The sequence below is a fragment of the Pongo pygmaeus genome, chromosome 3 (genome assembly GCF_028885625.2).
Source record: "Pongo pygmaeus isolate AG05252 chromosome 3, NHGRI_mPonPyg2-v2.0_pri, whole genome shotgun sequence".
Classification (NCBI taxonomy): domain Eukaryota; kingdom Metazoa; phylum Chordata; class Mammalia; order Primates; family Hominidae; genus Pongo; species Pongo pygmaeus.
This window is the reverse complement of record NC_072376.2, coordinates 60,032,307-60,093,735: the sequence shown is the minus strand read 5'-3', so window position 1 is coordinate 60,093,735 and position 61,429 is coordinate 60,032,307. Positions and strand designations below refer to the sequence as shown.

General features: G+C 41.7%; 2 long non-coding RNA genes across 2 annotated transcripts; one reads left to right on the top strand and one right to left on the bottom strand.

Annotated features, from left to right (window-relative positions):
- Positions 1-7,210: 7,210 nt before the first annotated feature.
- On the bottom strand, positions 7,211-26,904 carry LOC129034881 (uncharacterized). The gene is made up of 4 exons (XR_008502044.1): positions 26,334-26,904; positions 15,888-16,050; positions 11,111-11,248; positions 7,211-8,134 (listed from the first exon to the last, which is right to left on the bottom strand). It is a non-coding gene; the product is annotated as an uncharacterized LOC129034881 (long non-coding RNA).
- Positions 26,513-36,404, top strand: LOC129034880 (uncharacterized). The gene is made up of 4 exons (XR_008502043.1): positions 26,513-26,678; positions 32,222-32,304; positions 35,585-35,700; positions 36,181-36,404. It is a non-coding gene; the product is annotated as an uncharacterized LOC129034880 (long non-coding RNA).
- The last annotated feature ends 25,025 nt before the right edge of the window (positions 36,405-61,429 follow it).

The following is a 61,429-nucleotide window of genomic DNA, read 5'->3' as shown; positions in this document are numbered from 1 at the left end:
GGTCACGGTTCTACTGCTGAGCCACAGGGTGCTGCATTCATTCATTCATTCATTCAGCAAACATTCATTAAATGTCTCTAAGGGCCCAGTACAGTCCGTCCTTTTCAGCCTCAGGGATTGTTCCACCATACCGAGGGTACCAAATCCACAAATGCTCAAGTCCCTTACATAAAATGGCATAGAACAGTTGGCCATTTGGTAGATTCACCAACCAAGAATGGAAAATATGTACGTACAGCTGGCCCTCGGTGTCACTGGGTCTTTATCAGCAGCTGGTTGAATCCATGCATGCAAAACTGGTAGATACAGAGGGCCAACTGTACAGCTTTGGTGCTAAGGATAACATGGACAAGAAGTAGGCATGGCCCCTGCTGTCATAGAGTCTGTTGTTGAGGGAGAGAGACAGCTATTAATCAGATGATTTCATGACCTAGTGCATAAATTTCCCATTTGGAAGGAAAAGAATATAGTTCTGTGAAAGTATATAACAAAGAACTCCCCCCAGCCTCAGCTTTAGCTAAGATACAGAGGACTACTGGGAATTTACCAGGTGAGAGGAGGGGGTCGCAGGAGAAGAAGCAGAATGTGCAAAGGCCCTGTGGCCTGAAAGAGCATGGTATTGTTGAGGAACTGGAAGACTGTGTGACGGGGCATCAAAAGAAGACTGAGATGAGCTAGTGAGCGAGACAGGAGCCAAGCCATTGGATCTTTTCCTGTCCAGGTCAAGCTTTAGATAAACTATTTGTTTAGCAGAGTAGGTCAGTTAAATCTGAATGATGCAAAGCTGAGAGGAAAAGTGGAAAATTTGAATTGCAGAATCAAGATTTAAGACAATCTTGCAGGTCTAAATTAAAAGTGATGGAATTAAACAAATGTAAAATTCTACATTTATGTTAAAAGTTTTAATTGACTTGCAAAGCTTTGTGTATAAGGATGCTTATCACTGCATATTTATAGCAGTGAAAACATGGGAAAGAAGAAATATGCAACTGTACGAAAATGATTAAATATGCGATGTGTTAAAATGAGAGTGTTAGCACTGAAGGTTACTTGGGTTCAAATGCTAGCTTCTTTTACTAGCCATAGGTCATTGGACAAGTTACATAACCTTTTTGTGCCTCAGTTTTCTTGTCTAGCATATAGGGTTAATAATACTGCCTCACATAGTAGATACTAAATAACCACTACATCAGTTTTAGCTATTGTCATTACCTAATAGTATTATGTTTACAAATATGTTTAATGTCATTAGAAAATGCTTGATAGATAATTTTAAGTGGGGAAAAACATATAGCATTATGCAGTTTAATCCCATTTTGTTGCAAATTGTGTGTATTTGTATTTTTGTGTTGCTTATGTCTTCTGCTTCAACTTGGGGTGTAAGAAATGGTCACATGTGGCCAGGCGCGGCGGCTCACGCCTGTAACCCCAGCACTTTGGGAGGCCGAGGCAGGCGGATCATGAGGTCAAGAGATGGAGGCCATTCTGGCCAACATGGTGAAATGCTGTCTCTACTAAAAATACAAAAAATTAGCTGGGCATGGTGGCATGCACCTGTAGTCCCAGCTACTCGGGAGGCTGAGGCAGAAAAATCACTTGAACCTCGGAGGCGGAGCTTGCAGTGAGCCGAGATTGCGCCACTGCACTCCGGCCTGGTGACAGAGTGAGACGCTGTCTCAAAAAGAAAAAGAAATGGTCACATGTCTCCATTGAACTGAGTCATTGATCTCCTCTTCCCAGCACCATGAGAACCATCCCCTGACCAGCTGTGACAGCGCAGACAGGAATGGCCCAAGGCTGGGTAGCCAACAGCTTTCACCAGTTTGCAGGATGGTAGCATGCATAGATTTATCAGCATTAACATGCTCGTCTCTCCTTCCCAGTGTTTTCCTTTCTGTCATACATTTAAGGTTCCACAGTCCCAGTTTATTCAGGCTAAAGGATCAGTGATACTCCCAAATCCCTTGTAGAGACAGCACTGGAAAATATGATGGGTCCACCGTGGGCTGTATTTGCTGTTCCCTAACACCACTGCCTGGTAAAAGCAGCTGTCCACACAGCCTTGAGCTATCACTGTCTGTGCTGTCACAGCTGGTCAGGGGATAGTTCCTGTGGTGCTGGGAAGAGACCTCTTCTCACTCTCTTATGCCAGCAATGCTCTGGGTTCTCAATGTTTCAGCTTCTTAGTTTGTCCTCATATACACAATTCTCAAACCATGCCCATGGGGCTGCAGTGGCTGCTGCGGTAGAAGGTTCCAGCCTTGGCAATGTGCTATACCTAAAACACCTCCCCGCTAACACCAACAATTTAGTAATCCAGGCTCCTGCAGAAGACCCACTGAGCTTATCAGAGATGTTTGAAAACAAGTGAACCTAAGGAGAAGTAGTTGGGAGTCTTGATTTGTTTTCTCCTATGAGGCTTCTAGGCCCCCTCTCAAATGGGCTCAACTATTTAGTACTTCCCAGTGACATTTGGCCTTGGTATCCTGGGGAACAAATGGGGAGCTGAGAAAAAACATTGCCTGTGACTAACATTCCTGCCTTTGGTCGATGAGCGCCTCTGCCTTATATTTGCAAAGCTAAAAGAAACTGCCTGGGTGATTGTTTCCAGGACAAAAAAATGTGTCCCAGGATGACTTGTTAGACATGGAAGTGGCTGGCAACTTTTAACTTGCAGATTTTCTTGCTAAAAGTTTAAAATTCTGTCTCATTGGGGATATTGCTACATATTCATGAAAAAGAAATTGACAGGTAAGAACTACACCACAATATTAGCCATGCCTACCTTTGAGTGGTGGGGTCCCAATGGACTGTTTTCTTTTTTATTTTGTTTTGTTGTTCAGATTTCTGACAACAAATATGTATTACTTTCACAATTAGAACTATAGATCCTGCCAGTAAGTTTACTTAGATCCATCCTATTTGTTTCAAATGACAACCCCATCCCTGGCAGGCAGATTTGGCTCTCCCTTGGTACCAGTGAGGGGCCAGTGGGTCTGTAATACACCAGTTCTGTATAGCCACAGAGAAGGAGGTTTGGAGTTAACCTCCATTCTGGGCTCTAACTCTCTCTGAGTTCTAAGTCCTCCAACAAGGCTGCCATTCACAGCCACCCCTTCCCAAAGGCTGCCATTGGGAAGTGTGTGTAGGGTCCCCAAGTCCACCCTTAGGTTTGATGATTCACTAGAAGGATTCAGAGAACTCAGAAAAGCTGTTATACTAACAGTTATGGTTTATAGAGCAAAAGATACAGATTAAAATCAACAAAGAAAAAAGGTATACAGAGTAGAGTCAAGGAGAAATTAGACAGAAGCTTCCAGATGTTGTCATCCAGTGGGGTCACATGGATACCACTTAATCCCCCCAGCACTGATGTGTGGCAACATGCATAAAGTATTGCCAATTTGAGTCTTGGTGTTCAGGGTTTCTATGAGGGGTAAGTCACATAGGCAAAGAACACTCATGTGGCTGACCTTAGCTGCTAAGGCTGCAACTTCCCCAGAGGTCAAACTGATTGAGCATGGTCGGGTGAATCAAACCACGGATTTGCCACACATCACCTTGTTAGCATAAACTATCTGTTGTGGCTTAGGGATCCAGGTATACAAAGACACACTTTTTTTCAGGCAGGATATTCCAACGTCTGACAGGTTATCCCCCAGGAGCTGGCCAAGGGCCAGTTCCTTTTTTTGGAATGTGCAGGGTTTGGGCACTCCAAGCCTCCCGAGTTAATCCTTTTCTGCACCAGAGGTCAGGCCTTACAAGCATAGGCCTTGCTCCCTTCTGTCTGTATCTTTTTTTTTTTTTTTTTTTTGAGATGAGTCTTGCTGTGTCGCTCAGGCTGGAGTGCAGTGGTGTGAACTCAGCTCACTGCAACCTCCGCCTCCCGGGTTCAAGTGATTCTCATGCCTCCCAAGTAGCTGGGATGACAGGCTCACACCACCACACCCAGTTAATTTTTGTATTTTTAGTAGAGACGGGGTTTCATCATGTTGGCCAGGCTGGTCTTGAACTTCTGATCTCAGTGATCTGCCCGCTTCTGCCTCCCAAAGTGCTGGGATTACAGGTGTGAGCTACCATGCCCAGCCTGTCTATATCTTTTGCATACTTACAGTTTTCCTGTTTTTCATCCTTTTCTACATCATGGAGTCTGAGCCAGGTAAGCAAAGACTAGCTTTATTCTCCTTGTGGTTTTATACACTTGAGGAGCCGGGGGGCCGGAACTCCATTAATATTGTTAGGCTGTTTGTCCTCATCCAAATCTCATCTCCAGTTGTAATCCCCATAATCCCCATGTGTCAAGGATGGGACCTGGTGGGAGGTGATTGGATCATGGGGGTGGTTTTCCCTATGCTGTTCTCGTGATAGTGAGTGAGTTCTCCCGAGATCTGATGGTTTCATAAGTGTTTGACAGTTCCTCCTACGCACACTGCTCTTTCGCCCGCTCCCGGGGAAGATGTGCCTGCTTCCCCTTCCAGCATGATTGTAAGTTTTCCAAGGCCTCCCCAGCCATGCAGAACTGTGAGTTAATTAAACCTGTTTTCTGGATAAATTACCCATGAGAATGGACTAATACATCTATGTAGAAACTTGGATGAGCTTGACATTCTCATAGTCAATATTTTGTACTTCTGAGGCTGTGTTCCTGCTCTACTCTCCCTATGAGGTCTTCCTGAGACCCCTTGATGGTAGGCTGCATTGGCTGTATGGCTGCTCAGATTAGGGTTTGGAGCATGGATGGCCTATCCTGAGGTCACAGACCTGTACCTCACCTGGCCTGGGTCCAGCCTCTCTCTCCTGCCATACTTTGGGATGAATGCCACTACCTTGCAAAGTACTTTACTCCCCTGCTGGGTACAAAGCCTTAACACCTGTGAAGGTGAAAGAAGTCTGGGGATTTTGGTTGACCATGAGTACAAATGAAAAAAACAGGGAGGTAGTCATTAAGAAACTATCAGATGGCATGATCTACTGGAAGAGTGACAGCTTTAGTGTCAAGACAGCTGAATTTGAATCCCTGCTTAGCTATTTTCCAGCTCTGTGACCTTGAGCAAGTTATTTTCTCTGTAAGTTTCAATATTTTCATCTGTATCATGGGAATATTAAAATGGGCCATGGTTAGGATTAGAAATAATGTATACAAAGTGGCTAGTCCAGTGTCTGGCATGTAGTCGGTTGTAATAAATAATGGTTATTGCTAATATTATTTGGCTGTATCAACAGAGTAGCTGTTTCCAGATCAAATAAGGTAGTTGACACACTTCTTAGCTTCATCTGGGGAAACATATTCAATTTGAGACCCTCCACTCTGTGTGTGTGTTTGTGTGTGTGTGTGCGCGCGCGCGTGCGCATGCATAATTAAACATTTAGATCTTTCCAAGGATGGTGGTCAGAAAAGCAGAGAATCTGAAAAACACGTAGTATGAGGGAAATGGGAATGTTTATCTTGGCAAAGAGAAAGCTGAGATTGAACTGCCTTTAAGTATTTGTTGGGTCACCCTGTAGAAGTGGAAATAGACACATGGGTTATAGCTCTGAAGGACATAATTAGACTCAGTGGGGAAACTGGGAGGCCAGATCCTGCCAGAAACAATTCTAGCCATCTAACAATTAGAGCTGTCCGGTAGTAGATTAGGCTGCCTCTGAATTGTCTTGTTCCTGGAATTGTGCATCAGAAGATGTGAGACTAGTGGGAGCACTGGGAAGATTTTGGCTTTGGATGGGAGCCTAGATGAGAATGAACTCCAAGGCTCCTTTGTCTGTAGTGGCCGTCTTGCTCGTTTTTCTTGTTTAGTTCCTGTAGGAGGCACCAGTCATAAAAACCCCTTGATATTAAACACCATTATAACTTCCAAGGAGCTGCAAACACCCATGGAACGTAAAACATGAAGGTCTCTTATCCTATACCTAGCTTTCTCCCTAGAATTAAATTTTAACTTGGTTTGGGAGAGAGAGAGTCCCAGCCAGCATTTCTCTTTAGAATGATTAAAGTCTTCGGATCCATCTGGACTCATTCATTTTAACTATTCCATTTCCCAAGAATATCATCTCATTACTTTTTCAATGACCCAATATTTTCAGCACAAGTGAATGAGTCCAGAAAGTCATTTCAGCCATTGATTATTTTTGGTAACCTTCTGATCTGTTCTGAATCCCTTTTCTTTTAATTTCCATTTATGTCCTCCTGTCTCATCATCTGTTCCAAGCTGAAAATAGTAACTTGGCTTGACCTTATTATCTACCATTTAAGATTTTATAGTCTTTGGTTAAATCTCATCTTAATAAGTGTTCCTAGGCTATAGATTGTAGTTTTTCCTTTACTTTTTTTTTTTTTAAAAGGCTGTTCTTTGTCACTCCTATCTATGATCACAGGACCAACATTATGGCCCCTTTCTGAGTACACCAGAATCTCACTTCATCTTTTTGATAAGAACCATCCTCAACATCAGCTTAGTAAGTTATACCTATTTGCTTAGAAACAAAGAACACCTCCTGTTTAGCGTTGACCTATGTCCCAATTCTGTTTCTGAATATACCTAAAATCCTACTACATGGGATTTAAAATGCCACTGGGTAGGGCAATGTACTAAGTGGTATTAGTTAAATCTTAATGTGGCTGAGTTTGTCAGCTTCTTAGAAGTAAATTTTGACAACTGAGAAGAGATTGGGCAACAGAACTCTGGATTTTTTTTTTTTTGCTAGACTATAACTGTAACTATAACTATAAAACTATATATATATAACTATATATAAATATATATAATATATTTATATATCTATAACTATAAATATATAATATATATTTATATATCTATAACTATAAATATATATAATATATATTTATATATCTATAACTATAAATATATATAATATATATTTATATATCTATAACTATAAATATATATATATATTTGAGACAGGGTCTTGCTCTGTCACCCAAGCTGGAGTGCAGTGGTGCGATCATGGTTCATTGCAGCCTTGACCTCCCGGGCTCAAGTGATCCTTTCTGATTCAGCCTCCTGAGTGGCTGGGACTATAGGTACATGTCACTATGCTAGGCTAATTTTAAAATTTTTTGTAGAGACTGAGTCACATTAAGTTGCCGAGGCTGACCTTGAACTCCTGGGCTCAAGTGTTCTGCCCACCTTGGCCTCCCACAGTGCTGGGATTACAGGCATGAGCCACTGCGCCTGACCAAACAATATCTTTTAAAGCAAATATTTATTGAATGCATAGATGTGATTGGCAGTATAATATTGAAAAAAACATGAAGAAGACACAGTAGTGGACCTCAAGGACCTGCTATTCAGGAGTGTGGGGGCTTGGGTTAAGACCTGAGAAAACATAGAAAGGGGAGTTTCAGATCATTAGTGACAAACTTCAGATTTTGAGAGCAGGATCTGGGTGGCCTAAAGTAGTTTTCATACTCAGAAGTGGAGAGAAAGGAGACAGAAGGTGGTAGAAAAGAGTAATTTTCTTTCGGCTCCCTGGGATGCTTTTTTTTCATGGATGAATCAGAGTTTCCTTAGATTTTCAATTATCTTTCTAGTGTGTCCTGCCTGGTTGGGCATTACTCAAAACCCATCCAGTCCTCTGAGGCTTGAACGGACTTGTGATGCATGTCCTTAGGGCCTGTCTTTGTTGGTAAATCCAATTTGAGAGGAGGCAGCAAATCAACAGGAAAGGAAAATACTTCCCTTTCTTAATGGTAAAGCCCTCCTCTTTGTTCTTTGTGCCACAAAGTCGTTTTTATGTTCCTGGACTCAGCTCACCTTCCACGTCCACTATGGAAGCTTTTCTGATCACCCAGCTGGACTCGAGCTTTGGGTGGCTGCAGTGCTGTCTGCTGTCACCCTGAGCGCCTGAGCACTCCTATGGTGCTTACCAGTCCCCGGCTGGCATTGCAGGTTGTCCTTTCCTGTGTAGGACAGGAGGCTGGCCATGGTCATATCACCATCATCAACCTCAAATTGTCGGAGAAGGGCGACCAGGTCAAGGTGCTGAGGATGAAGTCCAGTACTATGCCCTGCCTTTAGTCGAGGGCTTACAATCTGGGCTGGTCTTTCTCAAACGGGTTTGCTGGTGTTACTTGAGGTCTATGAATTCTGTGAGAACTTTAAAAAATTGTGTTTATCTGTCAATAATAATAAAACATTTTATCAGTTATAAATACAGAAATTATTTTTTTAAATGATAATTTGCTATGGAGAGGCATTTTCTTATGTATTTATTTATTTATGTAACTTTAATTTTAATTTTTTTGAGACAGGGTTTTGCTCTGTCACCCAGACTGGAGTGCAGTGGTGTGATCTCTGCTCACAGCAGCCTCAATCTCCCAGGCTCAAGAGATCCTCCCACCTCAGCCTTCCCAGTAGCTGGGAATACAGGCACACACCACCATGCCCAGCTAGTTTTTGTAATTTTTGTAGAGACGGGGTTCTTCCATGTTGCCTAGGGTGGTGAATTTACTTTTTTTTATGACCATATTATTCAGGGGTTTTACAGACGATTTCTGATACCAAAAGACTATTATTTCTCCAAAAGAGGTTCTTATATTACTCAAATATGAGAGACATTGGTTTAGTCAATTTCATTCTGTCATTAACAAATTCATTCATTCATCAATAAACATTTATGGTAAGCCTATTTATTAGGTGCCAGGCACTTTGTCAGGCACATGAGCAAGTGGTCAGGACCTGTTCTGGGCTCCAGAATCCTCACTGCTGTTCTTGACTTACCAGGTAGCCCCTACCGCAGAGTTCAGGCTATCGACTTCTCTATGCCTCACTTTCTCCACCACTAATAAAAGGGTAAGAGTATATCTATTTTTGTCTTTTGGAGGGGTAGAAAAACATACCCTAGGATTTATTTAGTTATTTATTTTAATTAATTTTTTTAATGCTGCCATGAGAAAGCAGATACCTTAGGATTTAAAAACCAAACAAAACCAAATGGAAGAATTACTTGTTTCCAAATTTGGTGTTTTTGAGTCAGAGGCAAGTGCTAAATTCACATTTCTTTCTACCTCCCACTAACCTCAGTGGGAGGGATCCAGGACCCATGGAAGGTCTCAATCAGCTCTAGCAGAAATGGGTCCTACACCGTAGAGCAGATTTTTCACAAGAGCTGCTTTTAGATTTGTTTATGCCGCCACCGACCTCCAATTTCACATTTCAGAAACTCCCATGGGGCTGAGGAGTTACTCCCTGGGAATCTTCTCTGCTTAGCAGGAGCTCAAGAGCAGAGTGCTGATGGGTCTCATCTTTAAAGAACAATCTGTCACAAAGCTAAGGGGCTTATTACTCATCCTAACACTGAGCACTAAATAAACACTGGAGTAGATAGAGACATAACCTGGGACCTTTGAGCATAGAGCTGATATGAATAGTCATTAAAGTAGCACATTGGCAAACCCACTACCCACTGGGACCATTCTTGTTGGAAAAGTCTGATCATCTGGCATCCAATTGCAATGCAATCAGTAAGAACTATTCCATGGTGCTTAAACATGTCAGAGCAAATCTCTAACAGGGCCACTACCACCCCGGAAGAGTAGGTGAGATGCACTTTGCTTTAAAGGGACACCTTCCTTTCTCAATATGCTCACAGACAGACGGGGAGCCAGGATCATGCAATACAGTTGGGCAGATTTTTTTCTGATTCTGAGCATCACATTTAGCGGGGCAAGTTTTTGTTCCCACAGCTTCAAGGTCTGGAGCCAGACCTCCACTGGTACATGAATCGCACTGTGTTTGGGCATCCTAGAAGATATAAGGTGGGCCTATCAGTGGGTCAGCTTATTTACCAGGGCCTGCTTGCTCTCTGTGGAGCAAGAACTACTAGGGCTTTTATGGGGACATGCTGCCTTCATTCATCCAGCAAAAATTATTGAGTGTCTACTTTGTGCCAGACACCACACTAGATATCAGAGACACAGAGAGAGATAAGGCCCAGTCCCTACTTTTTAGGTGCTTATAATCCAGGTGGAGACACAGACAAATCACGACACAGAGCAGTAAGAGTGATGACAAGGGAAATGCAGTCCTTTTTTTCTTGCCAGTCTTGGAGGGTTAGAAAAGCCTTGTTGGAAGGCGGATGTTCAAACTGAGACCCAGAGAATGTGTGAGTTAACAGGTAAAGGCAAGAGGATGGCAAACTGTACAAGTCCCAAGGCATGGGACAGCATGTAGATCTGAAACTACACATATTTCCAGATTGGCTGCTCAGAGAGTGCAAGATGATATGTTGAGAAATGAGATAGAAGAGGTAAACTTCCTTGATTACATTGCCCCTTACTTATTTTTCTCTGCACTCCTTCCCCAAAGCAGGTATGGCAGGTACATCAGTGTGTGCATATGTGTGTGTGTGTTTGCATTAAAAAACAACTCCAGCAAACGTTTCAATTCAAATATTTAGTTTGCTTGGTTGAAAACTATTTAGAAGGTAAAGTGTTTGCTCCAGGTCGGGTTGGGGAAAACATCACATGTGAGGCTAGTTATCACAGGGGCTGTGACCTGGTCCTTGCCAAGCTTCCAAATGTTCAGAAGAAGTTTTAGTCTTTAAGAAAGCAAGCTACCAGGGACTCTCAGTAAAGAAACAGAAGGGACTGTGCCAGAGGGATGCTAGGAGAAACCCTCACAGTTTGCTTTATAAGAATGTAAGATCTCTGAATGAATAATTGTGTATCCTATGGGACCTACAGAAGCAGAAATTGTGGTCCTGTGAATAAGATGGTGACGGCTATGTGACAACACGGCTTGTTAAATCAAGCTAGCAGACATAATTAACAATAAGCACAGTATAAAGTCTTGGCATGGCAGTTTACATAGTCATAGAATGTTGGAATAGTTAAGATATTGGTTAGATATTACAATAAAGTAACAGTGGATTTAATAAAATAAGAGGATTATTTCTTCTCTCATAGAAGTCTGAGCTGGTAGGTGGTCCAAAGGTGGTAGGTGGTAGGCAGCTCTGCTTTATGAGTTTGTACAGGACCCAGATACCTTCTATCTTGTTCAACTACCATCTAGGGTCGAAGATGACTCACTACCACCACGTCCAAACTCCAATTTGAAGGAAAATGGAAAGGGGAAAGTTGAACCAACAGTACCTTTATGAAGGCATGGCCTGAAAACGGAAGATTATCACTTCTCTTTGCATCACACTGGCAGGTAATTGGTTGCTTGGCCACATGTAGCTGCAATAAAGACTGGGAACTGCAGTCTCTAGTTGAGCAGGATGTGTTTAGCTAGAGTTTGGGATGTTATTGCCAAGGGAAAGAAGAGAAGAATGGATAGTGGTGAACAATTAGTCAACTGTCATAGATGTTTATCTCTATCATTTGATCCTCTCAACAACCTTGTTAGAAAGCAGGCACAGATTGTTTACCATCCTCATTTTTGCAGATGAGAAAATTGAGGTGGAAGATTGAGGGACTCCATCAATATCACACAATGAAGCCACATGGCATAGTGGGACAACTGCAAAAAGCTTGGTTAGGAGGTGCCCTGGTTGGGCACAGTATTAACCACTGAGTTTTCTAAAATGTATTCCTCAGCCTAGGAACAGAAGTTCCCAGTGCTTGCAGCTTCTTTCAAGAAAAAGCTTCCCGGTAATCATGGGTTAGAGGTCTGAGGAGCACAAATTCAAGGGCATTTTGAACATGGCCCCACATGGATGTGATGTGGCTAACCCATCTTTTTTTTCTCTTTTTTAAATTATTTATTATTATTATTATACTTTAAGTTCTAGGGTACATGTGCACAATGTGCAGGTTTGTTACATATGTATACATGTGCCATGTTGGTGTGCTGCACCCATTAACTCGTCATTTACATTAGGTATATCTCCTAATGCTATCCCTCCCCCCTCCCCCAACCCCACAACAGGCCCCGGTGTGTGATGTTCCCCACCCTGTGTCCAAGTGTTCTCCTTGTTCAATTCCCACCTAAGAGTGAGAACATGTGGTGTTTGGTTTTCTGTCCTTGCGATAGTTTACCCAGAATGATGGTTTCCAGCTTCATCCGTGTCCCTACAAAGGACATGAACTCATCCCTTTTTATGGCTGCATAGTATTCCATGGTGTATATGTGCCACATTTTCTTAATTCAGTCTATCATTGTTGGACATTTGGGTTGGTTCCAAGTCTTTGCTATTGTGAATACTGCCACAATAAACATACACGTGCATGTGTCTTTATAGCAGCATGATTTATAATCCTTTGGGTATATACCTAGTAATGGGACGGCTGGGTCAAATGGTATTTCTAGTTCTAGATCCCTGAGGAATCGCTACACTGTCTTCCACAATGGTTGAACTAGTTTATAGTCCCACCAATAGTGTAAAAGTGTTCCTATTTCTCCACATCCTCTCCAGCACCTGTTGTTTCCTGACTTTTTAATGATCACCATTCTAACTGGTGTGAGATGGTATCTCATTGTGGTTTTGTTTTGCATTTCTCTGATGGCCAGTGATGATGAGCATTTTTTCATTTGTCTGTTGGCTGCATAAATGTCTTCTTTTGAGAAGTGTCTGTTCATATCCTTTGCCCACTTTTTGATGGGGTTGTTTGATTTTTTCTTGTAAATTTGTTTAAGTTCTTTGTAGATTCTGGGTATTAGCCTTTTGTCAGATGGGTAGATTGTAAAAATTTTCTCCCATTCTGTAGTGGCTAACCCATCTTTGCCTCTTCCAGTCCAAGCACAGACAATGAGCAGAGAGGAGGACAATGTGGATTAATGGAAAGAACACTGGATTGGGGTCAGGAGACCCCAAGAACATTGAATTGGAGTCATTTTTAGCTCACATCAGTTGCATGCCTGTGAAGTGACAGCTACTGAGCTTGACACTGGCATGTCTTCTCATTTAATCTCAGAATAACACTGTGAGGTAGATGTTACTATGTATATTTTACAGAAGACAAAACTGAGGCCCAAAGAACTGAGTGGCCCAAAGTTATATAGCTTGTGAGAGGTAGGGCTAGAATTCTAACCTAGACCTTCTGACTGCTAACCCCAAGCCCTTCTACAAAATCATACTGTTCTATATACCAAGTAACTGCTGGGCAAGCCGGAACTGAAATGGGATATGCCACCAGTCACACGGATGAGCCGTAACACGTCTACCTGGGGCCCAGGTACTTAGGTTGTGTACTTTGTGACTCTGCTTTTTTTGTGTGAGGGAAACCCCTATATCAGAGGTTAGATCCCCTAAATTGGCCTTACACACATATTCTGCTTGATCTGTCTTCTCTGGGCTATGCTTTTTTCTTTGTTAATTTTCTTCTCTTTTCAAAATTCCTGAAGGAATGTATGCTCATAAAATTCAAATAACATAGAAGAGTCAGAGGTCAATTAGGATGCTTCCCTAACCTCTCTAACTCCTTTTCCAGTCCCTTTCCAGAGGAGACCATTTTCAGCAGTCTGGGGAGCACCTTCAGATGTTTCTTGTCTAAACATTTATTTCTGTCAAGATTTTTAAAAAGTAAAAATGGGAATGTGTGTGCTGTTTTGCAGTTAGCTTTTTTTCCACTTCACAATACCTTTTGTTTATCTTTCTATACCAGTATATTAAAACTGATCTCATTATTGCTGGTGGACATGTGTCGCACTAGACACACATCTGACTTCAGGTCTTGCTCCGTTTGGTATTGTATGATGTGTGGTTAATGGTGTGGACTTTAGACCCATTCAACCTCTGTCCTGAATCCTGGATCCATCACTTATTAGCTGTGTGATCCCGGGAAACTGACTTAATGGCTCCATGCCTCAGTTTCTTCACCTGTAAAGTGGGGTTAATATCGGTAACCTACCTCATAGGATGCTAGGAGGACTAAATGAGTTAACACATGTAATACATTTACAACAGAGCCTGCAACATATGGTATATGAGTGCTAGATGAGGTTTAGCTATTCTTTTCACACCTGGATACTATTTCATAATATATCTAGTCTATTACTTGACATATAAGTTGTTTGTGTTTTTTTTTTTTTTGCTAAAACAAACACTGTTGTGATCAGCATATGCTTACATATCCCTTTGTGCACATGTGGAAGTGTTTCTGTAGAATAAATTTCTTGGAATAGCATTAGTGGGCCTGAAGGTGGGGGATTTTCAGTGGTAACATCAGTTGGTGGGCTCTGCTTGACCATGCTTTTCTTGGTTCACTCATATCAGCTCACCCAGTAGCAGCTGTTGGGCATCCTGCCAGTGTCCTATCCATCACATGGCCAGTGGTTGGCAGAGCTATGTGGCAGTAAGCATTCCTCTTTGTCTTCCCAGGGCCTGGCCCTTCGTCAGTGTTCATTAGACTGGATGGCTTGGCTTCCTGGTGATCTCGATTGAGATTCTGAATTGCTACTTTATGTAAAGCATGGTGCCCAGAGGAGACATGCCCGGGGCCAAGAACCTTGATCAGACCCACATGCCCAGCATAAGGCTGAGGATGAGATTGTACAAGTGGTCAAGAGAATCAACATGGTTTCACCCTTGAATCAGTCCAGGTTCACTAGGGGCTCCATGACATGGCACTTTTTAACTTGGCGATCATGTCTTTGCTGAGTGACATGGGGTAGGTGTGGATTTGATGATTCACATGACGCAGGGATTGAGTGCACCTCCCAAAAAACAGGAAGTGAAATAAAGCAGCACTGTGTATTGCTGCTGTGACATTTCTCTTGATCTTATTAACACAGGAGGGGTTAAGCAATAAATGTGATAATCTCACTTGGGGAATTTGGGGTTGGTTGTTTATCCGATCCTTGAACATTTATTGAACAGTTATTTTGTGTCAGACACGGTTATTGATGTTGGGGGTATGGAACTATGGACTAAGGCATAATTTCAACCTTTGAAAACTCCACAGAAGCTTTAAGAACCTTGAGGAAACTTAAGTTTTCAAGAACAATGGGAGTGAAGATATAATACTGCAGGTGAGGCCTGAGCTCCACCCTGGATGAGGCTGGGAGATGGGTATGCACGGGATTATTGGGGTCCCTTCACACAGAAATGCTCACTGGAGAGGCTTTCCTGTACAAATATTAGAAATGTAAAATTACATGTTAATTTCTTTTTCTGTGCTTAGGAAAGGTGCAGGATATATAATTTAGAAAAATGTAAAGGAAAATTAAAGATCACCTATAACTCTCTCATCCCGATGCAACCATTGTGGAATGTACGTGTATTTATTTCTTTACCATGTTTGTATGTAGGTGCATTTTAAAAGCAAAATTAGGAATCATACTTCATATTCTGCTTTGTGACTTGCTTTGTCACTCAAACTGCATTAGGAGCATTTCACAAATCTTTGAATATTCCTTTATTACATGATATGTAATGGATTATGGTGTTCTGTTATATATTATAGTCGAGTTAGTCAATTAATGATTTGAAAGGGCACACTGGTTAATTATTGTTGTCTTTTCTCCTACGCCTCCTGGTTTTGGCTTTTATTATTTTGTAAAGATGCAGGAGAAATCTTGAGTTCTGAGTGTTTATCCCCATCCTTTGTGAACACTGTTCTCAGGCACACAAAACAACATGGGCCGGGCATGCTGGCGGGCACCTGTAGTCCCAGGTACTCGAGAGGCTGAGGCAAGAGAATCTCTTGAACCTGGGAAGTGGAGGTTGCAGTGAGCCAAGATCGTGCCACTGCACTCCAGCCTGGGTGACAAGAGCAAGACTCCATCTCAAAAAACAAACAAACAAACAAAAACACACACACACAAAAACCCACAACATGATTCCAGTTTCTATGCTCATTTTAGAATCCTGCACCTGACCACCATGCAAAAATTCCTCTGGATAACTTCATCTGGGCCTTCCCTCGGGTGGAACTGGAAGATTGTTTTCCAAACTCCACTCCTTTTCCATTTGTGTTGTCCACTCACCGAGTGCCCCTTTCTCTTTCATTTTTAGACACCTCGGCTGCAGCTGACTCCAGAAGCATATTCCCTCTTTAAGTCTCGGCTCCACAGGTTGCTTCTTCTCCTCATCATTTCTCATTTCTCACTGTGAAAGTCTTTGCTTTCTCTCTTTATGGCTTCCTGACACCTGAAAATAGAGGTAATTTAAATTTGGTAATTATGATGACAACAAAACAACTTATGTTGAAATGCAGAGTTTAAAATGCCAGAGTTTCCTGCTATTGAGATCTCTCTGCCTTCATTCTGTGGATACCGCTGTGGGAGCTTGCCTGAGTCTGCCCCAGATCAGGAGGCCAAGCATGAGACGATGAGAAACAGCTTCTGCACAGAGGTGGTAACTTCTACCTCTTGGGGGATGGGGGCTGGTCAGCCAGAGTTACCACATTCAGGTTCAGCCCCTTCAGACCTTCCTAACCTCCAGGTGGAATCTTTGCCTTCCCCCCTTCTGGACCCTGCACGGGGAGGGTCTCGGGCTGTAGCCACGAGGCGGCATTAGGCAGCTAGAATCACAGAGTGGGGACTAGGGGATGGGGTTTCTTCTCTGACAGTGGTTAGGTGAGTCACCCTCTGTGGGCTGCTCATGGCAGCCTCTTCCTCTATCCTTGAAGCAGGCCTTCCAAAGACTTCACCTGCTCCATTATAAAGGGCTTTGAGTTCTGCAAGAGGCAGCTGTGAATGTATTAGCATCCTGCTTTCTGTATGAACATCCTGCTTTCTGGCACATGGCTAGGCCACCGCTTAAACAACCGGCGCCAATTCACAGTGAAAAAAGATCTGCTCAAAGCTGGTTTCAGAAGGAGGACACGGGAGGCGTATAATATCGAGCCCGTCTCCCGACGGTGCCATCTGTTCTCATTAAGGCAGCCACAGCGCCGAAGGAAGGGCCTCCAGGTGCACACAAGGAAGCCTGCTCGCCTTGTTATTCTCTCAGAGACTTTGCCTTTTGTTTTGTTTAGTTTTGTTTTTGTCTGGCAGGCTCAAAAAGACACTGTTCTACTTTCCGCAGAACAATCACTCTCACACTTTAAGAAATTAAGTCTCTGGGAAAAAAAAAATATTGTTTAAGAGGGCTTGTAATGGCTCCTTGACCACATGCTGTGCCTGCCAATTTATAACAGAGAAATATTACAGAAGTTGGGAGCCAAAGTTGGTGTGCACAGCCATTGCTTAAAGAGGGATGGATGCTTCCTGGGGACAATGATCTTCCCCTGGGGCCCCCAGCATTTATTCAATCTGGAGAGAATTTGTCTGCCAGGCTCCCACTCCTACATCCCAGGAAGAGCTGGGCTCATTCATCATCTTGTGTATTCGGAAAGTGATGATAATTCCTCTGAGAGCCAACTGGGCTCGGGAGAGTGTGATCAAACTTCTGCTGGCAATCAGACTGCCTTTGGGGAGGGGAGTCTCCATTTTGCAGGTATGTCTCTACTGCCAGTCTGCAGGGAAGCCTACCCAGTCAACAATATGTTACCATGAAAATCTCCTTTTGGGGGTATCTTATATCACATTATAGGAAAAGGCAGAGGAAATATCAAAAGCATTTGGCCCCGAATTTAAAATGATCTTTCCGTAAATTTTTTTAGACTTTGTTTTACAAGATTGGTCTGAGGCCTAAAGCATGTCTTCGGGCCTCTTACATACTCATAATATCCTCCTTCTCTCTTGGGGTGTGCTTCCTGCCTGCCCTCAACATCCCTTACCACACTCTTATTCTGTCTTTCCTCACATGCGTGGTTTGTATATTATGTCCTGTCAGTCAATTCCTACTAAAATGTTAGCTGATGTTAGGGTATTCTCTTGGGAAGATAATTGCATTTTAATAGGTGGCTTGAATATAGAAAAGCTTCATCCTAAAGTTGCAAAGCCTCACTGGGGAAAAACAGGCAATTTTGGATAGAGTGAGGGATGAGGGGATGAGAAGGGGGCATGTATGTGAGGTCAGAGGCAGTCTCGCATCTTACTGTGCATCATCCATGGAACTTGCCTTTCTTTTCTCTCTTTTTTTTCTTTGTCCCCGACCTCAGAGTAAATGGCACCTCACACACTCTTGTGGGCCAGAAAGAAAGTCTTTCATAGGCAGATAGGAAATAAGACAGCAGTTTTTCCAAGAGTACTGAAATGCAACAAGTCTACTGGTCTGTTGAGTTAAAAAATGGTGAGTTTGGTTGTTCTTGTTCATCTAGTTCAGCTGATCGGTTCGGTAGAAGCAATAGAGTACTGTACTACAGTACAGTAAAACTGTTGCTTCACAGCAGCCATCCCTAAACTTTTTGGCACCAGGGACTGGTTTCATGGAAGACATTTTTTTTCCACAGAAGGGGTGGGAGACGGTTTTGGGATGAAACTGTTCCACCTCAGATCATCAGCTATTAGCGCATTAGATTCTCATAAGGAGCACACAATCTAAATCCCTCGCATGTGCAGTTCACAATAGGGCTTGCGCCCCTGTGAGAATCTAATGCAGCTGTGGATCCGACAAGAGGCGGAGCTCAGGTGGTAATGCTGCTCACTTCCTGCTGTGGGGCCCCGTTCCTAACCCATACCAGTCTGTGGACCAGGGGCTGGGGACCCCTGATTTACAGCACTAAGTTACCAGTTTCCACGTTGGTGGGATTGGCGGAAACTTTTCAAACTCTGTGTGATGGAGTAACACAGGGTAGAAGGAGTACCCTTGGGAAAAGCCTGGCTGCATCTGCCCCTTTATAAAGGAGACAACTGAAGCTAATTTATTTTTAAAACACAAAATGAAATTTGGTTTGAAATTTGAGGAGGAGATACATTGATGTAGCCTCTGAGAAGGAGTCAAAGACCAATAAAAGGTGGTTGTTTCTGTTCCCAAACCCAGAAGCCAATAGGGGCCACAGAAGGAGCACAGCGCCACGGTGACCATGCGGCAGCACTGTCAGATTTAGCAAGAAGAAATACAGGGTGCCCAGGGAAGTCTGAATTTCTGATGAACACTGAAGACTTTTTTAGTATGTATGATTTTTGGAACATATTTATAGAAAAAAATTATTTATCTGAATTCAAACTGAGTGTCCTATATTTTTATCTGGCAATCTGGTACCATACTGCCCCTTTGTAATTCCTTGTATATGTTGTTAAAGAATAATTTTTTTGAAGGGTAAAATTATAACTTGTATGAATATGAAATGAACATGTGTCAAGGATTTTTTTAGTTCACCGATTAATGAGCGAATCAGTAAGATGTCACAACTGGTTAGAAGAATTCAGAACACACACACACACACACACACAATCAGGAAAGGCTGAACTGAATTTGTTAATAGTTGCAAAACTAGCCAAATTCCCAGGGCAATAATCAGTTGCATTCCACTGGGCAAAATTAATTTGTGTTTCTATGTACAAGAATCATTTGCATTACTCTCAGTTTTCTACAACTTGCAGTAGTTGTAAAATAGGCCAAAGACAATGAACACTACAGAATAACCAGGAAGTGTGTGTTAGAATATCCAGGAATCATTTTTGCCTATTTCAAAGCCTTTCACAATTGAAACATTTGACAGTGTTTTGCTCTCTCCTATCTCGGGCCTTTGCACTTGATGGTTCCTCCACTTTTTTAGTTGTCTTGAACTTACCCTTGACTGTGGGAGATCAGAATATGCCACCCCAAAATATGCCTGTTTGGCATGAGGATTGTTGAGCTGATGGCAAATAAGGAGAAACATATGCAGGAAAGCACCCTGCTCTTTCCCTATTTGCCTAAAATCAGGACATACATTTATGAAGACAAAAGACATCCCACCTCCTCTTGCTCCCCAGGCAAACAGAGATTAACCACTTAAGACAACTTTGGATCCTTACATGCCTGGAGAAAGCACCAGAGGAACCTACATTAACAAGCTTCACCAACTAGCCTTTATCTGCCAATTATTTGCCTTTCCAAAAGTTGCTGCCCCTAAGACTCAAAGTTCTTTTCCTTTGTGTCACAAATCTAAAAACGTACTGTTCCTTGTTGAAGATACTATATAAATTGGTATTCAAAGCCACCTCTTTGAAAGTTTCTTATTCTCTGGGTTTCTCCTATGTATGTATGAAATATACGTACACCAAACAAACATCTGTTTGTTTTTCTCTCGTTAACCTTTTTTTTGGTTTGTTACAGGGGCCTGTTCTAAGAACTTATAAGAGTTAAGAAAAAAAAATTATCTTCAAACATCATTACCTCTGGAAAGCTCTTCCTGACCCACAAACTAGGTTGGGTTCATGTGCTACGAGCTCTCACAGGACCATGTTTCCTTCATTAGGGCATGTATGTGAGTTTATAATTCATCCTCCTTAGTGAGGTTTCTAAGTCCTTGCATGATCTGACCCCTGCACCCATCAGCTTCCCTTTCAATAACTGTGCTCTGGTCATACTTCTCTCCCTTCTGTTCCTCAACCATAACAAATTCTTCCCTGCCTTAAGGACTTTGCACCTGTTGTTCCCTGTGCCTGGAATATTTTTTCTTCTGGTTCTTGCAAGGCATGTTTCTTTTCATCCGTCAGGTCTCAGCTTGAATGTCAGAAAAGCCTCTCCTGATTATCTTATCTAAAGGTGCTCCCTTCTCCACTCCCACTTTCTGTTCTAGTGATTCCTTAGCCTTAGCACAGATAAGAATCACCTGGCAGGCCTGATAAAACACAGGTTGCTGGGGCCCATGGCCAGAGTTTTTGATTCAGCAGGTTCGGAAGCAGCATGAAGGTCTGTGTTTTAACAAGTTCTCAGTTGATGCTGATGCTGCCAGGATGGGCATCACTCTTGGAGTGTTTTCTTTCAACACCTGACATTCTGTTTGTTTTCCCCCTTTGCTGATTTGCTTTCTGTCTCCCATAGAACTCAAAGTTCCACACGAGCAGAGATAGTGATGCTCCTAGTCTCTGATTCATCTACAGTACTAAGAACAGTGCCTTATATAAAAGAAGTTTAATGATTATTTGATGAATGAATGAATGAACCATTTTCTATTTTTTTGTTTTGTATTGTAACAAAGGGTTTGCTTACCAAATTACTGTTGAACTCAGGTGCCGGAACCAAGTTATAGAGATTGGCTTTCATCACTAAGATATATTTGTGGAAGAGGAGTTGTCTTAATTTAATAAACCACAACAATATTTGACCAGTAACTTGAATAAAGACAAGTGCCTACTGTGGCCTGCACTTTCCATTAGCACACCTTCCTACTTAGGGTCAATGTCATTAACCAACAGTTGGTTAGATGACATCAGGGCTTTAGGTGCTATTGACAGGTCTCAAGAAGACATGAGTTTTGCCAAGACTGGTAGCTATGATGAGCATTCAGAAGACATATATGGCAAGTGGGGTGAGGGAAGGGCTTGTGCTTTGGCTTTAAGCATGCCTCGTGGATGAAGCAGCTTGGGTAAAGGAAGGGAGAGAGAGGAAGCAGGGAGAATCCTTCCTCCAAGCTAGGTTATAGGCAGCACTCTCACATCCCTGGTCTTGGCAGGTCCTAACTCCAGGCCTCCTGATGCCCATATTCTGTTCCAAAGACCCCAGTCCAGGCTTTAGGGCATAGCCTCAGGCTCTCCTACCCACTAACCCTCTAGGTTCTGTTTGTTTCCCCCCTTCTACTCTCTTCTATGCCATTCTTCTAGGCTTTTACCTTGCCATGTGACAGGCTTATGTGGTAAACTAATGGGTCCTAATGACTGCCACACACACACACACACACCCCCCCCTATATATAAGGCTGCGTGCGGTGGTTCACGCCTGTAATCCCAGCACTTTGTGAGGCCAAGGCGGGTGGATTGCTTGAGCTCAGGAGCTTGAGACCAGCCTGGGCAACACGGTGAAACCCTATCTCTACAAAAAAGTTCAAAAATTAGCCAGGCATGGCGGCGCTTACATGTAGTCCCAGCTACTCGGGAGTCTGAGGCAGGAGGATTGCTTGAGTCCAGGAGGTCGAGCCTGTAGTGAGCCATGTTCATGGCCTGGGTGACAAAGTGAGACCCTGTCTCAAAAAAATATTTATATATCCATATGTATCTCCTTGTCGGGTGTGTGTGTAGTGAGACACAATATGGCATAGTGCCTAAAAGCATATACTCTGAAGCCAATCCTATGTTTGAATCTTTTTTCTGCTAAATACTGTGTGTCCCTGAGAAAGATGCTTACCCATTCTGTTCTTCATATTATGGGGTTAACAATAGCACTAAATCATAGGGTTGTTGTAGATATAAAAGCGATAATAATTGTAAAGGGTTTAGTTCCTGTGCCTTGTGGCTACCAGGATAATAGGCCTAATAGACAGCCCCCTATGGAAACAGCTTTCCATTTTAACAAGGGACTTTGGTAAACACATGCGCTGAGTACAACACTCTTGGCAGATCAGATATTTGATGGCATTCAGATGACAGCATGTGAGCAGATGCCCATTCTGTCTGGGTGTTAGGGGACAGAGCACTAGGTGACTTGGCGGCTGTCTCTGGTCTTAAAAATTGCTCAGACCCTGGCAATTGAGGATAAGACAGTAATAGCAATGTTGTATTCAGGAGCGTTGCTTTAAATAATCCTTCTCCCTAATAGCTTTGCCCCTGGCGTGTGACAGGTGTTTACATTATTAAGTAAAAGCATTTAAACAGTGACCTCCGTGGTATAAGGGTGAAGGAGATTAAAATCCAAGCAGTGCTCCAGCTATTTAAATCAATGAGACTTGTCAGATCTGTAACACATGAGCTACTTAGAGGGCGCAGGCACCTATTGTTTTGGAGCTTCGACTAATATCTCAATATGCTCCCTCCCTGCAAGTCTGGCCAGGCCCTGGGATGCTCATTAAAGGCTGGTCTGACCACGGCCTCTTTCCCTGTGGAAGCAGCATTAACTAACTCTTGGCTAAATGCGTGGCAAATAGTTATACTATTAGGGAGGATCAGAGCTTGAGCTGATTCCTGCTTAGAGAAATGACCTTGCACGGAATTCCAGTGGTTAAATTCCTTAGCTAACCAGAAGCATTGCCCCCCTCTTCCGCTAGGGGGGGGTGCTAAACCAGGCTGCTTGGCTTTGCCCACAGCCATCCTTTCTTGAGTTGTGTTTTCCCAGTCTTTAGCTATGACATTGACAACTTCAGGTCCACCTGCAGCATTGAGGAACCAAGTTTCGGAAACTTAAATCTCTCTCTTTTTTAAAGCTTCATGCTCTCATCATGAACAAGAAAGTTCTCTCTTCCTTAGTAATCAAACTTGGATCCTTCATTTGTGTCAACGGAAGGGAAGTCTCCATGTAAGAAGAGCAGCTGGACCTTAAAGATCCAACTCTTATTCCTCAATATTCCTCAAGATTTATTGTCCCCTTGGAGGTCTCTAGCTAATTTCTGCAGGTCTTACAAGGCTGGCTTCAGAGGGCGCTGATTCATTATTAATTCTCCAGTTCTAAGCAGGCGAGCAGGGTGGGGGACACTTGAACCTTCTTTTAATTCCTTGGATTCACAGCTGAGCCAGGCTGGCCACAAAGGGAACTGCACACAGGTAGGGTTACAAGGCAAAGTTTACTTTTCTTCAATTTATAGCCCCATATGTCTGCCTGTCTGATTCATGGAATGTTGCCAGGTGGAGGGTTCCTGATGCCAAGAGACCGCTTAAGCCTCATCTGTGGAAGTGCTGGTTCAGCAGAGGGTGAAGCACTTTCTTCCTGGGTGGTCTCAAGGTCTCTTTTCCTAGTGATTGACTTTGGGAAGTTCTTCCTGTCACAGGAAAGCCCTACTTCTATCCATAGCAGCAGGTGAGGCCACAGCCTTTAGTCTCTACATGACTTCTTTGTCAAAATGCAACATCAAAGAGTTCACAAGGAAAAGAGACCCATGCAAATAATCCCTGGCTGCTCACAGTGTCAGGACCAGCAGCACAAGTATCACCTGGGAGCCTATTAGAAATGCAGAATCTCAGGTCCCCAGCCCTGCTGAAACAGAATCTGCATTTTAACAAGCTGCCCAGATAGTTTGTGTGCATGCTGCAGCTTGGGAAATAGTGACAGAGCAGAGAGACAGCCTTTTGTATACACTGTCTCTTTCCACCACAAGAAACAACTGCATTAAAGCTTGGTTCAAGGAAAAGTCCTGTGATGTCCCTGTCCTTTGGAGCTGAGGAATTAACATGGGCTCTGTGGGGTTTTTCTGGAGGATGGCAGAATTGTTGGGGATGCTTGAATTTCTGAAAATGTTTGAAGGGAGAAGGAATGTAACGAACCTTCTGCTCAGAGCAAAGCAATGAGACCGTATCATGGGTTGGAGACTACTGCACAAGTTACTTTGCTTATTTCTATAATTGTGGTCAGTACCTCTGCCATCTGCCATCTTCCTACAGCAGTGTGTAGGCCTCTAGGAGGCCTGGAGCAAGATCAGCACCCAGGTGGAGGCCTCTTGGCCTCTTGTCCAAAGGACACTTGTCCAAAGAAAAAACCCTGTCAAAATGCAGGGGACTCCCAGACAATGCAACGTTCATTCAGGTCAATCAATTCTGTCAAAAGTTCATTCAATGAAATTAGTACGAAGTGGGTACTCAACTGCTTAGCCAGTTTAGTCTCCACAGCAACTCTGAGGCCACAGGTAAATACAGTCTCAGGCATGGAAGAAAATCTGGTGTTTATTCAGAGAGGCAGTAGATATCCCTCTGTCCCTGACCTGCTAGCTGTGTGACCCAAGGCAAGTTACTTATCTTCCCCAACCAGTAGCTTCTCCATTTTAAAATGGGTTATCAGAAGGTACTGATCTTCTGGGTGTGTTGTAAATGCTAAGCTTACTATTCATTCTAGGCCAGGCATGGTGGCTCATGCCTGTAATTCCAGCACATTGGGAGGCCCAAGCAAGGGGATTGCTTGAGCCCAGGAGTTTGAGACCAGCCTAGGAAACATAGTGAGACCCAGTCCTAGCAAAAAATAAAAAAAAAAGTTAGCTGAGTGTGGTGGTGCATGCTTGTAGTCCCCGCTACTCAGGAGGATGAAGTAGGAGAATCACTTGAGCCCAGGAGCTCAAGGCTGCAGTAAGCTATGATTGTGCCATTACACTCCAGCCTGGGTGACAGAGCAAGACTCTGTTTAAAAAAAAAAAAAAAAGCACCCTGTAATGCTATTACTCACACTTAAAGTCTTCACTATAGGAGGTAAGAATGATATTTCAGGAGTGTAAGGAATCTTGATGTCACCTTATGGAAAGGGGATGAAAAAGAAGATGAAAAAGGCTTGTTTTCATTTTGCCAGAGTCATGGATTCCAGTTCCAGGTCTGTTTTGCATCACCATAGTCCCAACCAAGTGTAACATCCAGAGCCCAGGAAGAATTCTGGATGAAATATCAGCCAGGAGCAGGACTGTGACAGCTGTAGGTCACTTGGGCCATAAAGTTAGTTAATGGGGAAGACAGATGAATGAGTGTATTGTGGCAACATATCAGAAGGTCTGAGGCATAAATAGTGTTGGAAAATAATAAGACAGTTGGTTCTTGAGGATCAACATTGCAGGGAAGGAGAAATGCACAGCAAAAGACCATATTGTGTTTTTGGATTGTGGCCGGGGATGCACATTCACTCTGCCCCTCTCCTCTTCAACCCCACTCTCCACATCCCGTGACCTGGTGGGATGCCAGTGGTCATGAGATCCTATCACATGCATGAGTTTCAAGAGTCACTAACAAGCTTGTAAAGAACAGGTGCTTTCTAAAGAATATTCACTCTTGCAGCTGTATTCCTAGGGCTTAAATAGCACACTGTTTTCCACTGACAAATGATTTCGGGTAGGGAGATCTCATGAACTTGTACTAATGGCAGACACATTTGAATTTCTTTTTTATTCTGAAAGCTAACTGCTGAAAGCAAATGTGAAAAAAAAAATTATCTCCCTCTGTTTTATCTCTGGGAGAAGATGAAAATACGAGATGTTTTAATTTGGCAGTGATCTGGGCGCCTTCCGCTGGCCTGTTTTCCTTTTGCGAAGAGCTCCCACTTTCGGGACTGCCGTTTCTTTGATCTTATATTCTCTCTGTGTTCAGGTACCCCTTTGTGCCTACCTGAATCGTGTGTAACAAATCATCTTAATTACTTCAGGCCTGGCTTCCTCCTCCAGTTCTCATTTTCTGAAATTCCTGCGATGGTTACCAAATAAATCAGTGTGGGGCTCCAGCCCTTGGAAACAGCACGGAGGCACCAGCAGCAGCCAGAGGAATTTCAAAGTTAGTTAAAAGGCACAGGAGGAGTGAGGGAATTGATTGAGAACCTCCCTACCCACCCTGATTTTCAGCCTGGAGAGTTAGTGCTGCCTGTACTCCAATTCCATGTGCTTTGCAGGGCTCAGCCCTCACATTTTTCCCCGTAGAAGAGAGAATAATTAATGCCGTGACTCCTTGGCGTGGTAGCTAGAGCCCTGCTGTCATCAGCAGTGCCCCAAACGCAGTAGGAACACGTACCGTATTTCAAAGCCCAGGCAGGCAGAGAAGGGGGCAGGAACTGGTGGCGCGCTGTGACCTGCGGGAGCTCCCCGGCGCAGCCAGTAGGAGGCCCAAGCTAGGCGGAGAGAGGGTCGTGGGGAAGCGGGCCGCTCCCGGGACTCGTCACTGGGTTGGAGCTGGCCCGCTTGAGTGGTTCCAGTTCCAGGAAGGCCGGGTGGCGTGGGGCTGTGTGTTAAGTGGCCGTTTGTAAGAAGAACCCTCTGGCGGAGAGGTGCCGAGACAGGCTGGGCTGTGATCCTGCACGCCCGGCGGCCTAAGGGGAGGTAATTGGGAACCGCGAGCTGACACTGCGGAAAATAAAATGTAAGCCGCGCAGCCGCATCAACGCCTTCCTGACAGCGATGTCTGTTAGTCCACGGCGTCCCCTCCTAACGGGAGCTGCGAAGGACCCATTCCGGAGGCATTTCACGAGGCCCCGTAACACCTGGGCGAGTGAGCTGCTGAGAATTGCATGGCTCCTTCTGGGGCCAGGCGGTCCTAGGAGAGCCGGCTGGGAGGCCGATTGCTTGGACGTCCCCCGCCCGCCCCCCCAACTCTGCGTGCGGCGACGTTGGGAGGTCCCGTTAGAAGCTCCTTGGGCGGGATCTGTCCACCATGCTGCGGCGTGGAGTGGGGGAGGTTTCGGTCTCTGCCAAGGGAAGGTGCTGTTGAGTGCATCGCCGTGAACACGACGCAGCACATCCTACGGCCCCTGTGGATATGTGGATGCTGTGGGGGCCTGTTGGGTCCGATAGAAATTTCAAAATCAAAAATTTTCACCATCCTCGTTGGGTGATGGTTTGTAGAATATTTTTGAGGGAGTCTTGTTTGAGGCGGACAGACTAACTCACCTGGTACACTCTTTTTCGAGAACATGGTGATAAAATAGGTTGGCTCTAAAGAGAAGGTGTCATTCCTCCACTCCCTTTCCCAAGAGGGCTTCGAGGGACACCCAAGTGACCAGGATGTGGCTTCTCCTGTGACAGCCATCTGAGAACGTTGTTCTCTGTTCTTTACTTGCTTCTAGTCAGAAAACATGGCCTGTGTTAGGCGCCCTAGGGGATAAAGTGAATTAGACCTGGACCTGACTCCAGTTTTTTCTTTTAAAACTCACTCGTTTTTTCTTAAAAAAAAAAACTCCCCAGGTGTTTCTAATGTACAGCTGTTTTTTGTTGGGAATTACTACATTAAATTACCTCGAAGACTCTTCTCATTTCAGATATTTTTTGGTTTCCTAATTGTTTTTCTAAAATTTTTAATTATTTTTATTTTTATTTTTTATTTTTTTGTAGAGGTGAGGCCTCCCTATGTCGCCCAGGCTAGTCTCAAACTCCTGGGCTTAAGCTATCCTGCCACTTCAGCTTCCCAAAGTGTTGGGATTACAGGCCCGAGTCACTGTGCCTAGCTTCCCCTAGTTCTTGAGCTCTTCTGGGGCCACTAGATTCTCTTTCACCAGCATGAAGTAGGATCGTTTTAGTTAGGGTCAAATTATAACCTTAAATCCCAAGTGACACTGTTCTTTTGTGACCACTAACCCCTCAAAAGATTTTTTTTTTTCTGATTTCAAAACTTCTCCTAAATCATCCTGCAAATTTTACTGAACCTCTACTGCATGCCAGAGGCCCCATTCTAGGCATTGGGGAAAAATACAATGGTGCAGACAAGGAGCCTGTTCTCATGGAGCTTACATTCTAGAATCCGATGCAGATCATTATGAATTTCCCCTTTATTTTGTTTTAGTCTCTTTCTTAAACTTTCAACTGTATTCTTCTGGTTACTCATTCCCAGTTCATCCTAGGGCAGAAACATAAATTAAGTCCACTTTTATACTTGGTATTACGCACTGAATGTTTTTGTCCCTTTCAAATTCATATGTTGAAATCGAATCCCTAATGTGATGGTATTTGGAGGTGAGGCCTTTGGGAGGTAATTAGGTCATGAGGAAAGAACCCTCATGAATGGGATTAGTGCCTTTTAGAAAGAGGCAGGAGAGCTAGCTCATCTGCTTGCCACCTTGGGAGGATACAACACGAAGTTGGCAGTTTGCAACCTGGAAGAGAGTCCTCGCCAGCACCTGACCATGCTGGCACCCTGATCTCTGACTTTCAGCCTCCAGAATTATGGGAAATTTCTGTTATTTATAAGTCACCCAGTCTATACTACTTTGTTATAGTGGCTGGAACTAAGACACTTGTTCATCCTTCATCTGTAGGAAAATGCTAAATCAGATAATGACAACCACTGTGAACTATATTATCTCTAGGGTATTATGGGGTCTCCAGGGCAGGTGAGAGAAATATCTTTTTATAACTAAAAATGTTGAGCACTCTAACCATTTGGATGCATATTTTTTACTCTCTGTATTTAAAAGTTAAGTCTCATTTTCTACTTGTAGTTGACATCTGTTGTTATCATTTACTGCTCTGTTACATGCTGGGAGGATACATTCCCTAGTCTTCCATTTTTGTGAGTAGGGACTTTTTCAGAAAACACTCCTAGCTTCTTGGTTCCCTGTATCCCCCTTTTCCCTTCCCCTCAAGGGAGGAGGAGTGAGCTACCTGATGGGTGAGTTTGAGTGCAGTGGCTGAGCATGTGACTCTCAGCCCCTTTCTATTTTCTCTTTGTCACCTACAAGTGTGCAAAGCTCTTCCATATCATACATGACAGGAGCAGGCCCCCATGGGAGACTGCATGTCCGTGATGGGGGCAGGCCCATCTAATTCAGGAATTAGCAAGCTCATTTGGTTAACAGACCTAAAGCCATGTTGTAAGGCTGACATTTTAAGGCTTTTCTACTTGGCTTCTGGGTGTTTCTCTCAACTGGCTCCAAACTAAGGTGGGGCATTGAGCTTCCTCAAACCCCAACAGTACCCATATCTCAATTCCCTAGAGAACCACCTTCTCCAGCTCATAGTAAGTTTGAATTAAGTGAAACTGACTCTACACATGAGACCCACAATTAGCTCCCCTTGGCTACAAGATTTGTTTAAGGATGAACATAGGGCCCAGTCAGATCTAATGAATCACAGTGATGTTTTTCTTGTTGAGGAACTCTTAATTTTATCTGCTGGACCTAAAGGAGGGTGTAGGGATTACAGCCATTGCTGCCATCCCATTACAACATGAAGCCAAGAGACGTAGAAAAATGCTCCTGATGCCATTGGTTGAGTTCAGGATTCAGCCACATCTGAAATGTATTCTACCCCTGGACTTTTCATCTTAAGTGAAACAATAAGTTCCCTTTGTGCTTAAGCTAGTTTGGGTCAGTTTCCTACTGCTTGCAATGGTAAATGGATCATTCTTTATATTATTTTCACATTGTTAGTTTTAATTGATTTTAGATCACCACAGATCACCTCAATTACTCACGTTAGATCCCAGGAGCTAGAAGCAATTTTAGAAAGTGTTAATAGCAGGAGGATACTTAGGTTTTAATGTTGAGATGTTAATTATTTTAGGCACCTTGTATTACCTATTTACTTTGTCTATCTATTTGTTATTTTTTGGTAAACAAATCTGATGGGGTACTTGACTATAGTAAGTCTTTAATCAAACTTTAACAATGCAATCAGTTCATTTTTTCCTTTTGATTAACTGGACAAGAGCAACTCTTGTTCTTTAAAGTCATAATGATCTTTATAAATATCCTCAAGGAAACAACAAACTCTTGAGGAAAGTTATTTCAGTCACATCCCAACATAAAAGACTGGAAATTTTTTACCAAGAATTCTGGTAGAGGTGGAATATAACCAGGAGGGTGTTGAGGTTTGGATGGACAACGAGAAGAGAGAAGGGCCTTCTGGAAATCGGGAAGAAAATCAGTGGAGTCAAGAGTGAGGCACATTCATAGCTGCTGAGGTGGAGATGGCAAGCTGTCCAAAAAAAAAAAAATGTGAGCTTTCCCTTTCGTTTTTTATAGAATTGCTGCTGGGAGTGGCTGCTCATCCAGGGACTATATTTTTCAACACTCTTTGCATCTAGATATGGTCATGTGACTTGTTCTCACCAGTGAAATGTGAGTGGAACTTACTTCTATGCCAAGGCTTTTAAAAAGCAGCCTAATTTCCTGGTACGTTTCCTCCTTTCATCCCTACATCGTCCTTCTAGTGGTTAGTAGGGGCATAAACTCAAAGAAGCTTGGCTTTCTGAATCACTGAATGAGAGAAAACTTGCTTTGATTTTTTCTTTTTTTTCAAGAGACAGGGTCTTGCTGTGTCACCCAGGTTGGAATGCAGTGGAGTGACCATAGCTTACTGCAGCCTCGTACTCCTGGGCTCAAGTGATCCTTCTGCCTAGGCCTCCCAAAGGTGCTAGGATTACAGGCATGAGCCATCACACCCAGACTGGACTATTTTGTGAAAGGGAAATAAAGTTCTATTGTGTTTGGCCACTTATTAGGCTGTTCTTGCATTGCCATAAAGAGATACCTGAGACTGGGTAATTTATAAGAAAAGAGATTTAATTGGCTCATGGTTCTGCAGGCTGTACAGGAAGCATGACACTGGCATCTGCTTCTGGGGAGGCCTCAGGAAGCTTTTCCTTGTAGCAACAGGTGAAGCAGGAGTAGCACTTCACATAGAGAAAGCAGGAGCAAGCCAGAAAGAGAGAGAGGTAGGGGAGATGCAACACACTTATATTAAACAACCAGATCTCTTGAGAACTCACTCACTATCACACGGACAGCACTAAGCCATAAGGGATCCATCCCCGTGATCCAAACACCTCCCACCAGGCCCCAACGCTAGCATTGGGGATTACATTTCAACATGAGATTTGGGCAGGGACAAATATCCAAACAATATCAGCCAGTGTGCATTTACAGATATATTTGATACAAAAAGATCTCAGTGATTCTCAAAGTGTGGTTTCCAGACCAGGAACATCAGCCTTGCTGGAGACTTGTTAGACATGAAAATTCTCAGGCCCCACTCTTGACCTACTGAATCAGAATCTCGGATCCAGAGATCTGTGTATCTGACAAGCCCTCCAGGTGGTCCTAATGCACACTCAAGTTTGAGGACCACTGCCTTGTGCTGTCCCTACCAACTTCATTGCCACTCTAACTGATCAGTAGACATGGGTTGTTTCTCCTCAGCTTTGCCTTTTCTTGAGTAAACTCTCAAAGTGTCTTAAGTTTCTGAGCTTCATTAGCAGTGGTGCTGAAAGTTAAGGATAATGTTGAAAAATCTTGTGCATGAGGGAAGACATTTGATGAGTTTGAAGTTCTGATGAATTTTGAGAAAAAGAAACATCCTGAAAGCTTAAGATAGCTTAAAAACAACTTTTGTTCAGTTCTAAACATTAGCACTTTTTATAAAAGGGCATATATCCTACCTAGAACAGGGGTCACAACCCAGATGCCCCCCAGGTAATCTAATCCAGGGGAGTGGGCTGAGTGGAGAGCAGCAAACAGTATGAAGCAACAGCTGATTGTTAAGAATGTGGGCCCAGTGACTTCAGGTCTAAACATTATTAAAAAGAACTGCAGATTTGCATTTTCATTTTACATCTTCTGGTTTGTAAATGTTAACTCACATTATAACAAATCCAAATCCAAGAAACAAAACCAAAAATTTTGTGAGGATCAAACATGCCTGAGTGTTTAATTTGGCCCCTGGGCTGCCAGTTTTACAACCTTTGTCTGGAATTACCAGGGAAGCAGTCAGGTTGCTAATGTCTCCTCTTACTCATTAGGAGGCAAAATAACTTTTACACAATGATGAGTTTCAAAAGAGAGACGAATAAGAGCTGTACAAAGTAGTTGCCAAGGTAACATCTTGCTGATCAGAAAGGGGCGACAATTGGGTTTTATGTAGACGCAGTGAGAGAATGAAACATAATCTTGCTCTGTCTTCTTTCTGTTTAAGATCAGTGTGGAAATAGATGTGGACGCTGTGCTGCTGCCTGAGATTAGCAGGAAGCAATTCTTTTCCCATTTGGAGAGACCCCGGTGAGACCTGATCAACTAGCAACATGCGGAAGTCACACCATTAAATCTTCCAATTTACTAGCAGCAAATCAATGAACTCTGATAGCTGCTGCCCTAAGCTAGCATCCAGGGAACTGTGGACAAGCTATTTGATACCTGAATTTTAGTGAAGGAAAGTTAAATTTTTTCTTAAAGCAGGGCGGGAGTGGGGTTGTTTGGGGCAGATTATATTAAGCAGTGAGAGAAGACAGATGGAGTTTTGTAGAAAGAGAGCTGGTTGTTTTAAATTGTATCTTAAATTTATTGTAGAGCTATTGGTAATTAGTGTTTTGTTGTTGTGTGTTTATACCAACCAATTAATGAGAAAGGCTTTTATTTTTATTTCATCAATTGGAGCTGAACTTTATTTTTTATTATAAATATAAGGCATTATTCTAGGGCCTGGCAAACATAGGGCCTGGCAAACATAGGCAGCCCCTTTTTTTTCTGAGGAAGATTATACCTTGGTATGTTTTCACCACTGTGAGATAAAAATTTGAGAACAGTGAGAGACAGATGCTTGCCTGAGGAGTTTTATTTTCCCTTTAATCCTTATCAAATATCCAGATATTACCTATATTGCCTTGATCTGCTGTTTGAAGGTGGGTGTCTTTGATTGTTTGAAGAGTTCTGGGCACTAGAGGTGCTTATGTTGTGATGGGAGCAAATAACAAGGTGTTGCCCATGACATGGTCAAGCCTCTTCTTCAATTAGCCACCTATCTTGGACATGTTTTCATAGAGATATATCTCATCCCTTTTAATAACTGCAGAATCTTGGACATTTAGAGGTCTCCAAATATTGGTTGTCATTTATGGTGTATCGTGTTTTTGTTATTATGATAACGTTGCAATAAATATCCTAGCAACCTATTTTTGCTTACAAGTAGAGTATTTTTGAAGAATAAATTCCTTCATGTGAAATTGACGGGTCAAAATATAAAAGGATTAAAGTTTCAGTAGTTAGTTAATTGCCTTACAATGGAATTACAACAATTTTTACTTCCACTAGTAATTCATGAACTCTGCCTTACTATATAATATTTCTAATCTTTCCCAATCTGATATGGAGAAATACGTTTTATTATTCTATTTTTTTTTCACTAAAAGAGATACTTTGAACACCCCTCCATATGTTTCAAAAACACTTGTAGACCAGGTGTGGTGGCTCACTCCTGTAATTCCAGCACTTTGGGAAGTGAGAAGATTGCTTGAGCCCAGGAGTTCGAGACCAACTTAGGCAACCAATCTAGACAAGGGAGACCTTGTCTCTATGAAAAAATGAAAACATTAACTGGGCATGGTGGTGTGTGCTGTGGTGCTAGCTGCTCAGGAGGCTGAAGATGGGAGGACTGCTTGAGCCTGGGAAGTTGAGGCTGCAGTGAGCTGTGTGATGGCACCACTGCACTCCAGCCTGGGCAACAGAGTGAGACCCTGTCTCAAAACAAAACAAAACAAAACAATACAAAACAAAACTTTTTTTTTTGAGTGAATGTTTCTTTATAGATTTCAATTTCTAAAAATTGTTGGCACTTTTTTTGATTGACTGAAGAGCTCATTATATATTAAGCAATTTAGACTTTTTTTTTTTTTTTGAGACAGAGTCTCGCTCTGTCGCCCGGGCTGGAGTGCATTGGTGCGATCTGGGCTCACTGCAACCTCTGTCTCCTGGGTTCAAGCAATTCTCTCCCCTCAGCCTCCTGAGTACCTGGGATTGCAGGCACCCACCATCATGCCCGGCTAATTTTTGTATTTTTGTAGAGATGGGGTTTTACCATGTTGTTCAGGCTGGTCTTGAACTTCTGATCTCAGATGATCTACCCGCCACGGCTTCCCAAAGTGCTGGGATTACAGGTGTGAGCCGCCGCGGTTGGCCCAATTTAGCCTTTTTAAACCAACTTTTGAAGGTTGGTTTAAAAAAAATAAATGACTGGATCATGTTCTAACTACTCATAGTCTCAGCCAAACACAATTGCGGAAGGCCTAGCCAAAGGCTCTTTGCTCAGTGAAAGTTCCATGAATCTCAGGCACAGAGGATAGTCTGGAAAGACCTAACCTGTACATGCAAATCTATTAAGAAAGATGAAATCTTAGGCTTATATGGAGCTAAATAATTGCATGTTTAATGCAATGCCAGGGTACAGGTAATGGTGATTGGAGTTGGAGGGGTGATGTGTGTGGTGGGTGAGGAAGTCAGGGCTGAGTCCTAGGTGAGATCAATAAGAGTGATGTGTATTTATGCATCTGAGAGCTGGAATGCTCATGACAGGATTTATTTTCATTCTCTTTCAAGGAGAGCCATGCTGCCTTGCTGCTTCTTGCTCGTGTACACAGAGCACTCGGTGTCTTGCGAATCCCCTTTGACGCCAGTGCCTTTCCAGGCCAGTGCTTTGCTTGTGCTCAGAGGATGCATGCTCAGGCCCTACCAGACTATCTTAGGGATGAGAGGCAAATTTTCTTTCCAATGCTCTGTGTGGGCCCCCCATGGCATTTTCTGTCATTTTGGGTTCCATCCCTGCCTAAAGCTTCCCATTAAAGCTAATGGCCATTGGAGTTAACCCGAATTTTCTCCTTTGGTGTTTATAAAAAGCAACACTGAAAAACCTTGAAATTAACTAACAATAAAAAAACCATTGATCGGTTCTTTCCTGGAGATGGTTCTTTCTTCTCAAATAGGCCACTTTGCAGACTGGAAATCACCCCAATCCTCAAATAGCCTAATATTTTTCACATGTGATTCCAGCAAATTGCTGTTTGTGTAACACCTTGGTGGGGACTCAGTTAAGAGCTAGATTTGTTAGTGTATTTACCGACATTTTCACATGATGTTTTGAGCTGCCTGAATAATTGTAATATTCGCCAGAAAAAAATCAAAGTAATGAAAGGTGCCTACAATTATTCATATCTCAACATTGTAAGCCTTAATTTCCTGCCTGAAGTGTGGTAAATTACTCATTTTTAAAGTCATCTCTAGCCACTGAGAGTTTATGGTGATGTATATAGATGTTTTGTAGATTCCAAAAAAAATCAATGACTATGAATATCACAGACTGTCAAAACAGCTGGTGTGATTATAAAATAATGAGATCAACTAAAGACATCAGCTCTCAGACATCCAAATTGTAAGAGGAAAATGAAGACAAGGAAGGGGAAAGTGAATTGCTTAATGTCTTGTGGGTACCAAATAATAGAGTCAGTATCTGCCCCCGCCATGCTGAAGATTTTGCACTGTTACTTACACACATTCATTCCCCTTTTTGCAGGCTTTGTCGGGCCAGGAGATGGTTTTGCAGCAGCAGAAGACTATGAACTGGGCTTTGGGAGATAGGATCTCTGGTTGTATTCTGGCTATCCACACTCTGAAAGAGGACCATGACAGGTATTGTCATTATTGGTGGCTAAGTTTCTAGGTTAGCCAACCTATGGCAGGTTGGGAAGACTTTATAATGTGAATAAACAGAAGAAAGTTTACTTGATCAAAAAAGATTTTTTCTCCTGGTGGAAACTGCAATTATTAGGGCAACTCTTTAAGTGTCCGTCAATATTAGGATGCATTTTAACAGGTTAAGTACTCTTCTAACTGGGATGAATAGGGCATTGACAGGAAAATTAACATACAAGTTCTTATATCCTCCTTCCCTTATATCTGGTCACATAACCTAATGTGAATTTTTTATGCCTTTAAGTGCTGATGTTATGGAAAAACCTTCTAAAACTGGATAAATATCATTTTCCAAGACTCAAATCAAATATCACATCTTTCTCTGATTTTCTTGATCGTTCCTGCCAAAAAGAAATAGCACCGTATATACATTAGTATAATCCATTTGTAATTAACATAAAATTTCTCATTTCACAGAGAATTTGAGTATCCTACCAATATACCTACAAAAGGATGAAAGAAGATTTGGAGTCAAGGGAAAACAAGGGCAATAAAATAGATGCTTACCACCTACTCTCATACAGTTGCTAGAAGAGGACTGCACATTTGGTTCTAAGTTTCTGGAAGACAAAGCAAAAATAGAAACACAACTCATTATAAAATTTTGGTGCATCCATAAAATAAAAACAAATGACCTGTTTTGAGAAAACTCTTTCTGAGTTTGAGCTCTAAAAGGAACTTCTCTATGGAATCCTTAGAATATGAGAAGGCTGTGATATAGGGGAGAAACCCCTTGACATTCCAATATTGGGTTTAGATCTAATTTCACTCAGTATTTCTAAAATGTTACTCCTTATAGACGGATGATGAGATGCCAAAGTACAGCTGAGTGAAAGCGGTTCCTTTGAAAACTAAAGGCTGTAAAAACGAGGCTGTGGATCATGTTGTTTCGGTTCTTTATAGATTTTTTAAACTGAATTTTGCATCTGTGTACATGAAGAATAAATTGTAGAATATCTAAAGAAATGGATGGGCTGCTTATCTCTTAGAACCTCCATAAATGATTTATTGTAAGTATGTTTGATAAGGATTGTACAGCTGAGAGTTCAAGGCTGCATTTTTTTCCCCAGCAAGAACCAAAAGTGCAGATAACATGCAGCCAATTAAGGACAAATCTGTATGGTTTGTCAATCAATCTGTCAGAATGTCCCTGAATTGTAGCACTTATCACTTGGTATTATAGACATCTGTGTCCCTGGCATAACTGCATCCTCTTCAAGGGCAGGAATTGCTTCTTTTCCATTTTTGCACTCTAGCATCCAGCATTATGTTTGAGACCTAGCATCTATATAAGAGACTTTGTTGAATGGAATCAATTGAAAGGCTTCCCATTGTCATCCAGTACTACTTGGCAAAGATCAGAGCCCTGAGCAATCAAGGGCAGGAAATATAGGCTAGCTAAGCTTTGAAGGAAGTGAAAAGAAAAAGAGGCAGCAAAGATGGGAACATGGAGGACAGTCTGAGAAAACAAGCTCAGGGTTGAGGGGGGTGTTCCAGTGAAGGGGTGATGAGTGGGACCTCACACATGGAGCAGATAACATTGGTGCGTCAGTTGATTTAAATGAGCAGAATGGAAAGGGTCTGAAAAAGAGATGTGGAAATGAGTAGAAGCATCCCTTTCCTGTTGGGCCAGCTATTGTCTATGGTTAGTCCTTTTCCCATCCTTATTTCCTCTCCTCTGAATTTCAAGTTGCTGGAAACATGAGAAGTGCATTCCTAGCTGCCTTTGTTACTGGGCTTCAGTTAGCATTTGCCAATGAGGGTGAGCACTCATGGGAGACTGGAAAGTGGTAGAAAGGGAAGGTCATTCAGCTGGCTGTGACAGTGGCAGCAGTGGGCAGTACCGTGGGTGACTGGGGCTCCAACAGCATTGGTGGTGGCTCCAGCATCATCACTGGGAGCTTGGGGTCCTGGGTTCCTGCTCAGCAGGTATGGTCAGTACCTTCTGAGATGGCCTCCTCTGATCCTTACCTCTTGGTATTCATGGCCTCGTGAAATCCCCTTTGCTTGAGTAACTTGCTGCCAACCAATAGAATATGGCAATGTTGAGGGTTGCTACCTCTCTGACTAGGTTGCAAATGATTGTGACTTCTGTCTTGCTGGCAGACTCTCTCTATTTGCCTTTTGGTTTGTGTGCTCTGAGGAAGCAAACTGCCATGTTCGTGAGACCCACATGGCGAGGAATTGAGGGCAGACTCTGTCCAACAGCCAGTGAGAAACTGAGGTCCAACAGCCTACACAGAGCTGAATCCTACCAATAACTACATGAACTTGAAAGTGTATCCTTCCCTTCAGATGAGTGTAGCCTGAGTGACACCTTAATTGAAGCCTATGAGAGGCCCTGAAGCAGAGGAAGGACCCAGCTAGCTCACACCTAGATTTCTGATGCATAGAAACTGTGAGATAGCGTGTGTTATTTTAAGCCAGTTTTGAGAGGATTTGTTATACAATAGCAATAGATAACAAATATGATGGCAGAGCTCTGTTCCAACAGCAGTAGCAAGTGTGTGCTTGCCGGCTCTGGATCACTCCACATTCACCTCTTTGCTTCTACAGCTATGGGACAATAGCAGCAGCGTCCTACAGTTGCCAATTTCTAGGTAATGCCATTTTCCACTTAACCTGTGTTTTCAAAACCTTTGTCACCATTTTCCTATATTAAATTCCTTCATAATATCAGAAGAGTGGCTAATATATGCACACAACTATTTCTCTTGATAGGGAGATAAAGGGAGCATTGCCATATACTAAATGTAGTTATGTCTTTTTAGATGTTTAAGAAAATGAAATGCACCTTTTTTCAAGTGAATAAATGTTTGCCTCTCTGTAGTTCTTGGTTTTTGGGAGAAGGTCAACTTCAAAAGATAGAGTCATCGGCACCTTCTTTCTGTAGTGTGCTTGACTGTATATCCCTGCCCACCCACAGGCAGCAAAGGCAATGCATGAGGGATTCTGAAGGACACACAGTAGCTGCTTCTGTTTTCATGTGGGAGTCCAAGGAAGTATAAATGCTGCATGCTCCCTGTAACTAGAATAAAATATTATGGTGTATGTATAAGGGCAAACTCCTAACTCAGCAGGTGAACAACCATATCTACTTCATTCCCCCTGGAGACCGACATTAGAAAGAAACCTACATATCAGGCCACAGCAGCCCTTGATGAAGCTCAAAAGAGAGGTGGCAAACTCACAGCTACACAGCAAAAACGAAGTCAGAGGCAGCAAAAGCTGTAGCTTGAGAACAAAGGGAAAGAAAAAGACTAGTCAAAGAGGCCATATCTACCCACCCACAGAAAACCCAGAGAAGAAAATAAGTTACATTTCTCCCACTGGAAGGCTTGGGGGAGGAGACATTCAGGAAAGCCACAGGGGCAGAAAATTAGATAGTTTATCTGAAAAAGGAAAAATGAACTAAAGTGTGCTTTTGATAGATGGCTGGAAGTGAGCACAAAGGCAAAACACCAACGTACACTTGGCATCTGAAGAATGTCTTTTATCCAAAGATCTTAGAGCAGTTTGAGTGTATTAATTTACTTGTGAGACAGTTAAATTATTATTCATTCATTTTTATGTGACATTTTATTCTAAAATTTGCCAAGGATTTTACAACTCAAGTACATTGGTTATTCCCCAAACAGCCCTCTAGATGCAGTGTGGCCATTACTGTATGACACATATGGACACTGAGCCTCAGAGATGTTAGGAAACAGAGAGAATCAGGGGAGCCTGGAAGATCAGTGATGACTGTATGAACACTGAATAAGGAATGGGGAACTCGATGGAGACAACTCAGTCTTTTCTATGGCTATTTCTTCATGGCTTCTGTGGTAGATAGAATAATGGTCCTCCAAAGATGTCCACATCCTAACTCGTGGAACCTGTGGATATGTTATCTAATATGGTGAAAAGGACTTTGCAGATGTATAAGTTAAGAATATTGAGAGGGGAAAATTCTCCTGGGTTATCTGGGTGAGCCCAATGTAGTCACAAAGATGTAAGGGAGAGAAGGAGACATGAGAGTCAGAGAAGGAGATGTGATGATTGGCAGGGATTGCAATAATGTGGGGCCATGAGCCAAGGAATGTGGGAAGGGCGATGGAACATGTTCTTCATCTAAAGCTGGAAAGAGTAAGGTTACATCTTCTCCTCTAGAGTTTCTTGACAACCCATCTTAGACTTCTGACTTATAGCTGCAAGATCGTAAGTTTGTGATGTTTTAATCCACTAAGCTTGTAGTAATTTGTTATGGCAGCCACAGAAAACTCATACAGCATCTTTGAGGAGTGGGGGGCTGCACTGCAAACCTAAAATTTTATTTTTTGGGTTATTTGGGTAACACAATTTTAGAGGATTTTTTTCAAGAACTGTTTGGATATGTATTAATAACAATTATGGGTTTAGTGGCTTGAAGGAAAAATACAGTGGCAGTAACAACAGTAATAGTAATGGGTAATAGTTATTAAGGATGTGTGTGCCAAGTGCTGGGTAGGGTGTGGATGTTCCTTCTCTCTCATTTTCTAAAACAGTTATATGAGATAATTACCTTCATTTTACAGAGGAGAAAACTGAGTCTGAGAGAGCCATGCAATTAATGGTGGAGCTGGCATTTGCACACAGGCATATCTGACTCTTGACTACGACCTGAAATGGTTTTTCTATATACTTAATTCATTGATGGGAAAGGACAAGTCATGTGTGAAAGCAGGGACATGAGCAGGTGATGACAGAAAGTTGAGACAGGCCTCCGGTGGCACTGGGGATGTGTATTGACTCTGCCTCAGCCATGACAGAGGTGAAGGACACTGTCTCCTTTCCGTCTTTTCTCTTCTACCCGTGCCAGCCAGCCACTTTATAAAGTACCCACCATCAGTGGGCAGCACTTTTCCCCACTCTTTCTTGCCAAGTGTGACACTTCCCTTGAAAGAAAGCACACAATTTCACACTGTATAATGAGTGTCTTTCCTGCCAGAAACAACAAGGATGGAGAGGCTGTGGGGCTACTTTAGCTGCCATAAGTGAGAAGGGGGTCAAGTGAGTGGGATCAGGAGGATGTAAGATGAGAAGACCAAAATCTTAATGAGATGCTGCCGGAATCAGCATAACCAAGTATGGTATCAGAGCTGAAATAACTCAAAATATTACAAGTGCCATTGTAAAATGCAATACTCCCTACTTCCTAGGATGGCTGTGAGAATGGAATTAATAAATGCAGAGTGCTTTGGATTGTGCTATAGAAGTGTAGCTGTTACTCCACTGCATCCACCCCGCAACAACTCCTGCTGCTACCAGCACCACTGTTATTATCGCCACTGCCAGGATTACTACCGCTATCACAATTACTCTTACTACTGCCATTGACTGCCTTTGCTACCATCACATTATTTCAACTGCTACCATTGCTGCTGCTATTACTACTACTGTACCATTGCTATGACAATTATTACCATTACTACTGTTACTGTCAATCTGTAGGCATAGAAAATGCTTCTGTTATAGTAAATATGCCAACAGACTTCTGTACCTTCAACAAGGGTGGCTAGAGCACATTCTCAGGTCATCCTGGGATTGCCTGGCAATAGTTCCCAGTCTGATTCTTTTTTTTGGGCTGTTGGCATTCTTTTGCTACTGCTCAGGTTTGGACAAAGTGGCTGTCATTGCCCCGAGCTCTCTGAGGTAGCAACTCTGCCTGCTTCACTAATTCTTGTCAGTGACAAATGCTCCTCAAATCTATCCCCCAATGGCCATTTGAAGTGGACAAACAACTCCACAGCCACGAAATATCGTGTTTTAAATAGAAGGCACTGTGTCAAATGCCACCAGCAACTCAGCCTTGGAGCTGCTGATCTCACACAGATTCAGATTCTTGGAGATAATCATAAGAACTAACCTTTAACAAGTGCTTATTGTGTCTTATCAGGTGCTGTTCTAGGCACTTAACAAAGATTTAATTATTTGACACTCCAAAAAAGTCTTCGAAATAGTTACTGCTATGAATTACATTTTACAAATGAGAAAACTGAGACACAGAAGTTAAGACATTTGCTCAAGATAATACAGTAAATGGGAAAGCTGGAATTTGAACACATTCAGTCTAACTCCAGAGATGCTGCTGCTGGCCAATGTAAACCAACACACCGGCTTCACAGTACATAGCATTTTAGTCAGAGAAGATCAAGGCCTAGCAAAGACAGCTGCCCATAGTAGGTGCTCAATAAATGCTAGACTAGTGAAGGAATGAATCAACAATGAATGGAAGAATGAGGGTAACATGGTGTTTGTGTGAGTGAAGAAAGGAGAAGGCAGTATAAGTATTCTAAACCAGTCAACTCAGTTATTGTCAAGAACAGATTGAAAAGGAAGTCAAGGTAGTCAAGAAGGAATTGATAAGGAATTATGCATAGAGACCTGGTTTGCTGGAGGATCTAGGGATTTGTCTCTAAGGATTTTTCAGGGCCTGGGAAAGACAGTTCAGTGGAGGGAGGTGGGAGGACTTCTAGAACACTTGGCCTTTTCTTAGACCGGGGTCCCTGAACCCCTGGGCCATGGACTGGTACTGGTCAGTGGCTTGTTAGGAACTGGGCAGCACAGCAGGAGGTGAGTGGAGGGTGAGCAAGCAAAGCTTCATCCGTGTTTACAGCCACTTGCCATCACTTGCATTACTGCCTGAGTGCCACCTCCTGTCAGATCAGTGGTGGCATTAGATTCTCATAGGAACATGAACCCTATTGTGAACCAGGTTGTATGCTCCTTATGAGAATCTAATACCTGATGATCTGAGGTGGGGCTGAGGTGGTGATGCTAGCGCTGGGGAGTGGCTGCAAATACAGATAAACATTAGCAGAGAGGGTTGACTGCCCACAATAAATCAATTGCTTGCAGACTCATATCAAAACCCTATCAATGTGTGGCAAATGACCAGCCGCATCTGGTGGCAGGCTTTATAGTGGCAAGTGAGTTGAAAAAAAGTGCACAATAAATGTAATGTGCTTGAATCATGTCAAACCCACCATACCCCTTACCTCTTTCCTGTGGAAAAATTGTCTTCCATGAAACTGGCCCCTAGTGCAAAAAGTTGGGGACTGCTGCCTTAGACCTTTCTGGTGTACCTCATGATATAGTTCCAGTCTCTACAACCAGTCGGCACCTTTCTCTGATGCAGAGTGATTTGTTTGCTTCTTTTAGTTATTAAAAATTGTGTGTCATAGGATTTTAGTGCTCGAAATATCTCTAAAGGTCAAGTCCCCTCATTTCACTGATTAGGATACTGAGTCCCAAAGGGGTTAAGGGTCTTGACAAGGCCACAACAATAGTGATTTGTCAGGCCCCAACACACACCTTTAATTATGATTCATTCATTCATTCACCCCCATCTGGTGACAGTCTCTTGTGTTGTCTTGAATGTCTTGGTATTTCAGATAAAAAGCCTGGCTTAAGTTTTTGATCATAGCCATTCTAACAGGCATGTCGTGAAAAAAGACAAGAGACGAATGTTGACGAGGTTGTGGAGAAAAGGGAGCCCCTGCACACTGTTGGTGGGGATGTAAAAGGTGCGGCCGCTATAGGAAACGGTACGGAGTTTCCTCAAAAAATTAAAAATAGAACTGCCGTATGATCCAGCAATTCCTCTGCTGGGTCTATACCTGAAGGAAATGACATCAGTATGTTGAAGAGGTATCCGCACTCCAGTGTTCATTGCAGCATGATTCACAATAGCCAAGATATGCGATCACCCTAAAAGTCCATCAGTGGATGAATGGATAAAGAAAATGTGATATTGTACAAACTGGAATACTATTAAGCCTTAAAAAGAAGAAAATTCTGTCATTTGCAACAACATGAATGAATCTGGAGGACATTACGCTACATGAAATAAGCCAGGCACAGAAAGACAAACACTGCATGATCTCACTCATATGTGACATCTCAAAAAATCGACCTCACAGAAGCAGAGAATAGAATGGTCACTGCCAGGGGCTGAGGGGCTGGGGTGGAAATAGGAAGATGTTAGTCAAAAGGTGCGAAGGTTCAGCAGCTAGAAAATGAATCATTTCTGGAGACTAGTGTACAACATGATGACTATAGTTAATATGTTTGTATACTTGAAAATTGCTAAGGGAGTAGATCTTAAACATTCTCACTACAAAATATAATAAGTGTGTGAGGTGATGAATATGCTAATTAGCTTGATTGTGGTATAATGTATACATATATCAAAACATGGTGTTGTGTGCCTTGAATACATACAATTTTTATTTGTCAATTATACTTTAATGAAGTAGGGAAAGAAAAAACAGAGGAGAGAGAAAGAGAGAAATCTAAAATGAAAAAAAAAATGGAGAAAAGATTGGCTTGGGCCAGGGCCATAGGCAAACTTTGTCTTTCATAACACTGGATATGACAATGATCTAGTTAGCTAATTAATTTGCACTGTATTCTTTTGCTACAAGGTCATATAACTTTCATCTTTAAGATGGACAAACTAAGGTAACTTGCATTTTCCTTCATTTAATATTTAAAACCTCTTCATAAGAGAAAGCAGCCCCAAAGAATTGTTTGTACTCATGTTAATATCACTTAATTAAAAACATTTTTCAGCATTGTAACAGATAGAACAACCTTAGCTGTAACATATGTTCTTCTTGCAGCAAAGTTTTGCCTCTTTACACAGTCAATAAATGTGAGCATTATAAGATTATAATAAATTATTTAGATGATACTTACTTTTAATCATTATTTTCTCAGGAAATTCTAAAATTCAATACAAAAGGAACTAAGATGACTTAGTTACATATGTTTCACACTGGACTCATTATAGCTTTCTGGGAGTGACTATGTCACTTTATTAAAAATTTCTTTTACCTTTAATAAGGGAGAAAGAGGGAGACAATTATGTCATCTAGTTTCTCATTCTCTCCTGCTTAGCATATAACTTCTTCATAATTGTACTTTCCATAGATCCTCCTGAATAGAAAGTATCAAATCTCCTCTTCACATCTTCACTGTAATTATCATTCTTATCTGACATAAAACAGTGATTAAAGTAACCCATCTGTAGAACTAATTTGATATATAACAATAAAAACTTCTTGACAAATTTCAATGTCATCTGGGTGGTTTAGATATGTAGACACCCTGTTATTGATTTTCCTTCCTTTGATAATACAGCACTACTTATTTTTAGGTTTTCTCTAACTCAAAAGGAAAAAAAATGCTGTTTTTATTCTTACTCTCACTAAACACTTTTATTTAAAGTGTAAGTGACCATTTGGTAGAAGTCACATAGATTGTGCAATATTTTATTTTATTTTATTTATTTATTTTTATTTTTATTTATTTATTTATTTATTATTATTTATTTTATTTTATTTTATTATTATTATACTTTAAGTTTTAGGGTACATGTGCACAATGTGCAGGTTAGTTACATATGTATACATGTGCCATGCTGGTGTGCTGCACCCATTAACTCATCATTTAGCATTAGGTACATCTCCTAATGCTATCCCTCCCCCCTCCCCCAACCCCACAACAGTCCCCGGAGTGTGATTTTCCCCTTACTGTGTCCATGTGTTCTCATTGTTCAATTCCCACCTATGAGTGAGAACATGCGGTGTTTGGTTTTTTGTCCTTGCGATAGTTTACTGAGAATGATGGTTTCCAATTTCATCCATGTCCCTACAAAGGACATGAACTCATCATTTTTTATGGCTGCATAGTATTCCATGGTGTATATGTGCTACATTTTCTTAATCCAGTCTATCATTGTTGGACATTTGGGTTGGTTCCAAGTCTTTGCTATTGTGAATAGTGCCGCAATAAACATACGTGTGCATGTGTCTTTATAGGAGCATGATTTATAGTCCTTTGGGTATATACCCAGTAATGGGATGGCTGGGTCAAATGGTATTTCTAGTTCTAGATCCCTGAGGAATCGCCACACTGTCTTCCACAATGGTTGAACTAGTTTACAGTCCCACCAACAGTGTAAAAGTGTTCCTGTTTCTCCACATCCTCTCCAGCACCTGTTGTTTCCTGACTTTTTAATGATTGCCATTCTAACTGGTGTGAGATGGTATCTCATTGTGGTTTTGATTTGCATTTCTCTGATGGCCAGTGATGGTGAGCATTTTTTCATGTGTTTTTTGGCTACATAAATGTCTTCTTTTGAGAAGTGTCTGTTCATGTCCTTCGCCCACTTTTTGATGGGGTTGTTTGTTTTTTTCTTGTAAATTTGTTTGAGTTCATTGTAGATTCTGGATATTAGCCCTTTGTCAGATGAGTAGGTTGTGAAAATTTTCTCCCATTTTGTAGGTTGCTGTTCACTCTGATGGTAGTTTCTTTTGCTGTGCAGAAGCTCTTTAGTTTAATTAGTTCCTATTTGTCAATTTTGGCTTTTGTTGTCATTGCTTTTGGTGTTTTAGACATGAAGTCCTTGCCCATGCCTGTGTCCTGAATGGTAATGCCTAAGTATTCTTCTAGGGTTTTTATGGTTTTAGGTCTAACATTCAAGTCTTTAATCCATCTTGAATTAATTTTTGTATAAAGTGTAAGGAAGGGATCAAGTTTCAGCTTTCTACATATGGCTAGCCAGTTTTCCCAGCACCATTTATTAAATAGGGAATCCTTTCCCCATTGCTTGTTTTTCTCAGGTTTGTCAAAGATCAGATAGTTGTAGATATGTGGCGTTATTTCTGAGGGCTCTGTTCTGTTCCACTGATCTATATCTCTGTTTTGGCACCAGTACCATGCTGTTTTGGTTACTGTAGCCTTATAGTATAGTTTGAAGTCAGGTAGCGTGATGCCTCCAGCTTTGTTCTTTTGGCTTAGGATTGACTTGGCGATGCGGGCTCTTTTTTGGTTCTATATGAACTTTAAAGTAGTTTTTTCCAATTCTGTGAAGAAAGTCATTGGTAGCTTGATGGGGATGGCATTGAATCTATAAATGACCTTGGGCAGTATGGCCATTTTCACGATATTGATTCTTCCTACCCATGAGCATGGAATGTTCTTCTATTTGTTTGTATCCTCTTTTATTTCATTGAGCAGTGGTTTGTAGTTCTCCTTGAAGAGGTCCTTCACATCCCTTGTAAGTTGGATTCCTAGGTATTTTATTCTCTTTGAAGCAATTGTGAATGGGAGTTCACTCATGATTTGGCTCTCTGTTTGTCTGTTATTGGTGTATAAGAACGCCTGTGATTTTTGTACATTGATTTTGTATCCTGAGACTTTGCTGAAGTTGCTTATCAGCTTAAGGAGATTTTGGGCTGAGACAATGGGGTTTTCTAGATATACAATCATGTCATCTGCAAACAGGGACAATTTGACTTCCTCTTTCCCTAATTGAATACCCTTTATTTCCTCCTCCTGTCTGATTGCCCTGACCAGAACTTCCAACACTATGTTGAATAGGAGTGGTGAGAGAGGGCATCCCTGTCTTGTGCCAGTTTTCAAAGGGAATGCTTCCAGTTTTTGCCCATTCAGTATGATACTGGCTGCGGGTTTGTCATAGACAGCTCTTATTATTTTGAGATACGGCCCATCAATACCTAATTTATTGAGAGTTTTTAGCATGAAGAGTTGTTGAATTTTGTCAAAGGCCTTTTCTGCATCTATTGAGATAATCATGTGGTTTTTGTCTTTGTTTCTGTTTATATGCTGGATTACGTTTATTGATTTGCATATATTGAACCAGCCTTGCATCCCAGGGATGAACCCACTTGATCATGTTGGATAAGTTTTTGATGTGTTGCTGGATTCGGTTTGCCAGTATTTTATTGAGGATTTTTGCATCAATGTTCATCAAGGATATTGGTCTAAAATTCTCTTTTTTGGTTGTGTCTCTATCAGGCTTTGGTATCAGGACAATGCTGGCCTCATAAAATGAGTTAGGGAGGATTCCCTCTTTTTCTATTGATTGGAATAGTTTCAGAAGGAATGGTACCAGTTCCTCCTTGTACCTCTGGTAGAAATCGGCTGTGAATCCATCTGGTCCTGGACTCTTTTTTGTTGGTAAGCTATTGATTGCTGTCACAATTTCAGAGCCTGTTATTGGTCTATTCAGAGATTCAACTTCTTCCTGGTTTAGTCTTGGGAGGGTGTGTGTGTCGAGGAATTTATCCATTTCTTTTAGATTTTCTAGTTTATTTGCATAGATGTGTTTGTAGTATTCTCTGATGGTAGTTTGTATTTCTGTGGGATCGGTGGTGATACCCCCTTTATCATTTTTTTATTGCATCTATTTGATTCTTCTCTCTTTTCTTCTTTATTAGTCTTGCTAGCGGTCTATCAATTTTGTTGATCCTTTCAAAAAACCAGCTTCTGGATTCATTAATTTTTTGAAGGGTTTTTTTGTGTCTCTATTTCCTTCAGTTCTGCTCTTATTTTAGTTATTTCTTGCCTTCTGCTAGCTTTCGAATGCGTTTGCTCTTGCTTTTCTAGTGCTTTTAATTGTGATGTTAGGGTGTCAATTTTGGAGCTTTCCTGCTTTCTCTTGTGGGCATTTAGTGCTATAAATTTCCCTCTACACACTGCTTTGAATGTGTCCCAGAGATTCTGGTATGTTGTGTCTTTGTTCTCATTGGTTTCAAAGAACATCTTTATTTCTGCCTTCATTTCGTTATGTACCCAGTAGTCATTCAGGAGCAGGTTGTTCAGTTTCCATGTAGTTGAGCAGTTTTGAGTGAGTTTCTTAATCCTGGTTCTAGTTTGATTGCACTGTGGTCTGAGAGACAGTTTGTTATAATTTCTGTTCTTTTACATTTACTGAGGAGAGCTTTACTTCCAATTATGTGGTCAGTTTTGGAATAGGTGTGGTGTGGTGCTGAAAAAGATGTATATTCTGTTGATTTGGGGTGGAGAGTTCTGTAGGTGTCTATTAGGTCCACTTGGTGCAGAGCTGAGTTCAATTCCTGGGTATCCTTGTTAACTTTCTGTCTTGTTGATCTGTCTACTGTTGACAGCGGGGTGTTAAAGTCTCCCATTATTATTGTCTGGGAGTCTAAGTCTCTTTGTAGGTCCCTCAGGACTTGCTTTGTGAATCTGGGTGCTCCTGTATTAGGTGCATATATATTTAGGATAGTTAGCTCTTCTTGTTGAATTGATCCCTTTACCATTATGTAATGGCCTTCTTTGTCTCTTTTGATCTTTGTTGGTTTAAAGTCTGTTTTATCAGAGACTAGGATTGCAACCCCTTCCTTTTTTTGTTTTCCATTTGCTTGGTAGATCTTCTTCCATCTTTTTATTTTGAGCCTATGTGTGTCTCTGCATGTGAGATGGTTTTCCTGAATACAGCACACTGATGGGTCTTGACTCTTTATCCAATTTTCCAGTCTGTGTCTTTTAATTGGAGCATTTAGTCCATTTACATTTAAAGTTAATATTGTTATGTGTGAATTTGATCCTGTCATTATGATGTTAGCTGGTTATTTTGCTCGTTAGTTGATGCAGTTTCTTCCTAGCCTTGATGGTCTTTACAATTTGGCATGAATTTGCAGTGGCTGGTACCAGTTGTTCCTTTCCATGTTTAGTGCTTCCTTCAGGAGCTCTTTTAGGGCAGGCCTGGTGTTGACAAAATCTCTCAGCATTTGCTTGTCTGTAAAGGATTTTATTTCTCCTTCACTTATGAAGCTTAATTTGGCTGGATATGAAATTCTGGGTTGAAAATTCTTTTCTTTAAGAATGTTGAATATCGGCCCCCACTCTCTTCTGGCTTGTAGAGTTTCTGCCGAGAGATCCGCTGTTAGTCTGATGGGCTTCCCTTTGTGGGTAACCCGATCTTTCTCTCTGGCTGCCCTTAACTTTTTTTCCTGCATTTCAACTTTGGTGAATCTGACAATTATGTGTCTTGGAGTTGCTCTTCTCGAGGAGTATCTTTGTGGCGTTCTCTGTATTTCCTGAATCTGAATGTTGGCCTGCCTTGCTGGATTGGGAAAGTTCTCCTGGATAATATCCTGCAGAGTGTTTTCCAACTTGGTTCCATTCTTCCCGTCACATTTAGGTACACTAATCAGACGTAGATTTGGTCTTTTCACATAGTCCCATATTTCTTGGAGGCTTTGTTCATTTCTTTTTATTCTTTTTTCTCTAAACTTCCCTTCTCACTTCATTTCATTCATTTCATCTTCCATCACTTTCTTCCAGTTGATCGCATCAGCTCCTGAGGCTTCTGCATTCTTCACGTAGTTCTCGAGCCTTGGCTTTCAGCTCCATCAGCTCCTTTAAGCACTTCTCTGTATTGGTTATTCTAGTTATACATTCGTCTAAATTTTTTTCAAAGTTTTTAACTTCTTTGCCTTTGGTTTGAATTTCCTCCTGTAGCTCGGAGTAGTTTGATTGTCTGAAGCCTTCTTCTCTCAACTCGTCAAAGTCATTCTCCATCCAGCTTTGTTCTGTTGCTGGTGAGGACCTGCGTTCCTTTGGAGGAGGAGATGCACCCTGCTTTTTAGAGCTTCCAGTTTTTCTGCTATGTTTTTTCCCCATCTTTGTGGTTTTAACTACTTTTGGTCTTTGATTATGGTGTTGTACAGATGGGTTTTTGGTGTGGATGTCCTTTCTGTTTGTTAGTTTTCCTTCTAACACACAGGACCCTCAGCTGCAGGTCTGTTGGAGTTTGCTAGAAGTCCACTCCAGACCCTGTTTGCCTGGGTATCAGCAGTGGTGGCTGCAGAACAGCGGATTTTTGTGAACTGCAAATGCTGCTGTCTGATCGTTCCTCTGGAAGTTTTGTCTCAGAGGAGTACCCGGCTGTGTGAGGTGTCAGTCTGCCCCTACTGGGGGGTGCCTCCCAGTTAGGCTGCTCGGGGGTCAGGGGTCAGGGACCCACTTGAGGAGGCAGTCTGCCCGTTCTCAGATCTCAAGCTGCGTGCTGGGAGAACCACTGCTCTCTTCAAAGCTGTCAGACAGTAACATTTAAGTCTGCAGAGGTTACTGCTGTCTTTTTGTTTGTCTGTGCCCTGCCCCCAGAGGTGGAGCCTACAGAGGCAGGCAGGTCTCCTTGAGCTGTGGTGGGCTCCACCCAGTTCGAGCTTCCCGGCTGCTTTGTTTACCTAAGCAAGCCTGGGCAATGGCGGGCACCCCTCCCCCAGCCTCACTGCCGCCTTGCAGTTTGATCTCAGACTGCTGTGCTAGCAATCAGCGAGACTCCATGGGCATAGGACCCTCCGAGCCAGGTGCGGGATATAATCTCCTGGTGCACTGTTTTTTTAAGCCCATTGGAAAAGCGCAGTATTAGGGTGGGAGTGACCCGATTTTCCAGGTGCCATCTGTCACCCCTTTCTTTGACTAGGAAAGGGAACTCCCTGACCCCTTGCACTTCCCGAGTGAGGCAATGCCTCGCCCTGCTTCAGCTCACACATGGTGTGCTGCACCCACTGTCCTGTGCCCACTGTCTGGCACTCCCTAGTGAGATGAACCTGGTACTCAGATGGAAATGCAGAAATCACCTGTCTTCTGCATCGCTCACACTGGGAGCTGTAGACTGGAGCTGTTCCTATTCGACCATCTTGGCTGCCCTCGATTGTGCAATATTTTAATCCAAGTGAGCAATCTGTTTCTAATACCTTTTGCTTGTGGATGGGGGACACCCATTTTTGCTACTTCAGTGGCCTACAATTCAACCTGATCCCAAGACTTTTGCTATTCATCTCTCCTCCTGCATTTAGCTCTTCCGTTATTCCATTGTTTTATTATTGTGGGATTTATATGCATTAGCACAGAAAATGGAACTCAAGTGTTCAGATTTAAGCCTCTTTCTTTCTTTGTAGAGCCCAAGGCAGAGAAAAATGTAGATCCAGGAATCTTTTTCTTTTCTTTGTGACATTACTAAGGAGATGCTATTTTTCCATTTTATAAGTGGAAATATTAAGGCAGAGCCAACTTTGGGGACTTGCTTCAGGTTATATAGTTAATCTGGGTTGTAGTCAAGAGGAACAAAAGATAAAAATAAAAGTTGGTTAAATAAAGAAACTCATGGCCCCAAACAGTATTAGCTGAAATTGCTAGTATAAAAGAACTCAAGGAAAGTTTAAGTAAAATTGTGGTTGATTGCACCTTAATAGGAACTTAAGGACATTTAGGAGTTGTTTCTAAGCTTGTGAGGCCTTGATTATGAAGGAAGTTGCAACTATTTCCTACAAAATGCCTCTTGGTACTGTTGTCAGACAGTTGGTCTAAGCCAGTATGGCAATTCTTACTTTATTATGTTTCCCCAAGCCCCTTTTGGTGTTTTATCTAGTGGAGCATTCATCTGAGACAAACAGCTTATGTACTCTTTCTCACCAAGCAGAAACCAGAATGAAAGAGAAAATCACATAAGAAAATCTGTCCTCCTGATTTCCCACATGAAACTGGCTTGGAGAGTCACTGTTCCCCTGACAGGAGCCTTCCGCAGCCTCCACCAATACTTGTCAACTGCCTGGCTTGTTGTGGGGGTGGCGGCAGCTGCTACTTCTGCTTCTTCAAAATAAAAACTGCAAATAAGTATATTTAGAAAGTGTGTCCATCCTAGTTCATCTTCCCAGCTGTTTTCCTGGTGGAATTAGATTAGCAGTGTAAGTGAAATCTTTTCTGAACCTCATTGAAATCCAGACTTGCCTAGTAAATGGCTTCATTCATTATTTTCATTTACCTACATTCTTATTTATGTTTTTCTTATTTTTATGAGCAGTTACTATATACCAAGTACTGTGCAAAAGGCTTTAAAGACAATATCTCATTTAATCTCAAAACAGCCTTACAAAGTGGGTGTTACCACCCGTATATGGCAACACCAGGTTTAAGTGACTCACCAAGGTCACCCAGCAGGGTGTCATAATCTAGTCTGGCTGATTCCAGGACCTATGTTCCAGGATACTCCATGGCCCCAGCTGAGGACTTTATTAAATAGTCTATGGTCTTGCAGAGTCAAATCTATTCTCTGGTTCTTAAAGATGGACCACTTGAAGGCAGGTCCTTGAAGAGCCATGGGCACTGACAGTTTTTGCTCACTAGGGATTGGTGGTAATGTCTCAGGTTTTCTGTGAGTTCAATTTTCATGAGCCCAATTTCGCTTCAGTAAGTATTGATCTGGCCCTAGAACTCACGGTTTGTGTGTGTGCGCGTGTGTGTGAGTGTGTGTGTGCGTATGCACACCTGTGTTCTCTAGCTTGGAGAGTTAGCAATTACTGATCATCAGGGTTTCCTTAATCTCTCTTAGGAAGACTTCTTAGTCTTTATTTATTTGGAGGTCAAATTGTGTACAGTATTTCTCCCAGAGATTCCTTCTTAATTCAACAAAGGGAACGTTTTAGAAGAAAACAAAGGGAAAAACAATCAACACCAATCCCCAAACACCCATATACATGCACATGAAGAAAATGTGCAACATAGCTAGAGATGCATTATCAGAGCACAGATTGATTATTTGAAGCAAGGTAGACTATTAGTTTCTGTTAGCCTTGCTGGGAGTTATTTCTGAGCTTCTAATTCTAGATATGAGCCCCATGATTACTTCCTTCGGCCCTGCTTAGGCCCTCTTCCATCTCTACAGTCACTCTGGTTCCTGGGCAAGTCTTCCTTAATGCTCAAGGCATTTCTCACTGTGGTTCCATGACTCCTGTCTGGAATATGGGCTATCTGGTCTACTTGCAGTCTGAGTGACGCTTAGCTTCTTTACTCATTGGCATAAGGAGTGGCTGAGCTTGCTTTCTCTTGAGGTTCTGGAGTCCCAATAGTTGAAGAATTCATCCTCGGAGACTTCACCCCAGTCCAGCTTCCTGCCATGATCAGCAAAAGCCTGCTTTTCTTCTAGTTTCAAGCCTTTGCATCACCTGTTAGATTTCTTACTATGTTTCTCCTTCAGCCTTAAAAGGTATCTCTTGTGCTCATTTGTAGGACTGGAGTTCTAAAAGAATTCTGCCCTGGTACCAATCATTCCACCTCCCTAGTTACTCTATGGGACTTACTCCAGTTGAAACCAGTAGAAAAATACCTCACACATACAGTGGCAATAGTAAACATACAAGAGAAAGAATATTCTTTTCTGTATGCCTTTCTCCTATTTTATAAGATATAAAATAAGAACCTTGAATGACAATGAGCTTTTGGGGGAACATACTTTATTCCCACAGGATGTTCCCTGTTCTGGGCCTCTCACATTCATGGACATCTCATACATATGGGTATCAGGTACGATACTTTAGGTTGCAAGTAACAGAGATCAACTCTGACTCTGAAGCCAGTATAGTGGAGGCTGGGAGATCATGTCTAGAAAATGAACATGAACCAGAGAGTCAAGAAACACAAGAATCTGGCCACATCACTGCTGTGGTCATGCCGATGCCATGAATGCATTTAAACAAGCCTTTGTCTTTGCTTCACCTTCTGCAAATTCAGATGAGTGAGAACATCTGATAGGCAGGCCTCGATATGTGTCAGCCTTGCCTATCAGGTCACGAGGACAGGATGGATCACGACTCTTTGGCTTCCTCTGTGGGAGCCTGTGGGAAGCCTGTATGCCCAGGGGGGTTTGTGTTCCTCAAAACCAGGCTGGATGTGGTGGCTCACATCTGTAATCCCAGCACTTTGGGAAGCTGAGGCGGAACTCCTGGCTCACTTGAGTCCAGGAGCTCAAGACCAGCCTGTGCAACATAGTGAGACCCTGTCTTCAAAAAAAAAAAAAAAAAAAAAAAAATTAGTCAGGTGTATTAGTGCTTGCCTGTGGTCCTGGATACTTGGGAAAGTGGAAAGATTGCTTGAGCCTGGGAGTTCGAGGCCACAGTAAGCTGTGCTTGTGCCACTGCGCTTCAGCCTGGGCTACAGAGCTAGACCCTATTTCAAAACAAACAAACAAACAAGAAAGGGGGCAGGTTGACTGCTAGACTGCCATAGAAAAATCCAATGGCCAGTTCAATGAATTAAAAAAAAAATCTCAATTAGTATTCTTAACACTATTCTCAATCTAGCCCTCCCTTTTGTTCTTTTCAAAATATACACCTTTTAGGTTAGCAGTTGCCTTAATACTGTTAACATTTTATACCGAGACCACAGAGTTGCTGCTAAAGTGTATAGTCAGAATTGAATTCAGAAGATTGATGTTCTCTTTAGGCTGTGGACCATCTGATTACTGGATCTCCTCTGGGCAATGAAGCTGCCTCCTTTTTCTCCTCTCTCGACCGTAAAGCTTGCACCACAGTAATAATATTTAATAAGAGCAGCAGTAAAACTATGTCATTGCTTCTCTGATGGTCAGAGTGGAACGCAGCTCCAAATAAAACAGGAGTGATTGTCATACAGATAATACAGTTGTTTTAGTTCTTTCACCTTGAGAAAGGATGAGGTAGCTTGAATGCTGATTGATGCTTGTCTCTTATAGTCTACTGGAATATACATTAGGTATTTGGATGAAACTGTGAGTTGCACTTGATCATGTATTAAACATTTTGCAAGCTATTTGCTGCTGTATATTCTGACTGGATCTTGAAAAACACCCTTGCTATTTCAAGATAAAAGAAATAAAGCTTTTGTGGTTTTGGCTGCTCTACCTAAGTCAGGAGACTCTTTTTCTGAGAATATTTAAACATTTTGCCACATTCATCTGTCTTTTTCTCACACTATCCCAGAATAACTGAAGATATATAATACAGGGAAACCTTATTTAAAAAAAACCTTCTACCTAAAGAAATCTGAATTTACATAACAGAAAAATTGTGGAGCGATTATTTATATTAAAAAAGACTTTTTTTTTTTCACAAAAGTGTTCACGTTAGGCTTTCTTTAAATAGCAAAGTCCCTTACTGGATTAAAATATGACTGAATTTCTCTTTCAGAAACGCATCTACTATTTAAAACAAGCCATGTTTTATGTCATCCAATTTTATAACTGAAGAACTAAGAATAATTCAGAAAAAAGTCACAGAAACTTTGTGTGCATCTAGGAAGATAATTCAGGGCTAACGATCACTCCCATACTCTCCTAGAAAGAGAGTAGCTTCCATGGAAATGAACTGAGACCCTTCCTTCCTAGAACCTGGAAGATTCCCGCATTAAGTCACATCATAGTCATAAGGTCATTCAACTATTGATGACATTTTCTAACTACGTGTGGATAAGCTTTTATGTTGATGGTTCAGATTTTCTGCTTTGGAAAAAGGAATTTTAGTGTATTTGACTTCTAATGATAAAATATATGCAAAGAAAAGTCTGTCATTAGATTCCCTAGTTTATAATTTAGGGGAAGATATTTCACTTCAACCTTTCTGGGCCTTAGTTTCTTCACTTATAAAATGAAGGTTTTGAACTAGATAATCTCTGAGTCCTTTTATAGCTCCCAAACTTGCTTCTTAGTTGTTTCTTTTATTTTTACATAAGAGTAACGTAAATCCTGTAATTCTGAGAGTCTAGGTCACAGACTGATCTCATCTATGCTTTGTCTTTTCATTTTATAAATGCTCTTGGTGTTTGTAAAGCTTATGTCCAGACTTGAAGCCAGTTAGAGGCCTGAAGAACAGTGCAAAAGAATGTTAGATATACCTGGATACTCTTCCTCTTCTTTTTAAAAAAATTTAATGAGGAACAAAATCTTAGATTGTTACACAGCAGAGGTGCAATAAAGAATAAAAATGCAAGGGAGGAAAAGTCACAAAGCCAATGAACAAAAATTCCCCTGTGGTGAGGGTCTTAAAGCAGGTGTAGTGGTTTATCATTTTACTGAATGAGCTCTGGGTCTGGTGGGTTAAAACAAGATCCTCTGGTTAAGTGGTACAATGAAACATAGATGGGGAAGCAATAGCCCTGCTAAAGACTGAATGTTTATATCCCCTCAAGTTCATATGTTAAAATCTAATCTCCAATATGGTGGTATTTGGAGGTAGGGCCTTTGGGAGTGATTAGGTCAGGAGGATGGAGTCCTCATGAATGAGATTAGTGCCCTACCAACCAGGGAGCTCATCTAAACATCTGTGTCCAGAGTTTTTATTGGGGCTTCATTATATAGGCATGATTGATTGAAGTATTGGCCAAAATATTGAACACAATCTCCAGCCCTCCTCCTTAGAGGTCAAGGTGATATCACATGGCTCAAAGCCTCAATTCTCTAATCACATGATCTGTCTTTCTGGCATGACCAGCCCCCATCCTGAGTAATCTCATTAGCTTAAGCTATTATAGGGGTCAGAAGTCACCTCACCAGAATAACCTTCAGGGCCCACCATGAATAACAAAGACACTCATGTCACTCTGGAAATTCTAAGGATTTAGAGGCTTCCTTCTAGGAACCAGGGAATAGAACCAACCAAATTCTTTATTACGTAACATATTGCTTTTGGCTTTTGTCTATTCTGTAGCTTTTATAAGGAATATGACTAGCAAGTTGTTAAATCTCTCTCTTTCTCTGACAGAGACTTCAAGACTGAATTGAAGTCATTAATTGGTTTAGAGTCAGGGTAGCAGAATGGTTAACAGTGTGGGTTTGGAGATCAGGCTGCTTGGGTTAATCTTGGTTTCACATCTTACTAGCTTGGTGGCCCTGGACAAGTTACTTAACCTCTCTAAGCCTCAGTTTCCTCTTCAGTAAAATGATAGCTTATCATGATGAAATAAGCTAATGTCTGTAATGTGCTTAGCATGGTGCTGGGCACACAGAAGCAGTCAAGGTTTGCTACTAACGATTGTGTTAGGATTTTAGAAAAGCTGTTGACTATTTCTAAATGTTTACTTTCTAAAGGTGGCAGGCCCTAAATATATTCAGGCCAGTGGTTGCATCAGATTTTTAGTTTTTAGGCACTGATTCTTTGTTAAAGGAAATCTTTCACAAAATCCGAATCTAGAAAGCTGATGAAATCTATATTAAGCTGAACTCCTCTAGTCAAAGACGGTCAGGCACATCTAGCCACCTTTTAATCTCTGGGGAATTAAGATCTGTTTGAGGAAGTTAGTTTGAAAACTGGTCTAGACCACAACCAATCACCTCACCTTCAACCTCCCCTCCACCAGCTCCCATAGCAGGGTTAACAGAGCAAATCTGTGTGTGTCAAAGTCAGGCTATAATTTTCTTATTTCAGTTTCTCCATGCACAAAATGGGGAAGATAATGCCAGCTTTGTTGTGGCAGTGAATTAGATAATGTCTGTAAACTATTTTGAGCCTTTAGAGATCAGTTTTAGGGACAAAGGCCTTTGCCATCTTAAATTTTTAGCTTACTTTAAAAATAAGATACCCTAAACACACCACTTAAAAATGGGTCAAACAGTCATTTTGTCTAATCTTGGGATAAGGTGGAAGCAATGACTTAATCACCACAGAAGAAATGTGCTCTGATGAATTGGGAAGAAAGGTTTTAAAATTAGAGTTATTCAGAAAGCCTGTCAGGAGACCAGGAGGAGAGGAAAGGATGTGTGTCAACACCTACAGAAAGCTGTCTGTGAAGCTGGGTTATAACCTGATACTTCTGGTCTTCCCTGTAACTAAATGTCCTTTGCTGAGGCCTGAGGCAGACCCTTACTCGGGGTTTCCTGTTCCTGTATGACTAGTTTCACAGTCAGGCTTTACGTAGTCATTCTGCCCTGCAGAGCAATCACAGGAGGTATGAAGGTATGGTCGTTAACAGCATGGGCTACGCTGTGGGACTTGAATTTGGTCTTGTTTCTATCACATTCTGTAATTTAGTTGAAAAATGGAAATAATGCCTGTCTCAAGGGTTTGTTGCAAAGACTGCATGAGATCATACATGCACAGTGCTTAGTACAGTGTCTGATACATAGTAAATGTTCTTTAGCAGATGTCATTATTATTATTATTTTAGAGACAGAGTCTTGCTGGTATTATCTTCCCCATTTTGCTCATGGAGAAACTGAAATAAGAAAATTATGGTCTGACTTTGACAAGCATAGATTTGCTCTGTTAACCATGCTATGGGAGCTGGTGGAGGGAAGGTTGGAGGTGAGGTGATTGGCTGTGGTCTAGACCGGTTTTCAAACTAACTTCCTCAAACAGATCTTAATAGGTGGCTAGATGTGCCTGACCCTCTTTGACTGCAATCCAGGCTGGAGTGCAGTGGCATGATCATAACTCACTGCAGCATCCAACTCCTGGGCTCAAGGGATCCTCCCCCTACCATTTCCCAAGTAGCTGGGACTACAGGCATGCACCACTATACCTGGCTTATCTTTTAAAACCCTTTTATTTTATTTTATTTTATTTTTGTAGAGACAGGGTCTCACTTTATTTCCTAGGCTGATCTTGAACTCTTGGCCGCAAGAAATCCTCCCACCTAGGCCTCCCAATGTGCTGGGATTGCAGGCACGAGCCACCGTGCCTAGCCCCATCAGCAGTTATTTAAAACATCATTGGTATTTATTATCATTATTAATTATATTTGCTATCATGGATACTAAATATCTGCCCATCTAGATCTATTACCCTGATCTAAAATTCTAAGTTCTAACATCACCAAAAAGAACTTGAGAGGAAATGCCTTTCCATAGCCAGAAAACTCGAAGCTGAAGGGATTTTGATTTGCTCAAAGGTATCTGTGAGTTCTTTTTGTCTGTCTTCATGATCTGGACCCTATAGCTGTAAGCTTTCATGTGGAGAATAGTGCTTCAAAATGAAGTGACCATTTACAGTACGAGTCCCCACTGCAATATCCCTCCTTGGGTAATATTAGGTACTATCTTGGCTCATTTCATCAACGTCTTTTTTGACTAGTCTCTTATTGATTGCCCCAAGTTGTTAACTTCAGATGATACAATTAAAACACAAAGAAAACCGATTGCAAAGAAAAACTGCAAAATTGTTTTAAATGTTTTTTATTTTTTAATTTTAAGAGCTTTAGGGGTAAGGTGTTTTTTGGTTACATGTTTGAATTGTATAGTGGTGAAGTCTGGGATTTTAATGTACCTGACACCTGAGTAGTATACATGGTACCCAAAAGGTAGTTTTTCGTTCCTTACCTCCCTCCGAACGTCCTCCGTTATGAGTTTTCAAAGTCCATTATACCACTGTGTATGCCTTTGCATGCTCATAGCTTAGCTCCACTTATGAGAACATGCAGTATTTGATTTTCCATTTGAGTACATCACTTAGGAAAATGGTCCCCAGTTCCATTCAAGTTGCTACAAAGGACATAGCATAAAAAACATCCTTTTTGGCGATTGAGTAGTATCACATGATGTGTATGTATACCACATTTTCTTTATCTACTTGTTGGGCTCTTAAGTTGATTCCATATCTTTGCAATTTTGAATTGTATTATGATAAACACATATGTGCATGTATCTTTTTGATATAATGGCTTTTGTTTTCTTTGGGTAGATACTCAGTAGCGGGATTGCTGGATCAAATGGTAGTTCCTTTAGTTCTTTGAAAAATCTCTATACTGCTTTCCATAGAGGTTGTTCTAGTTTACATTCCCACCAACAGTGTATAAGCATTCCCTTTTTACCACATCCATCTGTGCCAACATCTATAATTTCTTGACTTTTTAATAATGGCCATTCTGGCTGGGGTAAGGTGGTATCTCATTGTGGTTTTAATTTGCACATCCCTGATGATTAGTGATGTTGAACATTTTTTTTCATGTATTTTTGGCCATTTGTATATTTTCTTTTGTGAGATGTCTATTCATATCACTTGCCCACTTTTAAATTTAATGGTTTATTTTTTTTCTTGCTGATTTGAGTTCCTTGTAGATTTTGGATATCAGTCCTTTGTTTGATGTAAAGGTTTTCCCCCAGTCCATAGATTGTCTGTTTACTCTGATGATTATTTCTTTTGCTGTTCAAAAGCTTTTTAGTGCAATTAAGTCCCATATATTTATTTATTTAACATTTTGCTGCATTTGCTTTTGGGTCCTAGTCATAATTTTTTTGCTTAAGCCAATGTCCAGAAGAGTTTTTCCCAGATTTTGATCTAGAATTTTGATGGTTTCAGGTCTTAGATTTAAATCTTTAACCCATCTTGAGTTCATTTTTTTATATGGTGAGTGATAGGGATCCAGTTTCATTCTTCTAGATGTGGCTTGCCAATTTTTTAGCACTGATTATTGAGTAGGGTGTCCTTCCCCCAGTTTATGTTTGTGTATGCTTTGTCAAAGGTCAGTTGGTTGTAAGTATTTGGCTTTATCTTGGGGTTCTTTGTTCTGTATCATTGGTCTATGTATATACTTTTATACCAGTACCTTACTGTTTTGGTTACTATTGCCTTGTAGTATAATTTGAAGTCAGGCAATGTGATGCCTCCAGATTTATTTTTCAAGCTTAGGATTGCTTTGGCTATTTGGGTTCTTTTTTGGTTTCCTATTAATTTTAGGATTGTTTTTTCTAAGTCTGTGAAAAATGATATTGGTATTTTAATAGGAACTGCACTGAATCTATTGATTGTTTTGGGCAGTGTGGTAATTTTCACAATATTGATTCTTCCAATCTATCAGCAATGAGATGTATTTCCATTTGTTTGTATCATCTATGATTTCTTTCAGCAGTGTTTTGTAGTTCTTGTAAATATCTTTCAACTCCTTGCTTAAGTATATTCCTAAGTATTTTATAATTTTTTTGGTAGCAATTGTAAAAGGAATTGAGTCCTTGATTTGATTCTCAGCTTGCTCGTTGTTGGTGCATAGCAGTGCTACTGATTTGTGTACATTGATTTTGTAACCTGAGACTTTACTGAATTCATTGATCAAATCTAGGAGTCTT